This window comes from Henckelia pumila, chromosome 1 (assembly GCF_033568475.1).
Source record: "Henckelia pumila isolate YLH828 chromosome 1, ASM3356847v2, whole genome shotgun sequence".
NCBI lineage: Eukaryota > Viridiplantae > Streptophyta > Magnoliopsida > Lamiales > Gesneriaceae > Henckelia > Henckelia pumila.
Window position 1 is genome coordinate 165,965,155 of NC_133120.1, and position 72,089 is coordinate 166,037,243.

Consider the following 72,089-nt stretch of genomic DNA (forward strand, 5'->3'; position numbering starts at 1 on the left):
AGTCGAAAACAGTAGTTTAGTACCAAGTTTGCACCATAATGTTTTCCAAAAGTAGCTCAAAAAACGAGTATCTCTATCAGACACAATACTTCTAGGAATTCCATGCAATCGCACAATTTCATTAAAAAATAAATCCGTAACATGAGATGCATCATCAGATTTATGTCATCAGCTTTATGACACGCAATAAAATGATCCATTTTCAAAAATCTATCAACCACAACAAACATAGAATCTCTCCCTTTCTTAGACCTCGGTAGTCCTAAAACAAAATCCATAGAAATATCTACCTATGGTTCACTAGGAACATGAAGTGAAGTATACAATCCATGTGGTTGTGTCCTAGACTTAGCCTTTCTGCAAGTCACACACCTCTCACAAATATTTTCAACATCATGCTTCATATGTGACCAATAAAAATGTTCACGCAATATTTCATAAGTTTTAGCTACCCCAAAATGTCCCATCAAACCATCTCATGTGATTCCCTAACAAGTAATTCACGAATAGATGATTTGGGCACACACAACTTATCTTCCTTAAACAAATATCAATCATACATGAAAAATTTATCCTTTGGGCCATGCAAACATGATGCATAAATATCACCAAAATCAATATAATTGACATACAATTCCTTCACATACTCAAATCCCAAAAATTTAGAATCTAGAGTAAATAATAGTACATACCTTCGTGATAGAGCATCTACTACCACATTTTCTTTCCCTTGCTTGTACTTGATAATGTAGAGAAATGTCTCTACAAACTCCACCCACTTAGCATGTCTCTTATTCAGCTTTTGTTGTCCTTTGAGATGCTTCAAAGACTCATGGTCCGTATGAATCACAAATTCTTTTGGCCTCAAATAGTGCTGCCACGTCTCAAGAACACGAACCAAGGCATAAATTCCTTGTCATAAGTAGGATAATTCAATGCTGCTCCTTAGCTTCTCACTGAAGTATGCAATTGGCCGTCCTCCTTGAATCAAGACACCTCCAATCCCTACACCTGACGCATCACATTCAATTTCAAATGTATTAGAAAAATCAGGCAACACAAGTAAATGAGCATTAATTAATTTCTTCTTGATAATATTAAAAGATTTCTCTTTCTCCTCGCCCCAATGGAATGAAACTTTTTTCTTGATCACCGCAGTCATAGGCACTGCCAAAGTGCTAAAATCTTTTACAAATTTCTTATAGAAACTTGCAAGACCATGAAAACTTTGAACTTGACCAATAAAAGTAGGCGTTGGCCAATCTCGAATTGTACTTACCTTTTCCTCATCGACTTTGACACTTTGAGAACTCACAACAAAACCAAGAAACACAAGTTCTTTTGTACAAAACACAGACTTTTTCAAGTTTTCATACAAGTGTTCAGCTTTTAGTGTGATTAGCACAATTCTCAAGTGTTCAACATGCTCATTCAAATTTTTTCTATACACCAAGATATCATCAAAATATACCACAAAAAATTTTCCAATATAATCACGCAAAACATGATTCATCAACCTCATAAAAGTACTAGGTGCGTTAGTTAACCCAAATGGCATAACCAACCACTCATACAACCCATACTTAGTCTTGAAATCAGTTTTCCACTCATCACCCTCTCTCATCCTAATTTGATGATAACCACTTTTAAGATCAATTTTACTAAAAATACTAAAACCATGCAACTCATCCAACATATTATCTAGTCTAGAAATATGATGCATATACTTGATGGTAATGTTATTAATGGCTCTACAATCAACACACATTCTCCATGAACCGTCTTTCTTAGGCACTAACAAAACAGACACTGCACATGGCGACATAGATTCTCGCACAAAACCTTTATCCAAAAGCTCACTTACCTGCCTTTGTAGCTCTTTAGTCTCCTCCGGATTACTCCTATAAGCTGAACGATTTGGCAATGCACTTCCGGGAACAAGATCAATTTGATGCTCAATTCCCCTCAAAGGTGGTAATCCTTGAGGTAAATCCTCCGAAAATAATTATTCAAATTCGTGCAATAAAGAAACAACATTGCTCGAAAGATTTCCGGCTATATCACTTGTGTTAAGGAGAATCTCCTTATAAAAAATCAACACAAGTGGAGTAGGCTCATGTAAAATCTCTCGCAACTCACTTTTTTGGGCCATATATTTTTTTTATCGGCCTCTTTCCTCTCAATTTTTTTTTCATCTTTTTTTCTCTCAATCTTTTTTTCTAAGGTCATCTCACTTTTTTGTTCACTCTGTTTTTCGGCCTCTTCTTTATTTTTCGTTTTCAAATGATCCTCCAATACTTGATTTGGAGTCATAGGCAACAATACAACAGACTTTTTTTTCATAGTAAAAGAATAACGATTTTTAAACCCATCATGTGTCACCTTCCTATAAAATTGTCACGGCCTGCCCAACAAGATATGACAAGCTTGCATAAGAACAACATCACACAACACCTCATCCTCATACTTACCAATGGAAAAAGGTACCACAACTTACCTAGTCACTCTCACCTCCGAACTATCATTAAACCATTGCAATCTATATGGTTGAGAATGTTTTAAAGTAGGCAAACTCAACTTTTTAACAAGCTCACTACTTGCCACATTAGTACAAATTTCCCCATCAATAATGACACTACACACTTTATTTTTCACAAAGAATCTAGTATCAAATAAATTTTCTCTTTGAGTTTCTTCATCCTCTTTTTGTTGCACACTCAAAACTCTCATATTCACCAACAATTTCCCAACAACCGTATCATATCCCTCATCGTCAGGATCCTCCAATGCAGGCATATCACCATAATCCTCCTCCTCACTCTCCGACTCAAACTCACCACAAGCATTCATAATCATAATTTTTTTATTGGGATACTGACTTGCAATATGACCAACCCCTTGACATCTAAAGCATTTGATATCTCTAGAACGATTAATAGGAGTTTTAGGTTTACCTTGCACCCCTTGTTTCGGTGTCTCTTGCTTGTTGTCAGTTTTTGGCTTGGACCATGGTTTGACATCCTCTCGTTTTGCAACGTTTGGACGCCAAGAATTGGATGGAACTCCAGCCGTAGGATTTCGTCCCATGCCTCTCCTCTTGAATTTTTGTTCCACTTTCATGGCAATTTGCACCATCTCCTCAAGATCCATGCAATGTCTAAGCTCCACTTGGTCTTGAATCTCCCTATTCAACCCACATGAGAAACAAGCCATAGTTTCTTCACGATACTCATCAATGTTAGCTCGAATCATAGTGACTTCCAGTTTCTTGAAATAATCATCAACACTCTTGGAGCCTTGTTTCAAATTCTACAACCGCCTAAACATATCACGCTTGTAATAATTCGGCACAAATCTCTTCTGTAAAATTTGCTTCATCTCATCCCATGTTTCGATAGGACGCTCTCGATTCCTCCTCCTAGAAGTAACAAATTGATCCCACCAAATGAGAGCATAATCCACAAACTCAACAACCGCCAATTTTATTTTTTTCGCATCATTGTAGTGTTTGCCTCCGGATCAAATTTCCCATGGAATGAAGAAATCTTCATCTTAATCCCACTAATATTTCCATCCTCTCTTCCCCCCTCAATGAATCTTCCTCTCACCGCTCCCCTTCTATTTCTTTCACCCTCATGAGCCCTCCTATTTCTACCCCAATTTTCACCAAAACTCTCATCATCCTCACTACCGCCAACTTCAAGTTTACTTATTCTCTCTTGCACAGTCTCTAATTCGTCCCTCATTGCTTCCCTCACCATCTTAGACAAATCATCTATTTGGGTCTTGAAAAACCCTTGGCTAGAACTATCCTTTTCCTCTTTATTAGAACTCATTGTACCTGCAAGAAAATGTTAGTAATAAAATTATCTCACACAAATTATCACCAGTCACTCCAAAAGAATTCACTCAAGAACTCTTTTTTTTTCACTCAAAATATGGAATAGCTATGCTTTGTGTAGAAGTAATTCAAACTCTCAAGTTCACAACTTATAGACACTTGAAGATCGACTCTCGAAGATTGACAAAAACAAGAAGAAAAAATTTATGGACTTGAATTTTTGACTTGTACCCAAGGATGAACAAGAACAAAGTAATTGACCACAAACCTTGCTTCTTCTGGTTTTTTTTAAAGCTTTCGGTCCTTTTTATAATTTTTTTTTGACCGATTTTTTTTTGAATTTATAACTTGTAGTACAAGACATGAGAATTGGATAACAAGTTTGAAAAAAAATGACTTTGAAATTTGAATTAGAATAGATTCAGGTGAAGAACAAAAGATGAAGAACGAAGAACACGAAGAACGAAAAGATATGATACTTACTTGATTCAAAACGTTGGCTTTGATACCAAATGATATGAATTCTCATTGTATGAAAAGCAAACACGACTATATTAAAATCGTACCCTCAATCCAATAACAAAAAGAAAACAAAAAATTTGCCCGATCTTGAAACAAGTAACGAATTTTGGAATATCCACCTCTAGCTTACAATAAAACTAGTAACAGAAATTCACGAGGATAAAACAATTGATCACAATGGGACCTTCAAAAAACTTGTCTCTGACAACCCACGAGGATAATCAATCGACAAAAGCCACAAAGCTATGAACTTTGATAAGTTTGGTTTGAGTAAAGCACAAAGCTTCAGTAAAAATTCTAGAGAGAATTTTATGTGTTTGAATAATCAAAATCTGAATTCTATTAAAATAATGAATGTTAAAATATTTATATTACATTCCAAAATATTAAAAGATAACGCAAAATAAATCAAAAGATATCTCCTAAAAGTTTTTTAGTAGGAATAAAAGACTCAAAATAAGCAAAATAATGCCAAAATATTAATATTCCCGAACACACACACAAACACCTTCGGTGCATGTAAAAGACAACGGAGCGGGCGCGCTAGGACTTGGCGCGGGCGCACAGGGGCTTCGAGCTTGGTCTTCAATTTCTTCACTTTCTTGACTTCCTTTGGCCTTAATAAGATTATAACAGCCCCCAAATTGAATATCAAGAAGTCCAACGCCCTCTTGCGACTTCATCATCAAGGATTGAAGTGCTTCCTTGAATTTCTAAGCTCGGCCTCTCTTAACTGGTCCTCTTGGCAACTCCAACGGATCCTTAACCACTTAATCAACATGCGAGCCATCCATGATCGCATCAGTACGTCTGTACCTCTAATCAAGCAACTTAGCAACTCCGGCTCACAAGCCCAAGCTTAAAAGCAAGTAATTACCATATCACTCAATGCGTACTAAAAGTATGAACTAGATTAATAGTTACTCCCGAAAGTTAATTAGAGTCTAGATTTATACCTGCGTCCGTCGTCAGTCATCTGATGACGATAGCCTCAAACTCTAGGCAAAGCTCCGTTATGATCCCGGTAGAACTTCCTTATTGCCTGATCCTCAAGATGACGCCTAGAAACCTTATAAGCAGACTTGAACAGGAGAGGAAACTTCGGAATTGGCAAGGGAAAATGGCTCCCTCGGTCCATATTTATTGGCGGGGTTCAGATCTTCCGAACTGGGGATCAGATGTTTCGATCGATGTTAGGAGATTTTGATCGTTCAATCGGAGTTCCGATCTTTGCTCACCGAACACGTGTCCTGTGATTGGACAACTCCTGCTGTCGACAGAATTTGGACCTTCCGAACTCACATATATCTAATCACCAATCAGAAACCCATAACCATTTGTCGGAGGGAGATCGGGCACTCCGATCTACAGTTCGGAACATTTAAAGTGCTCGGTACATCCGATCTTCACCATCTACTTTCGAACTCGTTCGGAGCTTTCGAACTAGTCGAATCCTTGGGATCATCTGAACCATTTCTGAACGTCTTGAATCCGATTTTCAAATCATTAAACCCAAATGAATATTATTTAGTCAAAATTTGACCAATTAAACTTGTTTAGACATGTTGATTAACTTAATTAAGAATCGAGGTACTACATCTAGTCCTACATTTATCATTATTGATGCATTTTGGTCATCCTTTTGTAATTTTAGTATTTTTTTGAATGAAAATAGGTACATGACACTTGACAAATCATCGTCATGTCAGCGTCACACTATCATTAAATTGGTGAAATGTGTAAAAAAAGCTGAAAAATAAAACAAAACAAAGACAATAGATTAAAGCTTGAACTTGACTATAAATAAAGAATCAAAATAGTAAAACGACAAACAATTTGGATCAAATTTACAGTTCCCCTAAAATTTAAGCAGAGGCACCATCATTCCTTGGGGTGGGCTCCAGCTACTTTAATTTTCTTAATTATTAGTTTTATTATAATGTAATCTAAGTCTTGGTTAAATTTTTTATCCAGGCCACTTTCTGAAATATATATGTGAAATTTTCGGAATTGATTTTATAAAGGTTTTTTTTCAAAGAAAGCAAAAACGAAAGAAGCAATCACACACATTCCCTTCTTGATGCCATTTTTTCCCTCAAATTTCTCCCCACTTCAAAAATTCAAATTTTATTTAGAATTTTGTGTTTCTTTAAATTAGAATTTTTTTAATGAATTCATTTCATTACTGTATGAAATTGTGGGTTTCTTGGAAGTAATTGTAACTAAAGTGGACTTTATGATATATTCTTGAAATAATTTCATCTAGTTTCTATGATTTTTGTGTCATCTTTGCATCTTCGTCAGAAAATAAAATAATGTGCATTTTCAAGTGGACTTGTAGTATTTATATTTTTAATTTTTTTTATAATTTCGTTTAGATCCATATTGTCCCAATATAATGTTTGCATTTTCAAAGTTTCTTTTTGTTCGTTTAAAAAAAATTAATGAGGTGTTTTTTAGTGGTTCATGTGTGAATTTTTCATGGTGTGTTATATTACATAAAAAATCATTTTTTTAAAAAAATATATATTTAAGGATGTTAATTGAGGGGGAAAATTGAATTTATTTTGTTTTAACACTTCTTGTTTCCATTGCAGCAATGAAACAATCTTCTCACTTATGAAATTTTTTAAATTTCTCGCTGCAATAATCTATGTTATATTATTATTATATTATAAAACATTAGACCCTTAAAATAACTACTTTTGGTGTCCTAGTGTAACATTGTCTACTTTTCAAAAAAAAAAAAATTAAACTATTTAATTTTTTAAAAATTTATATTTATATATACTTCTAAATTTTTAAATAGGTATATCACTCTTAATAAAAAATAGTGTTAAAATTCATTAATTTGAAAATAACAAAACTTATCATGTTTAAATAATTATTCTATTTGTTCAAGTATGTAACGCGTGTACAGGAACACTAATATAGAGAAAGAGTTTTGACAAATTTTATGATTGCCTACATTGAGATTTTACTGCAAAAATCAACAATGATTCAATAATTGACGAGTTCTATTATATGAAAAATCTCATGATACATATTATATATATTAAATCGTTTATATATTTTTCTTGTCACTGTGTAATATTTATTAATTACCATTAATAAATATTGTGCAAATTGCTCAAAAATTCCTAATGCAAACATGTTTTTCTCTGCACTCCCTAGCCACTTTTTTGTACCACATGTTTTGTTAATTTGTACTACATCTTGTATAGTTTTGTACCACATCTTGTATTGTTTTGTACTACATTTTATGACTAGGGACCCCAAAACAAAACATGTTTTGGGGATTTTTGAGCAAATTGCCCATAAATATTCACACTAATTCAATATATATATTATTGGATCAAGTAGCCAAAGGTCAAAATTTTTGACCACACCTCTAATCCTTCCAAATCTAGACTTTCGTTAATAAGTTTATAATCAATATCAAAACACATAAATTCAGAAATTAAAATTGACGAATGTAAAGATTGAGAATATCATAATTAGTGTCCATATTATAAATTGCAAAAAAATATAACATCAACTCAAACATTAGCGCGTAGACGAGCAATAAAAAAATTATAGTAAAGTGCTTCACCCGCCTAATGATGTAACATAATGCATGCAATAATTAATTTTTTTTGATTACATTAATAGAATTCGAATCTAAATGAATATTCTCCCCGAACCCTAAAATCCCATTATAATGGTTCAAGTACAAGTGGACAAATTTACATGAAACAAGAGATGTTGTTTTTCACTTTTCATGCATAATAATGTATTTTAATGAAACTTACACGCATGTTCCAAGATACTCGGACAAACCATCGTTAATTATTTTTTGACAATTTGTTACAACTTATTTTTTAATGTATTAAAAAATTATATTGTATAATTTTCTTTTAATAATTACATTGTATTTTGGTTCCTTCTACGTACCTACCCATGTGAGACAATTGTGAGGTTCAACCAAACCAATTAGTCAAAGGTTAAGACAATAAATTTTGTTTCTCAATGAGTATTTTTGCATTAAATTAAATCAAGATGCAAATGAATAATTACAAATGTCGTGTCACAATATTTAGCGATTCCAAGGTTGTATTTTTTGTATTTTCCCCAACCCTTAATTCTGGCCTATATTTAGCGATCGATTCCAAGGTTGTACTTTTGTCTGATTTCTTGCCACTTTATAATTTAATAGTAACTAAAGAAATCGACCGTCTCAAATTATATTTTGATTTCTAGTGCCTATCTATCGACTATTTGTACGCAATTATATTCCGTACATTTAGAGTGAGCTTCAATGAGAGAGACGAGTTGATTCGATCCATATTTATAATGAAAATAATACATTTGATATAAAAAGAAATACTTATTCGTATATTGAGTCAAATAGAAAATGTGTCTCATAAAATTGACTCGCGAGATCGTTTAATAAGAGTTTTTGTGTTTAATCTAAAGAAAATAAAAAAATATGCTCCTCAAGATACTTTGTAAAGAGTTTTTGTTGTCTAATTAGTCAAACATGGATCTAATCTTTTAGTACGATGAGTTAGGTTGTTCTGTACTTTAAGTTTATTTTTTGGGTCAAAATACTTACATGAGTGTAGCAATGTTATTAATATATATACTACATGTAAACATATGAGGTAGGGTATTAAAACTTAAAAGATAGTTAAGAACAAGAAGTCTAATCTAAAACAAACAAAATATAAAAGATTTAATTAATTTTATATAATCAATGGAATCGTGAAAATATATTTAAAAAGATTCCTTTTGATCCCCTTCTTGTTTCATATGAGATTCAGCTTGATTTGAATTTGAATAGGATTTGACCACAGAACAATCCATTTACGTTGTAAATTTCATAGATGTCACGTCGTAGAATATTATTTAGATCTTGAAATCCAATATTTAAATATCATGTTGGAATGAAAACACACATATATATATATATATATATATATATATATATATAAATGATATGGTGAGCAACCATCGTGAGCACCCATGTGAGCACCTGCTGACGTGGCATCATGCACATCCAATAGGTGAATGCACATCAGCAGTTGCTCACATGAGTGCTCATGGTGATTGATATATGAGAAATGATATGGTGAGCAACCACCGTGAGCACCTACGTGATCGCATCTGCTGATATGTCACCATGCAATGAAATTTATAAAAACGTGAATAAATAAACAATCAAGCAAATAAACAGACTCAAATATTTAAGCAAGAGTATAAAATACTCTTGCAACGCCTAAAGAAAAAACTTTCACTAGAAAACAAATCAAAGAGTTTACAAAATCCTAAAATTAGTGAATTATTATAAAAGTCAATTTTCTCAAAACATGTGAGAAAATAAAGAATAAAAACATCTCCTAAACATTCTATACGAAATAAATAAAGAAAACAAAGTAAGGAGATGAATCTTTGATGCCAAAAACTCGATGAGAACAACACACTCTTTTATTTTCGATCTTCAAGTGTTCTCCAGTGCTTCAAAGTAATCAAGGAAACACGACCAGAACGAGCTTCAGAAAATCTTTAGAACTTTCTTAAGTTGCACGCACAGAGCTCTCACCCGGCCTCTTCGTGTTGTTCTCCTTCTATATTTACACGCCTCCTAAATAAGAAAAAGAGTCCTCCTATTCTATGTTTCCTTGTAGGCGAGTAAATCTTTATCAAAATAAAGATTGATCTTTATTTCCTTGATTCAAACATGAATATGTCAAGATAAGGTAACAAAGATATGATAAATATGATATCATAATATCTTAAATCTTAATCAACTAATGATATAAATCTAATTAAAATTTACGTCCAAGAAAGGCAAAATACTTAAATAAATCTTTTTAAAACTTAAGAGATTTTTGAAAATAAATATTTCCTTCAATTTCTCCCTTTTTGCTTTTCTGCACAAAACAAATATAATCAGTTTAGGTCATATCAAGATCAAGACTCCCCTAAATTACAAATCTTCTCCTGAATTTAAGAGAACATTTCCCCCTTAGTCTAAGCAGAGGTGTTGACAGAAATGTTGGCAACATCTTTCCACAACACTTAAGACCATAACTATCAAAGTAGAGAAAACAGAACAAATAATGAAAAAACAGAACAGAGAGAATCAAAATAAGCATTGATTATAATCAAAGCAAAAAAATACCAATAACTCAGAGCAAAAAAACTTAAAACATATAAATTTCAGAGCCATCAAAAACAACTAAACCACTACACTAAAATTGATTGCTCTTAGATGAGCCATCAACATTAACATCATCAACATCTTCAGCTTCAGCTTCTTCTCCCTCTTTTTGTCCAGAAGAGGTACCAACACCAAAGAGATTTTGATAGTGAGCTTTCAAAGACTCATAATAGGCAATGTCCGCCTTGGATTGAGTAATCTTCTGTTCAGCATGCAGTAATTGAGTTTGAAGAAAGGTTGTGTACAGTGGCTGTGTTGAAGAGGGTGGTACAAACAGAGCAGTGTCAGGAGTAGTGTTGGCAACATCTGTCACAACACTTGCAGCAACATCTGTTTCCGAACAAGGGAGATCTACCTTTATGTTTCCCCGAAGTAGAGCAGGGAAAATCTTCAGATCTTCTCCAGTAGCAGTCATGCCTTCATCTTCATCTTTTTCAATGTCTTGACTTACCATCATGAAATAAATCAGAAAGGGATATGGAAGTTTGAAAGTGACCTAGATACAGTTAGCAAAGGCCATGACTGTATCAAACACTAGTTGGCCAAAGTTAAAATCTGATCCTGTGCCAATAACATATAAAACCGATGCCTAATGCTTGGTGACAATAGTAGAATTGCCTAAGGGATTCCAGGTCTTCACATCGGTCTTGTGCAAAATAGAGTAGAGGGATGTAAGCTTAGCCGCAGACAGCTTCTGTGGGTGAGCTGGAAATTTTGTAACAAAATCACCATTGATGACAGAAGTCATCACATCCAGTGTAGGCATCTCAGTAGCATTGACATTGGGAGACTGAAAGAACCCATTTATCACAGCAGGGCTAAATTCAAAAATCTGTCCCCTCACATACACCTTCCCGTACTTAGCGTACCTTGTATCCTTCATAGCTTCATTCAGATTGCAGTAAAATTCCAAGACCAGAGGTTTACAGTAAGGAGTAGCGTATGTCACAGCAGCAAAAATATTTCTCATTTTGAAAAAATTTACCATATTTTGCTCTTCATATGCTGCCAAATCAATGTTGTGGTCCTCATAGAAGTCACGATTGCCATGGTGTTGCCAATCGTTTGCAGCATTATCAGAATAAAAAGCAGAAGAGTAGGAGCAACTTATCTTGTAGTCTTCAGCCAAGACAGCATCCAAGGTGTTGTTAGGGGTGTCGACAGCACCTTAAGAAACATCTTCTTCAGAACCACTCTCATCTCCAAAGGTCTCACCCTCTAGGTCTTTCTCAGTATCAGAGGCTTCACTCGATTCAAAGCTAGAAGTATCAGATTGTTGTGGAAGATTTTCAGCATATTCCTGCATCATCTCCTCGTCGGGTTCATCTTCTGAGGCATGAAGATTAGCTGTAGAAGTCTGACCCTTAGCTTGCTTCATCTTAGCCATGAACTTGGCTATGGATGCTTCCTCATCATCAGAGAATTCCAGAGGAGTGGTAGTAGCAGACGGTTCAGGAACAAAAAAAGATGCAGAGGCATCTTTATCAGGAGCACTAGGAGAGGCAGTTTGAGTCTCTGTGGAAGAAGACTCACCAGTAGACGAGGTGATCACTCTCAGAAATTCAAATGGTACTGGAATCGTAGATCTTGGTGCAGCAGCAGTACCTGGTTTACTCTTTGAACGAGTCTTCACTACAAAATCTTGATCGGCACTGTCATCCCCTGAAGAATACTCAGTATCAACCAAAGAGGGACAAGATGGTTGGCCCTTACCACGAAAACGCTTGAAGGCAGTGCAATCTGAATTGTATCCAGCTTGACTCTTTAAATGGCGAGTCAAGTGTTTCGCGGGAAATACCTTTTCAGAGTTGATAGATCCGACAGATTCTCCACGTCAAGTTCATTGACATGCTCTCCTGGTGCAATAGAATCCAAAGGCACAGGTGCCTCAGGAACTAGAACTATGGCATGCTAGTCAAGCGATGTTCCTACGAATTAATAAATTCAAAAACAAAAATTATCAATAGCAGTTGTTTCACAAATTAGAAAGATCAAACAATTACGGATTTGATATCTAATTTAGCTGTAGATTGTATGAGAAAATTACTTGGTGATCAAGCTAACAATCAAACACACAAGCATCAAATTCAAACAACTCTTGATATTCAAACCAAAAATCAACTAATGAACATATCAAAATCTCACAAGAAAAATAAAACTTTAAGGATTCGTCTTCCTCAACCAAGAATTAAAATTTAGCCACGAAGGACCATGAAAAATTAACTAGAAAATTGAAGAACGAGAAAATTTCTAAGAACAAGAGAGGAAAACCTAACCGTCAGGATGTGTTCCACACTTTCTGCTGTCTTCTCTCTGCTGAATTTTGTGAGTTTTCATCTATAAAATTAACCTAGAGTCCTTCCAATCTTTATTTCCTTTAAAATTATATTTTCCTTATCGAGGGGGAGCTCGAGCGGATAAAAGTTGTCACTCGAGCGGGCAACTTTCTGTCCAAAGAAAAATTTTTTCGCATAGAAGTGCGGGTGCGCTGGTTTCTTCAACTCCAGGGCGCGGGTGCGCTCTTCCTCAATCGCAGGTGTGCTGCCCCATTCTTCTTTGTAGCGCAAGGGCGCCGTTCGGACAGCACATAGGTGCTGCTTCTTTCTTCATTTTCCTTTGCATATACGCGCTCGAGCGGAAATATTTGGGGCTCGAGCGCGAATAACTCTGTCCAACAACAAATTTCTTATTTCTGGTCGCTCGAGCTAAAATACTCTTGCAACGCTTCAGGTCAAAACTTTCACTAGAAAACAAATCAAAGAGTTTACATAAATTTTGGGGCTATCGACAACAACGGGCTAACGACGGACGAAGGTATAATCCGAGTTTCTATAAATAGTTTATGAGTATTTATTAGCTTAGTTAAAACTTTTAGACGATGATTAGTGATATAGTAATCTTGTGATTATAGGCTTGGACAGTAGAGATGGTGTAGCTTATCTAATATTATTGCGGTACGAAAGTACTGTTCGAGATCCCTGACTGAGTATGCATGTATTATGTGTTTCATTATTTATATGACATAATTTTATCTGCATATATTATGTCACGATTATGCTTCATGCATTATCATATTGAGATTTTATCCTTGAGATAACATATATTAGGGTGGTTACCCTGATGTGTTAGTGGATGGTTGGACACGTGTACTCGTGATCAAGTCACCAATATCCACAGTAGGGTGTATGAGCCAAATCCTTGTGTGATGGTACAACGTGCTACATACCTTGGCACGAGTTTGTTTGATCAGAGTTTCATGACCTTGAGTCTTGGTACCCCGTACATTTGCATTCATGCTTATACAGTATTTGTATACTCATACACTCTTGCTGAGCGTAGTTCGCTCACGTCCATATTTTTGTATTTAATGGACACCCCATTCGACGGGGCAGGTCTTAGGTTGGACGGAGAAGGAGGCTCATGTTGGAAAAACGCGGCGTTCAGATCAATTATGATTGATACCCGGTGCAGCGGAAGTTTAAAATTTTTGTATGGAACGATTCCATAATGGGTATCAACCTTACGATTAAATTGTGTGTGTAAAAATCAAATAACAATTATAAAATTTTTACCTTTAATCTCGAATCGAGATTTTGGACACCAACAGATTTCTCTGCTCTTGTTGTATATCCCTGGAACTGATGGACGAACTGTTCTTCAATCAGGTCCACGAACAGAGATTTAATCCCTCTGATAGATTGCACTAGAAAATCTATCAGAAGTTTTCTACGAAGAGATTAACGAATTTGATCCGTTAAACCAGACTGTAATTCAAAATCACAGGCTGGATTTTTCTGACAGAGAGAGGGAGGGGGCGGCCACCTTTTAGAAAAATACTTAGGGTTTTCGAAAATTGTGACCTGTTCTATGTAATTTCTGTACTGCAATAACTTATTTATAATGCAGGCCACTAACAGCTTAGGGCCCATTAGTCATAAGTTCAAGCCCGACAAGCAAAGCCCGCATGTTCAGAAATTAATATAAAATTCATCGTGACTCCGATTGATAAACCGATTTCACCAATGTGCACAGAAACCATTTCTGCACCTTTTAAAGTCAAGATAAATTTTTCTGAATCCGAATTCAGTGATTTCCAAAAATGGCCATCCCTATGTCATTTTAGGAAATCTTACTCCTCTACTCTTAAATAAGAAGTCCAACTTCTTTGTTCATTAAATTTAACTCTTTAAATTTAACTATCTCAACGGGGATTAAAAATCCATTACACTGTGTGACCCTCAATGGTTCAGGGATACAGCTAGCCGTGGGCTCACAACTCCTTGTGACTCGGAACAACAATTTCCGACTTGCCCATCGAATCATGGTATGAGCGCCTAGCAACATCGCCCCATGATTCCCTAGGTATCACTGATAGTGCCTACAAGAACCAGTAGATTTTGGTTAGCGTACAGTACGGTCCTTTCATCCATATATCCCGATCGAATCAACAACCATTGGTATATCGAGAGTCGCTCGAGATTCGATAACTATGCAATGCATCTTGAAGATCAAATAGTGACATCGCATGTGGTACTAAGAAACCATTTCTTAAATCACATCATGTACTCTGGCCAGAGATTCGTCACACTAATATCTCCTCAGATCGCATAGGATATCCACACTCGCAAGTATGTGGTGAATCCTTGACAACAAAGCATCGACTCCTATATGTGTTGTAACTGTACCCAATCCCGACACCTGATGACCCCAATAGAGTCGGTAAACGAGTCAAAGCACAGTACTAGCATATAGAGTCTCAATGATGTCTCAAGTAGTAAGGACTAATGGTGTACAACCAAAACCGCGGACTATATCCACTCGATAAGTGATAACCACTTGGAAAGTCCGGATAGGGTAGTTCGATCATTCATCATATGAATATCCATTTGCATGCTTCGAACATCTCTATGTTCCTTACCAATGAAACGTGGTACTCTGCATCGCAAATGCTAGTCTCAAACTCGAGCGATCCTTATCCTTATTATCGGACGGCTCAATCGACTAGAAACAGTTTAGAATATACAGTGACTATAAGATGTGTTTCATGATAGACATCTCCATGTTCTACCACATCTTACATACACTATAGTATATTCAAGGTCTTTATCAAAACAACAATAGTATATCACAATATCACAATATGAAGAAAGACAAAGTCATTGCCATTAATAAAAGTGTAAATTATATTAAACAAAAGATTGTTTATACAAAGAGTCATCAAAGCCCTTAGCCACAAGTTGGCTCACCGGGCACCCACTCTTTCAGCTCAGGGCGGACTTAGTTGCAGGATTTTGGTAGCTATTGGGAGCTTTGTTTATTCAGGGATTGTATCAGAACTTGTTATTTTGATACTGAGAATCTGGTTCGATTTGTTTATAATAATTTTGGATTTCTTTTGCTTGGGTTTGTATAACTTTGGTGTTTTCAGCTGATAAATTTTGATTATGTTTTAATTAAAATTATTGCATGCTTAAGCTTCTGATTAGTAGGTGATCACAATGCGGGTCATTACATTTATGATATCAGATCATGCATAGGATATTTTTGGGATTTAGACTTGGCTCTTTGGTTTTTTTATGTGCATTAATCCTTTCAGAGGGCTGATAAAGATGAGGAGATCCAGGGAAATGTTGGTTGGTGGGGAGATGATGATGCTCCGAGACGTCCCCATGCACACAACTATCATCGAGAGGGTAGATGTCGTTTCAAGATACATAGGTTCCTGCAGATGTTACCCAAGCCCTTAGTTGGAGGCGAGACTCTTGAAGTGGCTGAGGAAAGTCTCGAGCGGATGGAGAGTTGTTTCCATTTTTTTTATTGTTAAGAAGATCAGAAGATGGAGGCTGCTACTTTTCTCTTGGAGGGGCGTGCTCGTAAGTGATGGAGATCCGTGTCTTTACCTTTACTTCAGGAGCATGGGTATGTCTGGTGGCCAGATTTCTGTAGATTGTTCCGTCAGTTACATTTTTCTCCATCTCTCCGCCAGGAAAAGGCAATTGAGTTGCTTAATTTGAAGTAGAGATCTATGATTTTTGTTGAGTATCAGCAGAAGTCTATTGACGTCCTACTAATCACCTGGCTGCACCGTAATTCATTATTGCGGCTCTTTTCTTGCTCCAAATTCTTGATTTCTTCTTTGTACCTTCATCCAAACCAAAGAAAATTAAATGTATACCACATGAATGACATAAATCAATTAATTAAACAAAAACAACTCTAAAAATATAATAAATTCATGAAAAATCGACTCAAAAATAGCACAAAATAATGCATAAATACACACTTATCAAGCAAATTTACGCAAAACTGGTGAATTGGTCGCGCCTGACGACGATAGCTGAGATTCGTAGTTTTCTAGGACTGACAGGATATTATTCTCACTTCATTGCGAATTTCTCACAGCTAGCTTGACCCTTTACGCAACTTACTCGGGAGGGCGTGACTTTCGAGTGGTCCTCAGAGTGCGAGGAGAACTTTTGTGAGCTTCGACGTCGGTTGACTTCGGCGCTTGTGTTGGCATTACCTTCTGGTTCTTGAGGGAATATTGTGTATACTGATGCTTCTCCGCAAGGATTAGGTTGTGTCTTGACTTAAAATGGACATGTGATTGCATATGCTTCTAGACAACTGAAGGTTCACGAAGAAAATTATCTAGTGCATGATCTTGAGCTAGCGGCTATCGTCTTTGCACTGAAGATTTGGCATCATTATCTGTATGACGAGAAATTTGAATTCTTCATTGATCACAAGAGTCTTAAGTATTTTTTCACCCAGGCTGAATTGAACATGAGACAGTGTCGCTAGATGTATTTGCTGAAGGATTACGACTGTGAGATTAAATATCATCCAAGTGCTGCTAACTATACTCCTGATGCTTTGAGTCGCAAAGTGTGAGTATCTGCACTATAGTCTTGTCTTATCTCTAGTGCAATTCAGGATTTTTGTTCTTCAGGAATCACCTCTAAGCATAATAAGGGAATGGTGAGTATTCAGATGTTTGGATTCTATCTGAGCCAGCTTTTTATTCTTAGATTCGTGATGCTCAGATGTCTGTTACGAAGACTCAGCAATTGGATAGGCTATCCAACAGTGACAATACTTTTGGATTCTATTACCAGTCAGATGTTTTTTGTGCTTATTCGGACGTATTGTGGTACCTGGGGTGACACTTTGAGAGATAAGATTCTATATCAAGCACATCGTACCAAGTTGAGTATTCATCCGGGGAGCAATAAGATGTACAAGGATTTGCGAACTCGGTTCTGGTGGAAAGGAATGAAGCGTATTATTTACCAGTATGTTTCAAGATGTTTGGTATATCAACAGGTTAAGGCAGAACATCGACGACCTGAAGGATTGCTTCATAGTTTTCCGATTTTGGAGTGGAAATAGGAGTTTATCACAATGGATTTTGTGACCATTTGCCGATGTCTTTGAGGAATTGTGATATTTTCTGGGTTGTGGTGGATCGACTCACCAAGTCAGCGCATTTCTTTCAGTATAACCGAGATTACACTTTTTATCGGATGGCTCGTTTGTACATTCAGGATATTGTACGATTCCATGGAGTACCTGTGAGTATTGTCATTGATAGAGACCCCAGGTTTACTTCGAGGTTCTGGGGGAGTTTTCAGTGTACTTTGGGAACTACTCTCTGTTTGAGTACAGCGTATCACCAAGAGACAGATGTACATATGGAACGTACGATTCGTACTCTTGAGGATATATTACTTGTGTGTACTATGGAATTTGGTCCCGCTAGGCAAGATCATTTGCCATTGATTGAATTCTCGTACAACAACAATTATCACGGTAGTATTGGTATGACACCATTTGAAGCGTTGTACGAGCGACGATGTCATATTCCATTGTTCTGGGAAGAATTTGGAGAACAACAGGTGGAAGTACAAGAACTAATTCAGCATGCCGTTGATATATTTGAACAGACCAAGAGACATTAAAATTTCACAGGACCGACAAGCCAGTTATGCTAATATCAAGCGCAGACCTTTGCAGTTCAGGTTGGTGAAAAAGTGTTCATGAGAGTTTCACCTTTTCACAGGATATTGAGATTTGCTTTCAAGGGAAAGCTATCTCTGAGATTCATTGGTCCATTCAAGATTTTGGAAAGTGTTGGAGATTTAGCTTACAGACTTGCTTTGCCGCCGTATTTTTCTAGCATCCATGATGTGTTTCATGTATCAATATTGCGACGGTATGTGGTAGATCAGTCTCATATTTTACAACCGTTTGAGGTACGGTTGGATACAAACTTGACGTATGCAGAGCAACCTTTGCGTATTCTGGATCATAAGGATAAGATGTTGCAAAACAAGGTCATTCTTCTCCTTCTAGTTCAGTGGCAACACCGAGGCACTGAGAAAGCCACTTGGGAACTAGAGAGCCGCATGGGTTTGGAACACCCTGAGTTATTTTGATTGTACTTTTGGTTCAGTATTGTATCTTGTAAAATTTTCAGTGTTAATAAAAGGATGTTTTGTTTAGTTTGGTTTGTTTACTTAAAAGTTGATTTCGAGGACGAATCTCTTAAGTGGAGGAGAATGTAGTAGCCCAGTCTTATTTTACAAGATTAAAATGATTAAATATGGATTAAGGACTTAATTTGGATTAAAATTATAATTTTGGAAATTTGGTCTCGGGTGAGTTAGGGTGGTCCGAACTCAGGATCAGAGGATCCAAACTCCGGCAGTTTGGAAGCTAGAATGGAGTTCGGAAGGGGAGAGATCGGATGATCCGAACCCCAAAAGAGAGGTGTACAATGTGTTGTCAACTCGTGCTTGACACGTGGCCAAGATCGGAGCGTCCAAAGCAGATGATCAGAGCATCCGAAGTTGTGGCTCAACAGGTGTCGTAGATTTGGACAAGTGTTTTGCACGGTAGATATCGGACGATCCGAAGTGCTGATCGGAGCGTCGGATCAGTGCATGCAGGAGACGTGGCCATCATGCAGGATCGGAACGTCCGAACTCGAGATCAAACGATCCGATCTCCGCTTATAAATAGGACATCCGAGGGCCTCATTTTTTGCCAATTCACTAAGTACTTATCTCGGTTCTTGAGTAGTTGGGGAATTTACAGCCTTCTTAGTTGTGGTCTGGGGCTTGAACGAGGTGTTTCTGGAGTCGTAGTAGTGTTGTGCCCAAGTTCTGGGGCTATCTACAACAACGGGTTAACGACGGATGAAGTTATAATTCAAGTTTCCATAAATAGTTTAGGAGTATCTATTAGCTTAGTTAAGACTTTTACATGATGATTAGTGATATATTAATCTTGTGATTATAGGCTTGGACAGTAGAGCTGGTGTACCTTATCTGATATTATTGAGGTACGAAAGTATTGTTTGAGATATTCTGACTGAGTATGCATGTATTATGTGTTGCATTATTTATATGACATGATTTTATCTTCATATATTATGTCACGATATTATGCTTCATGAATTATCAATTATCATATTGAGCTTTTATCCTTGAGATAGCCTGTATTAGGGCGGTGATAGTAGTGTTTGTGTTGCATATTTTACTTTCATTTTATCATGGTTTTGCATGAATTTAGATGTGTTAATTAGGCATTTCGTTTGTATTTCATTTATCGTATCTTTCATTATTTGTTCCCCGGTTTAATTTACAGGAAGTGGCGTTTTGAAGAACAAATGGACAGAATTCTGGCCGCTCGATCTACAGCATTCAATGGATTGAGCGAGGGAAATGAAGCAGGAAAGACTTTGAGACAGAACTTTGGCCGCTCGATCCGTCAAAATCTACCGATCGAGCGACCGTATGAGGAAAGGCGGACAGTTTGGACAGAGAATTTCTCGCTCGATCCGTCAAACTTTACGGATCGAGCAAGACGGGCTGTTTGGGAAGAAATTTTTAATTTTGGAAACTTTTTTATTTATGACTCTAGTCTATTATTAAGTCATTATTCTGTTTTTTTAAGATTAATATCAGACTTTGAAGAGTAGAGACCAAGTATTCCTTGGCGGCTAGGTTTTGTTCTATCTTTTCTTAGTTTTCTTCTTTTCTTTTGATTTTTATTTTGTTTTTCATGACTCGTTGTGACTAGTTTCTAGAACTTGGTTGAGGAAGACAAGCCCTTGATTTTATTTGTTTGTGAGATTCGAATTTTTAGTGTTTAATTCTTATTGAGTATCAAAAGTTGTTCTGATTTATTTCATGCTTGTATGTGGAATTTTTGGATTGATCACCCTAGGATTTCGCTATACAATCTACTGCTAAATTAGAATTCAAATCCGTAATTATTTAAATCAACTAATTTGCGAAGCAACTACGATTGATATTTTCCGCTTATGAATTTATTAAATTGTAGGAACATCTCTTGACTAGATAAATACAACCGCTTGTGTTTGTGTTGTCTAGATTCATCAGTTTTACTAGTTTGCATGTTGCCTTGAGTTTAAATCTAATCTCTTGTATTGGGTTGATTCATTGGTAAGGGTTAATTTAGAACGCTTGTGTCTAGTTAACTAAGATTAAGGTGAAACATGAATTTAATTTTCAATGATGAATATTTGATAGAATTAATTATTTTTAGAGAATCGATGATCGAATGAATAATTTCAAGGGTGTAGTCGACCGATACCAAGACTTGTTAATTTATTGATTTCTCGTATTCTTAATCTTGTATGATAGTTGATAGAACTTCACTTTAAATTGATTTTAATTAATAGTAGATAATTTCAAATCTCAAAATTCCTTTTTTATTTTAAAGAACACTTCTAAATTTCACTTTCCTCGTGAGAACGATCCATACTCTCACTACTGCATATTTTATTTATCTGAGTTGAGTCGGGTAATTTGGACGCGACACGACTTAGCGTTACCAAATTTTGGCATCATTGTCGGGGACGGTGTTTAATTTATTGTGTTCTTTTTATTTTTATGTTGTCTCATTTTATTTTCTTTTCTTTGTTTCTAGTACTTCTCCAGTCGTTCATGCTTAGGTGATCTTCTGAAGAAGAAATCCCATACGATCCAGAGATTGAAAGAACTTTGCACAGGCGAAGGAGAAAAGCTCGTAGGATACAGGAAGAGGACGAGATTCATACTGAAATTCCTGAGCAAGAGATGGCTGAAAACGCAAATCTGAGCCTGAGACAATTGGGCACTCCTGATCCAAATCAACAGCCTTTATGCATTACTTTTCCTACTCTAGAAAATAATGCTACATTTGAGCTTAAATCTGGACTTATTCACTTACTACCTTCTTTTCATGGTCTCACAGGGAGTGACAGAGGAGCAGATCCAACTCAGAGTCTTTTCTTTCTCTTTGAATAGTGCTGCTATGGATTGGCTGTATTATTTACCCTCTGGATCCATCACGACCTGGACTGAGATGAAGAGGATTTTTCTGGAGAAATATTTCCCAGCTTCTAGAGCAGCAAATATCAGAAAGGAAATATATGGAATCAAGCAATTTACAGGGGAATCATTTCATGAATACTGGGAGCGGTTCAAAAAGCTGAGTGCTAGTTGTTCGCAACATCAGATAAGTAAAAACTTGTTAATTCAATATTGCTATGAAGGTTTGTTACCTCATGACAAGAGTATGTTAGATGCGGACAGTTGAGGAGTCTTTGTGGATAAAACTCCAGTACAAGCAAGGAACTTGATCGAGAATATGGCTGCCAATTCTCAGCAATTTGGCACCAATAGAATTGATCATGCACCAAAGAAAAATATGAGGTAAATGTCTCTTCGCTTGAGCAACAATTGATTGAGCTGACTTCTCTGGTGCGTCAAATGGCTGTAGGGAATGGACAAACTGCAAAGGCATGTGGAATTTGCGCTGCAGTGGGACACGCTACTGACATGTGTCCCACACTTCAAGAAAAATCAATTGAACATGTGAATGCTACTGGCGGATTTCCTGGACCACCACAACGGAAATATGATCCATATTCCAACACATACAATCCTGGTTGGAAGGATCATCCAAATCTTAGATACGGAAATCCTCAGGTGAATCAACCTGGACCTCAGGCACCACCGCACAATCAAGCTTATAGGCCACCATATCCTCAACAACAGCTGATGCGATCATGGATGGCTCGCATGCTGATCAAGTGCCTAAGGATCCATTGGAGCTACTACGAGGACCAGTTACGAGAGGCCGAGCTCAGAAGTTTAAGAAAGCATTTCAATATTTGTTGCTGAAGACACAAGAGGGCGTTGGATTTCTTGATATTCAATTTGAAGGAAGTTATAATCTTCTTGAGGTCAAAAGAGGTCAAGAAAGTGGAAAAATTGAAGACCCTGCTCGAAGCCAAGGCGCGCCCGCGCCATTATTTTGCGGAGAAGAAGCGCGCCCGCGCTTACGGATGCCAAATTGACGATGTTTTGCGAGCTCTAGGCGCGCCCGCGCTACCTAATCGCGTGCCCGCGCCCTTGTTTGCGCAACTTCGGCGAGCCCGCGCCTCTCTCTAGCGCGTCCGCGCCATGTCCTTTTACACGCACCGAAGGTGTTTGTGTGTGTGTTCGGGATTTTTAATATTTTGGATTTACTTTGTTTATTTTAGGTCTTTTATTCCTACTAGGAAACTTTAGGAGATATCTTTGATATCTTTTTGATTTATTTTGCGTTATCTTTCAATATTTAGGGTTGTAATATAAATACTAAAACATTTATTATTTTAATGATAACTAAGATTTTCAGATTATTGATTATTCAATATAAAATTCTCTTTAGAATTTTATCAAAGCTTTTGCTTTACCCAAAATCAAACTTATCAAAGTTTCATAGCTTTGTGGCGTTTGTCAATCGATTTTCAATTGGGTTGTCAAAGACAGGTTCCTTTGAAGGTCTAATTGAATCTTTGATTGTTTTCTATCGTGAATTCTCTGTTGCTAGTTACAGGTTCAACTAGAGGTGGAGATTCCAAAATCTGTTACTTGTTTCAAAGTCGGGACAACATTATTGAATTCTTTTGTTATCGAATTGAGGTGCGATTCATGTAAATCGTGTTGCCTTTCATACGTAAGATTCATATCATTTGGTATCAAAGCAAAGGTTTGAAACAAGTAAGTTTTCACACCTTTGTGACTATCTGTTCTTCGTGTTTTTCGCGTTCTTCGTCCTTCTTCAAGTTATCTCAAAAAATTCAAAAAAAAAAAAAAAATAGAGACCGAAAAAGCTTCAAAAAAAAAAAAAATAGAAGAAGCAAGATAACTTGTGGACAATTTTCGTTCTTGTTCATCCTTGAATGCAAGTCAAAAATTCGAGCATCCCTAAATTTTTTCTTCTTGTTTTTGTCAATCTTCGAGAGTCGATCTTCAAGCGTCTAAAAGTTGTGAACTTGAGAGTTTGATTCACTTTTACACAAAGAAAAAGCCTACATAAATTGAGTGGAAAGAAAAAGAGTGTTGGAGTGATCTGTGAGAACTTGTGTGAGGAATTTTACTACTAACCTTTTTCTTGCAGGTACCATGAATCCTAATAAAGATGCTAGTGAAAGTGTGAACCAAGGAATTTCCAAGGTTCAAATGGATGCGTTGATGGGTCAATTTACTAGGGTGATGAGGTCGGAGTTGGAACCTCTTCATGAGTAGATGAGTAGATTGGGGGAGAGTAGTGGTAGTGGAAAAAAAAATAAACATAGGAAGGGAAATAATTTTGAAGGAGATGAGGAGAGTTTTGATGAGAATTGGGATGGAGGGAGAAGAGTACATGAGGTTAGCCATAGGCGAGAAGCGGTACGAGAAAAACATACGGAGTGCAGTAAGGAGGATGAAAATATTAGTAGTATTAAGATGAAAATTCCAGCGTTTCATGGGAAGTTTGACCCGGAGGCGTATTTGGAATGGGAGAAGCATGTGGAGTTTGTGTTTGATTGCCATCACTATTCTGACCTTAAGAAAGTGAGGTTGGCAGTGGTTGAGTTTGTAGACTATGCGTTAATCTGGTGGGATCAATTAGTGACCACTAGAAGAAGGTGTGGAGAGCCGCCTATTGAGACGTGGGAGGAGATGAAGCGTGTCATGAAGAAGCGGTTTGTGCCTAACTATTATTATCGTGACATGTACAGGTGATTACAAACTCTGAAGCAAGGTCCAAGAAGCGTGGAGGTTTACTACAAGGAGTTGGAAACCACTATGATCCGGGCCAACATTGAGGAGGATAATGAAGCTACAATGGCCAGATTTTTGTGCGGTTTGAATAGAGAAATCCAAGATCAAGTGGAGCTTCGCCACAGTTTTGATTTGGATGAGATGGTGCAGACAGCCATGAAGGTGGAGCAGCAGCTCAAGAGGAGAGGAGCTGGTCGACTTCCTACCAGTGGAGGATCGTCAATTCCTTGGCGTCCAAGCATTGCAAAACGGGAGGACAACAAGTCGGTGTCCAAGCCAAAATTTGACACCAAATTGGAGGCACCAAAACAAGTGGGTAAAGGTACACTTGAAACTACTAATACTCGTTCTAGGGATATTAAATGTTTTAGATGTCAAGGACTTGGTCATATTTCCAGTCAGTGTCCTAATAAAAAAATTATGATTATGAATGCTGGTGGTGAGATTGAGTCGGAGAGTGAGGATGAGAAATATGATAGTATGCCTGCGTTGGAGGATCCTGATGAAAAGGGATATGATGCGGTGGTTGGAGAATTGCTAGTGACCAGGAGAGTGTTTTATGTACAACAAAAGGAGGAGGAAGAAACTCAAAGGAAGAATTTATTCCATACTAGATGCTTTGTGAATAACTAAGTATGTAGTGTTATTATTGATAGTGGGAGTTGCACTAATGTAGCGAGTTATGAGCTGGTAGAAAAGTTGAGTTTGCCTATTATAAAGCATCCTCAACCTTATAAATTGCAGTGGTTTAATGATAGCTCGGAGATGAGAGTGCATAAGCAGGTGGTAGTACCATTTTCCATTGGTAAATATGTAGATGAAGTGTTGTGTGATGTGGTGCCTATGCAAGCTTGTCATATTTTGTTGGGTAGGCCGTGGCAATTTGATAAAAAGGTGATACATGACGATTTTAAAAATCGTTATTCTTTTACTTTGAAAAAGGAGCCTATTGTATTGTTACCGATGACTCCAAAGCAAGTGTTGGAGGACCATTTGAAAAAGAAAAAGAAAGAAGAGGCCGAAAAAAAGAGTGAACAAAAAAATGAGATGGCCTTAGAAAAAAATATTGAGAGAAAAAAAGATAAAAAAAAAAATTGAGAGGAAAGAGGCCGATAAAAAAATATTTATGGCCCAAAAGAGTGAGTTGCGAGAGATTTTACATGAGCATACTCCACTTGTGTTGATTTTCTATAAGGAATTTCTCCTTAACACAAGTGATATAGCCGGAAATCTTCCGAGCAATGTTGTTTCTCTTTTGCAGGAATTTGAAGATTTATTTCCGGAGGATTTGCCTCAAGGATTACCACCTTTGAGGGGGATTGAACATCAAGTTGATATTGTGCCCGAAAGTGCGTTGCCAAACCGTCCAACGTATAGGAGCAACCCGGAGGAAACAAAAGAGATGCAAAGATAGGTAAGTGAACTTTTAGATAAAGGCTTTGTGCGTGAGTCCATGTCACCGTGTGCTGTGCCTGTTTTGTTAGTTCCTAAGAAAGATGGTTCATGGAGAATGTGTGTGGATTGTAGAGCCATTAATAACATTACCATCAAGTATAGGCATCATATTCCTAGACTAGATGATATATTGGATGAGTTGCATGGTTCTAGCGTCTTTAGTAAAATTGATTTAAAAAGTGGTTACCATCAAATTAGGATGAGAGAAGGTGATGAGTGGAAAACTGCTTTTAAAACCAAATACGACTTGTATGAGTGGTTGGTTATGCCCTTTGGACAAACTAATGCACCTAGCACTTTTATGAGATTGATGAACCATGTGTTGCGTGCTTATATTGGAAAATTTGTTGTGGTATATTTTGATGATATCTTGGTATATAGCAAAAATTTAGATGAGCATGTCGAACATTTGAGAATTGTGCTAATCACACTAAAAGCTGAACAATTGTATGCTAACTTGAAGAAGTGTGTTTTGTACAAAAGAACTTGTGTTTCTTGGTTTTGTTGTGAGTTACCAAGGTGTCAGAGTTGATGAGGACAAGGTAAGTGCAATTCGAGATTGGCCAACGCCTACTTTTATTGGTCAAGTTCGAAGTTTTCATGGTCTTGCAAGTTTCTATAGGAGATTTGTGAAAGATTTCAGTACTTTGGCGGCACCTATGACTGCAGTGATCAAGAAGAACATTCCGTTCCATTGGGGCGAGGAGCAAGAGAAGTCTTTTAATATTATCAAGCATAAATTAATTAATTCTCCTTTACTTGTTTTACCTGATTTTACTAACACGTTTTGAAATTGAATGTGATGCTTCAGGTGTAGGAATTGGAGGTGTCTTGATGCAAGGTGGGCGACCGATTGCTTACTTCAGTGAGAAGCTTAGTGGGGCGTCCTTGAATTATCCTACCTACGACAAGGAGTTTTATGCATTGGTAAGAGTACTTGAGACATGGCAACACTATTTGAGGCCAAAGGAATTTGTGATTCATACGGATCATAAATCATTGAAGCATCTCAAAGGACAACACAAGCTAAACAAGAGGCATGCTAAGTGGGTGGCGTTTGTGGAAACTTTTCCCTACGTTATCAAATACAAGCAAGGGAAGGAAAATGTGGTAGCGGATGCTCTATCACGAAGGTATGTACTTTTATCTACTCTAGATTTTAAATTCTTAGGATTTGAGTATGTGAAAGAGTTATATACTAGTGATCTTGATTTTGGTGAGATATATGCGTCATGTTTGCATGGTCCAAAAGATAAATTCTTCATGCATGATGGGTATTTGTTTAAGGAGGATAAGTTATGTATTCCTAAGTCATCTATTCGTGAATTACTTGTTAAGGAATCACATGGGGGTGGTTTAATGGGGCATTTTGGAGTGGCTAAAACTTATGAAACTTTGCATGAACATTTTTATTGGCCACATATGAAGCATGATGTTGAGAAAATTTGCGAAAGATATGTGACTTGTAGGAAAGCAAAGTCTAGACAACAACCACATGGTTTGTATACTCCACTTCCCGTTCCTAGTGAACCGTGGGTAGATATTTCTATGGATTTTGTTTTAGGACTACCGAGGTCTAAGAAGGGGGGGGATTCAATTTTTGTTGTGGTTGATAGATTTTCTAAGATGGCTCATTTTATTGCTTGTCATAAATCTGATGATGCTTCTCATGCTGCTAAATTGTTCTTTAATGAAGTTGTTAGATTGCATGGCATGCCTAGGAGTATTGTGTCTGATAGAGATACTCGTTTCTTGAGCTACTTTTGGAAAACATTATGGTGCAAACTTGGTACTAAACTACTATTTTCGACTACATATCATCCTCAAACGGATGGTCAAACTGAAGTTGTTAATAGAACGTTAGGAACTTTGTTGCGTGCTATAATTAAAAAGAATTTGAAGAGTTGGGAAGAATGTTTGCCATTTTTTGAGTTTGCATATAATCGTAGTGTGCATTCTACTACAAATTTTTCACCATTTAAAATTGTGTATGGTTTTAATCCTTTAACCCCGTTTGATTTGATGTCTTTGCCTATGAGTGAAAGGGTTAACATGGACGGTAAGAAAAAAGCGGAATTTGTGAGAAATTTGCATGAAAAAGTGAAGGCGAACATTGAGAAAAATAATTTGCATTATACAAAGCAAGCAAATAAGGGAAAGAAGAGAGTTGTGTTTGAACCAGGAGATTGTTTGTGGTTGCATTTGAGGAAAGAGCGGTTTCCTGAAAAACGGCGCTCAAAGCTTCTACCTAGAGGCGATGGACCGTTTCAAGTATTGGAGTGCATCAATCAATGCTTACAAATTAGATTTGCCAGGTGAGTATAATGTCAGTGCTACTTTTAATGTTTCTGATTTATCTCCATTTGATGTAGGTGATGATCAAGATTTGAGGACAAATCCTTTTCAAAAAGGTAAGGATGATACGATCATGGATGGCTCGCATGCTGATCAAGTGCCTAAGGATCCGTTGGAGATACTACGAGGACCGGTTACGAGAGGCCGAGCTCAGAATTTTAAGGAAGCATTTCAATCTTTGTTGCTGAAGACACAAGAGGGCGTTGGATTTCTTGATATTCAATTTGAAGGAAGTTATAATCTTATTGAGGTCAAAAATGATCAAGAAAGTGAAGAAATTGAAGACCCTGCTCGAAGCCAAGGCGCGCCCACGCCATTATTTTGCGGAGAAGAAGCGCGCCCGCGCTTACGGATGCCAAATTGACGATGTTTTGCGAGCTCTAGGCGCGCCCGCGCTACCTAATCGCGTGCCCGCGCCTGCGCAACTTCGGCGCTCCCGCGCCTCTCTCTAGCGCGCCCGCGCCATGTCCTTTTACATGCACCAAAGGTGTTTGTGTGTGTGTTCGGGATTTTTAATATTTTGGATTTACTTTGTTTATTTTAGGTCTTTTATTCCTACTAGGAAACTTTAGGAGATATCTTTGATATCCTTTTGATTTATTTTGCGTTATCTTTCAATATTTAGGGTTGTAATATAAATACTACAACATTTATTATTTTAATGATAACTAAGATTTTCAGATTATTTATTATTCAATACAAAATTCTCTTTAGAATTTTATCAAAGCTTTTGCTTTACCCAAAATCAAACTTATCAAAGTTTCGTAGCTTTGTGGCGTTTGTCAATCGATTTTCAATTGGGTTGTCAAAGACAGGTTCCTTTGAAGATCTAATTGAATCTTTGATTGTTTTCTATCGTGAATTCTCTGTTTCTAGTTACAGGTTCAACTAGAGGTGGAGATTCCAAAATCTGTTACTTGTTTCAAAGTAGGGACAACATTATTGAATTCTTTTGTTATCGAATTGAGGTGCGATTCATTGAAATCGTGTTGCCTTTCATACATAAGATTCATATCAACAGCAGCGTCCTCAGATTCCAGCACCAGGTGAGTTTCTCGAAAATATAGTTAAGGATCTTGCAACTAATACTCTGACTTTTCAACAGGAAACCCGAGCAAACATCCATAACTTGAATAACCAGATGAGACAGCTCGCCACTATAATCAACAGGTTGGAAGCACAACATTCCAACACTTTGCCATCCCAAACAATTCCAAACCCAAGAGAGAACGCAAGTGTCATCACTCTAAGGAATGGGAAGGAATTGAAAGTTAAGGAGAAGGAAATTGATGCTTCGCCCAAGAAAAAGTAAAATGAAGAGCCAAAAGTGGAGGATAAATAATCAATTCAGGAAGAAACGCCACAAGGTAAGTTTCTGCCTCTCTCTGAATATAAGTCTGTTGCCCCTTTTCCCTTAGCACTTAAGGAATCTAAAAAGGATGTGAGGTAAACATTCCATTGCTAGATGCTATTAAGCAGGTACCTCGATATGCAAAGTTTTTGAAGGAATTATGCACAACAAAGAGGAAATAGACATTGAAGGGATGTTAGAAGGTGGAGTTAGGTGAGAATGTATCTGCAGTGATCCAAAGGAAATTGCCTGCCAAATTCAAGGATCCAGGTATGTTTTCTATCCCATGCACTATAAGGAATGTTAGATTGGAATATGCCATGTTAGATCTAGGATCATCGATCAATGTTATGTCATATTCTATTTATGCGTCCTTCAAACTTGGTCCATTGAATAAAACTGGAATTGTCATACAGCTGGCTGATAGGTCTAATGCATACCCTAGGGGAGTAGTAGAAGATGTGTTAGTGCAAGTGAATAATTTGGTATTTTCTGCTGATTTTTATGTACTCGACATGGAAAATGGTGATTATAATAGTCCAATTCTGTTAGGCAGACCATTTTTGAAAACGTCGATGACTAAAATTGATGTTCACAGTGGCACACTAACTATGAAATTTGATGGTGAGGTTGTAAAGTTTAATATTTACGATGCCATGAAATTTCCTAACAGTGATGATTGTGTTTATTCTGTTGATATTGTGGATTACTTGGCACAAGAGCATTGTGAGCATGCAGGAATATACGATCTAGAGGTGGCTATTATAGCACCCATTCAGCAGGATGGTGATGATGGGATTTGTTGCAATGGAGAAGTGACAGAAATTGTGAACATTTTTAACAGTGCACCTGAGCTACCTCAATCAGGTAACCTCGCCTATCTCTCTTTACCAATTTCTAATACTCGGCGTCTTCCATCTGTTTTGCAGACACCAGTTATTGAACTGAAAACACTGCCCAACCATCTTAAGTATGTTTTCCTTGGAGAAGGAGAAACATTGCCAGTTATCATCTCCAACAGTTTGGAGGCCGAACAGGAAGAGAAACTCGTCGCGGTTCTAAAGGAGCACAAGACTGCTATTGGGTGGACCATAGCAGATATCAAGGGAATCCGCCCTTCTACGTGCATGCATAGGATCTTGATGGAGGAAGGAGCAAACCCCTCGCATCAACCACAAAGAAATTTGAACCCACCTATGATGGAGGTGGTGAAGGCTGAAATTCTCAAACTCCTTGAAGTTGGTGTGATCTACCCAATTTCTGACAGTCAGTGGGTCAGTCCTGTCCAAGGGGTTCCCAAGAAAACCGGGATTACTGTTGTAAAGAACAAGGATGACGAATTGGTTCCCACCCGTATTCAAAATGGGTGGAGGGTTTGTACATACTATAGGAAGTTAAATGCTGGAACCCTAAAGGACCATTTTCCTTTGCCCTTTATTGATCAAATGATTGAAAGGTTAGCATGCCATTCTTATTACTATTTTCTTGATGGATATTCTGGTTATTTTCAGATTGCGATTACACCAAAATATCAGGAAAAGACGATATTCACTTGCCCGTTCGGCACTTTTGCGTACTGACGTATGCCCTTTGGACTCTGCAATGCACCGGCCACATTCCAACGGTTTATGGTTAGTATTTTTTCTGACTTTATTGAGCATATCTTAGAGGCTTTTATAGATGATTTTACTGTCTATGGTGATTCATTCAAAAAATGTCTTTCAAACCTTGCTCTTGTCCTTAAGAGGTGTGTCGAAACCAACCTAGTTTTAAACTCTAAAAAGTGTCATTTTATGGTTGGGCAAGGTATTGTTTTGGGTCATGTCATCTCATCAAACGGGATTGAATTAGACAAATCAAAAATTGATATTATTAAGTCTCTACCTTACCCCACAAGTGTGCGGGAAGTGCGTATTTTCTTGGCCATGCAGGTTTTTACAGGAGATACATTCAGGACTTCGCCAAGATCGCATTTCCTATGTGCAAACTGTTGCAAAAAGATGTCTCATTTGAATTTAATGAGTCATTCAAAACGTCCTTTGAAAAAATTAAGGACTTATTGACATCTGCACCAATCATCCAACCACTGGACTGGAGCAAACCATTTGAGATCATGTGTGATGCCAGCGACTATGCTGTAGGATTGGTGTTGGGAAAGAAAGTTGGGAAAACATTGCATGCTATCTACTATACCTCGCGTATTCTGAACGATGCCCAACGGAATTATTCCACAACTGAGAAGGAGATCTTGACTGTAGTCTTTGCTTTAAAAAAATTTCGTTCTTATTTACTTGGTGCTAAAGTTATTGTTTATTCTGATCATGCAGCTCTTTGTTTTTTGATGGCGAAGAAGGAGGCAAAACCAAGATTAATAAGATGGATACTACTCTTGAGAAAATTTGATGTCAAAATCAAAGATAAAAGAGGAACAGAAAATCGAGTGGTTGACCACTTGAGCCGTCTGGTTAATATTGATGAGGATCTGAGCTTGCGAGAAGAATTTCCTGATGAACATCTATTTTCGGCGAGCACAGTATTACCCTGGTATGCGCATATTGTGAATTATTTAGTTACTAATGGGTTTCCCTCTGAATTTTCCAAAGTGCAACGAGATAAGGTCTAAAGCGATGCTTAGTATTTTGTGTGGGATGACCCATACTTGTGGAAACACTGCGCTGATCAAGTCATACGACAATGTGTACCAGCAAGCGATGTAATTACTATCCTCACATTTTGTCACTCGTATGCTTGTGGTGGGAACTTTGGAGCGAAAATAACAACGAGGAAAGTGTTAGACTGTGGATTTTTCTGGCCATCCATATTTCGAGACGCTTACGTTTTTTGTAAGTCGTGTGCTCAATTTCAGAAGATAGGTAATATATCCCAGCGCAAGGAGATGCCTCAACAACCTATTTTAGTTTGTGAAATTTTTTATGTGTGGGGCATCGACTTCATGGGACCCTAATTTCCCAGTTAATTTGGATTTATATATATTAATTGCTGTGGATTATGTCTCGAAATGGGTGGAAGCAAAGGCCACCCATACTGACGATTCTAAAGTGGTTGCAGAGTTTATCAAGCATAATATTTTCTCTAGATTTGGGATTCCAAGAGCCATCGTTAGTGATAGAGGAACACATTTTTGCAACCGAACTGTGGCGAGTTTGCTGAAGAAATATCATGTGACACACAAGATCTCCAGTGCATATCATCCACAATCCAATGGCCAAGTTGAAGTTTCGAATTGAGAGATTAAATCTATTCTAGAGAAAACAGTGAATCCTACAAGGAAGGACTGGAGCTTGCGATTGGATGATGCTTTGTGGGCCTACAAAACCGCGTTCAAGACGCCGATTGGGATGTCCCCATATCGTCTGATATTTGGGAAACCATGTCATTTTCCCGTGGAGTTGGAGCATAGAGCCCATTGGTCTATCAAGAACTTTAACATGCAGATGGAGGAGAGTGGCGAGCATCGAAAGTTGCAGTTGCAGGAATTAGAAGAGATCCGCAATGATGCATATGCCAGTTCCAAGATCTATAAGGAAAATACAAAGGCCTTCCATGAGAAGATGATTTCTAGAAGGGAGTTCGAAGTCGGTCAGAAAGTCCTTCTCTACCACTCACGACTTCGGTTATTCCCAGGTAAGTTTCGTTCCAGATGGATTGGCCCATTTGTTATTACTAATGTCTTTCCTCACGGTGCAGTTGAGATTCAAAGCTTGGAGACTTCGAAAATATTCAAGGTTAATGGACAATGATTAAAACATTATCATGAATGGGTCTAATCAAATGACGGAGAGGACGCACAAGATCTCACACTCGATGCTCCGCCAGAAATTGCATAAATCGCAGCATACAGTCGAGCTACAGACTGTCAATTTAGCGCTGACTGGGAGGCAACCCAGTTTTCTTCGTTTCCTTTCCCTTATTTTTATTTTCTAGTTCTTGTTAATTTCTTGTTTTTATTTTGTTTTTTGGAAAATAAAAAATTACAAAAATATTTTTTGGTTTTTACGCTCGCTCGATCGGTCAAGTTCTACCGATCGAGCGAGAATTTCTCTGCCTCGAAAGTTTTTTTTTGTTTTTATAGCTCGCTCGATCGGTTAAGTTCTACCGATCGAGCGAGAATTTCTCTGAAAAAGGTATTTTTTTGTTATTTTAACCTCGCTCGATCGGTCAAGTTTTACCGATTGAGCGAGAATTTCTCTGCCTCAAAATTATTGGTAAACATTTTAGCTCGCTCGATCGGTCACTTTCAACCGATCGAGTGAGGCCTCTATTTCGTGAATAATAATCGCGATTCCCCTCTCCCCTCTCTCATTCTCTCTTCTCTCTTTTCTCAATCCCTAAATCCCCAATTCTCTTACCCTCTCAATTTCTCTAAATTCTCTTCATCTTACGTCGTAGGGACGAATCGGCCATCATCTCCACTTCATCTTCGGTCATCTCCTCCGTCTAGAAGGATCGCACGTCGTCTCTCTCTCAGACCACGCATGCATACACCCTCCTCCGAGTTCGCAGCCTGATCCTGCGCCTCACTCTCTCGCGCCGTTTCTCTCACTCGCGCGCCTATCTCTCTCTCAGCCACACCAACTCTTGTGTTCGCCACTCCTCCGAGTTTGCCGGCTGGGTCCTTTGCTTGCTACGCCGTTGCCCTGCTCGTTTGTTTCGGCCACACTTCTAGCCCTTGAGTCCTCCGCACTTCGATTTTCTTGGTAATTACATATCTCTCTATCTCCAAGCACTTATGGGACTAAAAGAGTTCGAATTACCGGCAAGACTTCATACCCGCGCTCCGCGGCTGCTGCTGCCTCACAAAACCTCGACGGAAAATTTGTTAGTCAAGCAGCCCGTGATTGATACGATCACGCAAAGGTAAACCACACTCCTATTCCCGAACTTGGCTTTGAACTTGATTACTCTATTCTCGAGATTTATCCTGTAATTGTTCACGTGGTAGGGAAGTATTTTGTAAACAACCTCCAGCCGCTATCGTCCCTATTCTGCGTGAATTTTACACAAATGCTGGGGAGAGGACTGCTGGGAAAGTGTTTGTCCGAGGAAAACTAATCTCTTTTGAACCGAACGAATTGAATTCTTTGCTTGAAACTCCGGATGTCGATGATATCCTGTATCAAAGCCTCAAACTCGACCCGAATTTGGATGAGGCAATAGGCCAACTGGCCTATGTGGGAGCTTCATGGCTTGACCCTGTCTCGTTTATGATTTTTAAGGAGCGGTATTTGCAGTTGATTCCGGCCACCTGGTACATTTTTCTGACATAGCGCCTTATGCCGATCCTGCACACGAGCGATGTCAATCTTGAGAGTGCCTTACTTCTTTATGCTCTTGATATGGGTTGGCCGATAAATGTGGGACGCGTGATTCACAGCGAGATCCAACGGTGGATTCCACCGCCTTGGGTCTCTACTTCCCGATGATTATTACAGCATTGTGTGTCTGTGTCGGTGTTCCCACTCTCCCCGATGAGGAATGGCTGCAGCCCATGCTCCTCGTGGACAAAGCTGCAATTCATGCCAAGAAAGTCTACAGGGTCGAGCACTTTGTGGAGGATGGGCGATTCGTTATACGTCAGGAGCCCCCTAGGCCACCTCCACCCTATTGTCGCGCTCAAGCTGATTCCATCCGCGAGCTCACTGCCTTTGCTCATCACCAAAATGAATTCAATTCTGTGGCCGCACATAACTCTCAAGCTGTGGATTCTCTCATTCGTGGTATATCTATGCATCTCAGCATTGATCCAGCTTCTGTCCCTGCTGCTCTACCATACCCGCCCCCTTTCCAGTTTCAGTATGCCAATCATGTTCCCCCTCCTGAGGTCAAAGAGGAGGACGACGCCAAACAGTAAACCAGGGGAGTTTTGTTTGCATTTTGTATTGCATTGTCATTTCGTTCTTTTTTTGTGTTTTGTGTTTTGCAGCATTGAGGGCAATTCTTCATTTAAGTGTGGGGGTGCATTAATGATGTTTCATTTGTTTTTGTTGAGTAGTTGCATTTAGTTCGTGTAATGTTGTGTCATTGTTTCGTGTTTGTTCGAATGAATGAGTTGAGGATGAAATCATTTCCTATGATGAGGAAGTTGAGAAAAAATGAATTTTTTTGTGAAAACTTTTACTCTTGATTAGATATGAGAAACCGTAGGTTGATTGATGAATATTTCAAGTACGCATGTTTACCAGTGAATTGTAGTGATGTATTAGATACTGTGGATGTCTGTTAGACCATTGCACGATAATCGGTGTTTGTGGAATTTGATAGTTCTTGATTCTTGATGATTTTGTTGATATGACATATACACTTTTGGGCGCAGCTTTTTGAATTTTTTTATATAAAGCATTGGTGAAAAATTAACTCCATCCAGGTTGCAAGCAAGAAGATTAAAATTCTAATTGTCTTTTTGTGGCTAAGTATGCGGATAGCATGAGGTTAAAAATTTGAAAATTTTTAAAATACCAATTCCATCCGGGCTTGGAATGTGAATGAAATTCTATTCACTATTTCATAGCTAAGTTTGCGGATTTAATGAGATTTTAGTTCATTCCAAGCTATAGACGAGTGGATTAAAATTCGAATCCTATCTAGTTATAGCTAAGTATGCGAGTAATTATTGGGACTTTTAAAAATATTGGGTGCAAAATCCGATGGTGCATAATTATATCTCAAGAGAGTTGTATTGTGTTGATGGACTATTGAGAGGAGAGTTCTTGATGGTGAAACTTACACTGAATTGTTATAGGTCGGCGAAAAGTCTTGAAACTTTATCTTTTGAAGTTGCATGTAGCTGGGGTAACATGTCACACACACACGTTCACATTCGAATGAAGGTGTATCATTGATAATCGAGAGTAGTTGTGAGCTTATTTCTTGTGTGGAAAAACTTCTCTGAGGCTATGTTATACATGAGTCATCCTTTCTTAGGTGTTTGTTATGTTTTCATTTTGTTTTTGCATGACTTGTTCGAGGGCGAGCAAGGATTAAGTGTGGGGAAATTTGATAGTAGTGTTTGTGTTGCATATTTTACTTTCATTTTATCATGGTTTTGCATGCATTTAGATGTGTTAATTAGGCATTTCGTTTGTATTTCATTTATCGTGTCTTCATTATTTGTTCCCCGGTTTAATTTACAGGAAGTGGCGTTTTGAAGAACAAATGGACAGAATTCTGGCCGCTCGATCTGCAGCATTCAACGGATCGAGCGAGGAAAATGAAGCAGGAAAGACTTCGAGACAGAACTTTGGCCGCTTGATCCATCAAACTCTACCGATCGAGCGGCCGTATGAAGAAAGGCGGACAATTTGGACAGAGAATTTCTCGCTCGATCCGTCAAACTTTACGGATCGAGCGAGACGGGCTATTCGGGAAGAAATTTTTAATTTTGGAAAATATTTTATTTAGGACTCTAGTCTATTATTAAGTCATTATTCCATTTTGTTAAGATTATTATCAGACTTTGAAGAGTAGAGACCAAGTATTCCTTGGCGGCTTGGCTTTGTTCTATCTTTTCTTAGTTTTCTTCTTTTCTTTTGATTTTTTTTTGTTTTTCATGAATAGTTGTGGCTAGTTTCTAGAACTTGGTTGAGGAAGACAAGGCCTTGATTTTATTTGTTTGTGAGATTCGAATTTTCAGTGTTTAATTCTTATTGAGTATCAAAAGTTGTTCTGATTTATTTCATGCTTGTATGTGGGATTTTTGGATTGATCACCCTAGGATTTCGCTATACAATCTACTGCTAAATTAGAATTCAAATATGTAATTATTTGAATCAACTAATTTGCGAAGCAACTATGATTGATAATTTCCGCTTGTGAATTTATTAAATTGTAGGAATATCTCTTGACTAGATAAATACAACCTTTTGTGTTTGTGTTGTCTAGATTCATCAGTTTTACTAGTTTGCATGCTGCCTTGAGTTTAAATCTAATCGTTTGTATTGGGTTGATTAATTGGTAAGGGTTAATTTAGAACGCTTGTGTCTAGTTAACTAAGATTAAGGTGAAACAGGAATTTAATTTTCAATGATGAATATTTGATAGAATTAATTATTTTTAGAGAATCGATGATCGAATGAATGATTTTAAGGGTGTAGTCGACCGATACCAGGACTTGTTAATTTATTGGTTTCTTATATTCTTAATCTTGCATGATATTTGGTAGAACTTCACTTTAAATTGATTTTAATTAATAGTAGATAATTTCAAATCTCAAAACTCCCTTTTATTTTAAAGAACACTTTTAAATTTCAATTTCCTCGTGGGAACGATCTCTACTCTCACAACTGCATATTTTATTTATCTGAGTTGAGTCGGGTAATTTGGGCGCATCATGACTTAGTGTTACAAGGTGGTTACCCTAATGTGGTAGTGAATGGTTGGACACATGTACTCGTGATCAGGTCACCGATATCCACAGTAGGGTATGTGATCCACCTCCTGATGCGATGGCACAGAGTGCTACATACCTTGGCGCCGAGTCTTTTTGATCAGAGTTTCTTGACTTTGAGTCTCGGTACCCCGTACATTTGCATTCATGCTCATATAGTATTTGTATACTCATTGAAACGACTAGCTACTAGTACTCGAATAAATAAGAGAAAGTAATACGCGGTTTTTCGAAATAATAAAAAATTTTCTAAAAATTTCGGCATGACCCCTTTATTTAAAAGAACAAACCACCAACACAGACAGCAGTTCAAAATATTTAATAATAAAGATTCCCAAACATTCAACCAATATCAAAAACAAATAACATGATAGTATAGTGCCACACCGGGCAACCAACCAAAAAGGTAAAACGAGACAAACGATCCTAAGCAGGGAAACACAACCTGCTACCAAATAAAACGAGAAAGTAGGACTATAAATTTATTACAGACTCTAAACTGAAATGACACAGTGGAAAAATAAATGGAGCCACGGTCACAGGCCTGTGCCTCCGGGAACCTCGCCCATGGGATCCTACCCCTCAGTCCACTGATACTCGTCCTCACCTGAAAGTAGGAAGAAGCGGGGTGAGTCTAAAAGACCCAGAAAGATCATGGGGGGGGGGGGGGATAACGAGTACTAAATATTTACAAACACACACAGAATTCAAAATAGTGCGTAATAAAATAACCTTTAGTGCCCCTGAACTTAAAAGTAATGAACATGTAAAATGAATAAATGCATGAATATGACATGTGCAAGACTAAGTCAAATAACTCAATGAATAACATAAAATGTACCGAAACATGGTCACATGAATTTTAAGTGAACTCCGATCCATGAATTGTGACTCTGTGATTGCGATCATGATCATGGATATAGTGCACAACGCCGCAAGGAGGTCGAGATGGAACCCAACCCAATCTTGCCCTATTGGTAAGGGAGACCAGAATAACTCCGACCCCATACAAACACATGCTAAGGTAAGAAAACCTATAATGAATTGGTAAGGGAGGCCAAAACGTCTTTCAACCCCACACGAACACATAAATATGTAGTCACAACCATCTCACTTTGTTCATAAATATATCTTTTCTTTTATTGAATTTTGAGACTTAGCATGCACATGTTGATGTAATGTTTACAAGAATAATGACTCGATGAATCATGCAAAGGACTCGATGGTGAATGACTGGAAATGGTGATTTAGGGAAGCACCAAGGCGGAAGTATAAACCATGAATAAGGCGCTTAGGTGAATAGTGCTGAATACTCTATCATCTTATAACTCACTAAGGACTTGTCCAAGAGAAGAATCTATTCGAATCAATACTTTCCCCAACCCCTTAAATTAATTCCAACACCGAGTCCCTAACCCAAATCTGAATTTATCCTTGCCTCAAAAGCTCAACCTGAACAGAAATCTTATGGACTAGAATTCTGCCCCTATTTAATTTCCAAGACTTAAAACCTAGGGAGAAAACTCAACCAAATTGGATTGCATTCGAAACGTTAATTCCCTAACACGGATAGGTACCACCAGCCCCCAACCTGTCACTGAATCCAGCTCCTCAACTCAGCGGTGAACTCGCAAAACTGGGAAGCAACTAGGCCTACGACATCTCATAGCACTGGCATTTGGACACAAGGGAGAAGCCCCGCTGCTGGAGCACCTCATCCACAGGCAACCACCGATGCCAAAACCTCCACAGAAAGAAGGACATGGTGGGCCTCATCCAGCGACCCCAACAGGGATTAAAGATATCCGAGACCGATCCTCTCGGTCTGACCTGCTCCCAAGCAGATCTCACAGAAAAGGCACCATCGGTGCTGTGGATCCAGATAGTCGCATCCGGCTCATCCACCAAAACAGGAATCTGAACGATCTCCTCCACCAAGGGAGCGACAACAGCGCAAAGGAGATCAAAATCCCAGTCTCCCTCCAAAAGGAAGCTGAAAACACGCACACACCGATCCCCTCTGACACTACACCTGCTCGACAAAGGGGCATCACCCAACCAAGTATCATCCCAAAAAGAGACATCCCCAAGACCAATCCTCCACCGGATACCAGGCTCCGCACGAGGTCTAATCTGGAGCAAACGCCTCCAAGTGGGGGAAATGGCTCCACGAGAAAGAGAACAAATAGGGCTGACAGTCCGGCAATACTTCCTCGAGAGGAATCTCGCCCAGAGAGAGGAACCCTGCCGGAATCTGAACCACAGCTTCATGGAAAAGCTGTCAATAATGTCCTTGAGCCTGCGAAAACCCAGGCCTCCTTCTTAAATAGGAAGACAGGCGCGAGACCAGCGGGCCCAGTGCCACTTCTTCTCTAAGGGTCTGGAGCCCCAAAGAAAAGCATTGAAAATACGCTCCAATTTCTCCAAAACAGCTAAAGGAGGCTTGAGCACCTGACAGAGATGGATCGGGATCGAAAGGAGCACACTGCGGATCAGCGTCATCCTACTCCCAGGAGCAAGGGAACGGGACTCCCAGCCCTCCAGCTTTTTTCGGACCGACTGCAGAAGAGGCTCAAAGAGAGAGCACTTGCGGTTCCCACGGAAAAGCGGAGCTCCAAGGTATTTCAAGGGCAGATGCCCCTCCGCAAATCCAGTGATTTGCAGCAAACGGGAGCGGCGACGAGCGGTCCAGCCCGGAGGAAAGATCATAGCACTCTTGGCCACATTAACGAGCTAGCCCGAGCAATTTTCATAGTGAGCCAGAAAATCTTTGAGACGCTGAAGACCACGGGATCCCCCATTGGCAAAAATAATGACATCGTCAGCATAGGCCAAATGGGAAATCGGCAAATCACACCCAGACCGATACCTCAAATCAGCATGCTGGAGGAACAACCGGTCCAAGCCACGGGACAGATACTCCGCTCCAAGAAAAAAGAGGAGGGGAGATAACGGGTCACCCTGTCTCAAGCCCATGGAGGAAGCAAAGAAACCAGCAGGGGTGCCATTGACATTAACCGAGAACTTGCAAAAAGAAATGCAAGCCCTCACCATTCTCACAACCTGCTCCGAAAAACCAAACCTTCGGAGGACATCCAGAAGAAAAGACCATTGGACTCTATCATAGGCCTTAGCCATGTCCAATTTCAGAATGACATTACCACCACGGGCAGGGAGATTAAGACTGTGAGTGAGCTCATGTGCGAGAAGGATATTGTCAGCAATCATCCGCCCCGGCACAAAGTGTAATGAACTGGGCTGGCCCAGTTCATTCTTGAACTCATGATCTTCTCCCCCCTGGTGGGGAGTTTTTGCCCTCCCCAGGATTCGAACCTTGCACTCCAGGTCATAAATGCAATGTTCCCTTAATCCTGGTACCATTGAGCTAGCTAGGCGGAGGGAGACATGAATGAACCGATCCCGTGCCGGAATGAGAGGGGATTCTGAGACTGTGTAGGTATGGGACTACATAGTTGAGGAGGGCTTAAAAGATTTCATATGTACTGCTCATATCAAGAAGGTGCATCTTCTTTTCGGAAGCTCATCACATAAGAACTCCAAAATTAAGCGTGCTTGACTTGGGGCAATTATAGGATGGGTGACCCCCTGGGAAGTTTCTCAGGGTGCGTGTGAGTGAGGACATAAGCACGCTGAAAAGACCCGTCTTGATACAGTGGGTTTACACAAAGCCACTCTGACTCTGAGAAACGAGTCTCCCCACCACCGACCGCAGACGAGAGTATAAAAGCTTCGAGATAATCTTGTTGGAAACATTACACAAGCTGATGGGACGGAAGTCCGTCCTAGGTGAAAATATCAATTAAAAATTTAAAGTGCTAAACTAAGGAAATAACTCGCATTTCTAAATTAATTTGCTCCAAAAATACACACCAGCATTTCCAAATAATTTAAAATTTCAAATTTGATAGCCCAAAATTTAAAAATACTAATCCTCGCAGAAATTTAAAAGAATTAGCTGAAGAGCGCGGGAAAATTAAATTTAAAAGCGACTGTCACTGAAAAAAATGATTTAATAATATAAAATTTAAAATTTAATATCGAGCTAAGTAATTAAATTCAAAAATTATAAAAATTATAAATAGTAAAACAGGTTTAGACATAAAACTCAAATTATAAAAATTTTAGGCGTCACACTCATACTCTCGAGCGATATTTCTGTATTTAATGGACACCACATTTGATGGGGTAGGTCTTAGGTTGGACGAAGAAGGAGGCTCGGGGCAGACTTAGTTGCAGGGTTTTGGCAGCTGTTGGGAGCTTCGTTTATTTACGAGATTGTATCAGAAATTGTTATTTTGATACTCAGAATTTGGTTCGATTTGGTTGTAATAATTTTGGATTTCTTTTCTTGGGTTTGTATAACTTTGGTGTTTGATAAATTCAGATTATGTTTTAATTAAGATTATTGCATGTTTAAGCTTTTGATTAGTAGGTGATCACAATGTGGGTCACTACAGTGCCAACTGGGAGCTAGAGAGTTTCAGGTGTAATCCTAGAGCATGCCATTGGGATCCACTTGTCCTAAAAGATATCCAGTGATTTTTTTGTCCCCTTATACGCCAACATAGTCCTTGTCCAGAAGTTCTCTGCTCTAGATAATAGGAGCGCTAGATAAATTATGGATTACTTCCGAGGGGAGCTCTCATGACATCCGCATGTTTGAAGTAGCGGACTTTTAGAACTTTTTCCAATAAGGAGTTCGAGTACTAGATGATACACCACATCTGTTTTTCCAATAAAGCTTTATTAAAGGTCTCCAATTTTCAAAAACCAAGTCCACCAAGGTTTTTCGGTTTGCAAAAGAAATCTCACGTTTTCAAGTGCAACTTCCTCCTCTCGTTCTCAGCTAACCACCAAAAGTCGGCACATTTAGAGTCGCAAGTCGCCTTAGGGATACGGAAGAAGGACATGGCATATGTCGGGATGGCCTGCAGCTGACTTGATCAGGATTTCCTTTCCCCCTATTGAGAAAAATTTCCTTTCCCATCCTTTGATTCTACGAGAGACCCTTTCCACTAAGTACCAAAACTGGAATTTCTTGCTTCTTAGTGAAAAAGTCGGGAGTCCAAGGTAAACCTCGTGGCCTTGAACTACCGGAATAGTGAGTGCAGCTCTAATCCTCTCAAACACATCTAGCTTAGTATTTGGGGTAAATGATAGATCTGATTTTTCAAAATTTATCACCTCACCCGATGCTCTTTCGTATGATCCCAAGCACTCGGCCACACTAGTATAGTACTCGTCAGTCGCTTTAAAGAAGACTAAGCTGTCATCAGCAAAAAAAATAGGTGTGTTAAACCTGGGCCACGAGACGCAATTCGAACTCCCATGAGTCTCTCCCTCACCTCAAACTCCATCAACATCGACGATAATCCCTGGGAACACAGAGTAAATAAATAAAGAGAAAGGAGGTCTCCTTGACAGATTCCCCAACTTGGCTTAAGATTTCCCATCACCTGATTATTCAGAGAAAATGAGTATCTGATACTCGAAATACATCTCATAATCTTATCTATCCATTCTGTGCAGAAGCCCATCTTAAGAATGACTGTTTCTAAGAATTTCCACTCCACTCTGTCATATTCCTTACTCATATGTAATTTCAAACCTGCATATCCGTATTTACCCTTTTTTCTGTTACGTATCCAGTACATAGTTTCAAATCCGAGAATGATGTTATCCGATATCAAGCGGCCTGGGACGAACGCACTCTGAGTTTTATCAATAAGAGCTGCCATCAGAGGTCTCAATCTATTAGTCAAGGTTCGGACAACAATTTTATAGCTTACATTGCAGAGACTAATTGGGCGGAATTCCTTCATTAGCTTCGGATTTGGAACCTTGGGAATAAGAGTGATAATATTTCTGTTCTAATCCGCCACTTGAGCTCCATCATTGAGAAAGTACGGCCTTAAAAACATCATCTCAAATTATATGTCAATATTTCTGGTAGATGAGAGTCGACATACCATCAGGGACAAGGGATAATTTGTCTGGGTTCATATCAAATAAAGCTGTTTTAACATCAAGATATGTGAAAGGAGCGCAAAGAGTGGTATTTATAGAGCTTGTCACCGATGACTTAACACAGTCAATCATAGGATGCATTAGATCAAGGAATGGGGTTGCGTATCCGTATTTACCCTTTTTTCTGTTACGCATCCAGTCCATAGTTTCAAATCAGAGAATGATGTTATCCGATATCAAGCGGCCTGGGACGAACGCACTCTGAGTTTTATCAATAAGAGCTGCCATCAGAGGTCTCAATCTATTAGTCAAGGCTCGGGCAACTATTTTATAACTTACATTGCATAGACTAATTGGGAGGAATTCCTTCATTAGCATCAGATTTGGAACCTTGTGGATAAGAGTGATAATAATTCTATTCTAATCCGCCACCTGAGCTCCATCATTGAGAAAGTACGGCCTTAGAAACATCATCTCAAATTATATGTCAATATTTCTGGTAGATGAGAGTCGACATACCATCAGGGACAGGGGATAATTTGTCTGGGCTCATATCAAATAAAGCTGTTTTAACATCAAGATATGTAAAAGGAGCGCAAAGAGTGGTATTCATGTAGTAACCCAGATTCCATTTTAAGATAATACTATGTTAAACATGATTAAGGGTTAGTAATTAACCAATTTCGGAGTGTAATTGAACTTTAGGAAAAATTTGGGCTTTTGACTTTGGGCCGGATCGGAAGCTCCGAACCCAGATCAGAAGCTCCGATCCCAGCCACTTCGGAAGCCAATCGGAAGCACAGAGATCGGAAGCTCCGATCCAGGAATGGAAGTTCCGATCTCCAGCTTCCAGCAATGCTCGATGACTCAGCCGCAAGTTTTGACAAGTGTCGAACGGAGGGCAGATCAGAAGCTCCGATCGTCGGATCGGAAGTTCCGATCCCGGCGTGTCATGCATGCACGCAGTAAGCTGGATCGGAAGCTCCGATCCCGAAATCGAAAGTTCCGATCCTGGCCGGGAATTTTGCCTATAAATAGGGCTTGTCTGATTTCATTTGAATTACAAATTCCCGAGTTTCTTTCTTCAGTTATATAGTGTGAGTTATACACTTGAGGGCCCTATCAGTTATAATAGAGGTTCTGGAATAACCAAGGTGTGGTTATAGTCATCCGGGACTAGCGACTCCAAAGGGCTATCTACGGACGAAGGTATGGTCCGGGAATCTATTTAAGTTTTGGGAGTACTTATTAGCTTAGTTAAGGCTTATAGAACTTGTGTAGTGATACGATGAACTTTTGAATATAGGCTTGGAACCTAGGATCTACTATACTTGAACTAGCCTAGAGGTACGTACACATTGACTAAGATTGCCTGCGAGTATACATGTTTATATGTTGCATTTATTTGGCATTATTATATGTCATGAGATATGATTTATCGCTTTCATTATTCATATGTCATGTGCATATACACGTTGAGCTTATATCTTGTTATACCTGATTATAGAGCCGCTCAACTCTATATTCGATAGTCTGTCACTGAGAGTACCGCGACGGCGGGGGCATTTTTGTTTGACTACTCTGGTGTATTAGACGAGTGTGGTTACACCAAGAGGTTGATCCGTGCGGTGGCAGCACTCATGTGGCGCCAGTTCTGAGCATGAATTTTCAGATGACCCTTTACCAGTCATCATGTTGCATGCATCGTATATATATATGTTTACTCATGTTTATGTACTGGGCGTTAGCGCTCACGTCCTAGTTATTATCTTGGACACCCTATTCCATGGGGCAGGTCGCAGGATGGACGGAGCAGGTAGTTCAAGGCAGGACTAGGGAGCAGGAGCCTTGAGGAGTTAACTATACAACAGGATTCGATATAGCTGTATAATGTTTACTTTTAAATTATTTGATATGGATGTATCATTACAGATTTAAGCCTGAATATGTTTTACTAAGCTGATATGTAATTATGGATTATATTTCCGAATGTTTTACTCTGTTAAGTGTTATTGCTTTATTAAGTTTAATGCATGCTATTAGTTGCCAGTTAGTAGGTGATACCATATAGGGTCACTACATTTTTGGTATCAGAGCATGCTTAGATTTTGGGATTAGTACTTGGGATTTAGTTTAGACTTGAGTAATTTTTGCGCATTTGGGATTTTAATGTGCAATTCTTTTCAGGATATGGCTGACGAGAGTCACGGTAGTGTTGGCCAGGGAGGTGGTCATCATCATCGTCACCACCACCATCATGTTGAACAACATCGTCATCATGAGGGTAAACGTCGCTACTCTATCAATAAATTCATGCAAGTAGGACCGAAACCTTTGGTGGGAGGCGAGAATCCTGAGCAAACAAGAAGTTGGATGTCTAAACTCTATGTTAAACATGATTAAGGGTTAGTAATTAACCAATTTTGGAGTGTAATTGAACTTTAGGAAAAATTTGGGCTTTTGACTTTGGGCCGGATCGGAAGCTCCGAACCCAGATCAGAAGCTCCGAACCCAGATCGGAAGCTCCAAACCCAGCCACTTCGGAAGCCAATCGGAAGCACAGAGATCGGAAGCTCCGATCCAGGAACGAAAGTTCCGATCTCCAGCTGCCAGCAATGCTCGATGACTCAGCCGCGAGTTTTGACAAGTGTCAAACGGAGGGCAGATCGGAAGTTCCGATCCCTGCGTGTCATGCATGCATGCAGTAAGCTGGATCGGAAGCTCCGATCCCGAAATCGAATGTTCAGATCCTGGCCGGGAATTTTGCCTATAAATAGGGCTTGTCTGATTTCATTTGAATTACAAATTCCCGAGTTTCTTTCTTCAGTTATATAGTGTGAGTTATACACTTGAGGGCCCTATCGGTTATAATAGAGGTTCTGGAATAACCAAGGTGTGGTTATAGTCATCCGGGACTAGCGACTCCAAAGGGCTATCTACGGACGAAGGTATGGTCCGGGAATCTATTTAATTTTTGGGAGTACTTATTAGTTTAGTTAAGGCTTATAGAACTTGTGTAGTGATACGATGAACTTTTGAATATAGGCTTGGAACCTAGGATCTACTATACTTGAACTAGCCTAGAGGTACGTACACATTGACTGAGATTTTCAGCGAGTATACATGTTTATATGTTGCATTTATTTGGCATTATTATATGGCATGAGATATGATTTATCGCTTTCATTATTCATATGTCATGTGCATATACACGTTGAGCCTATATCTTGTTATACCTGATTATAGAGCCGCTCAGCTCTATATTCGATAGTCTGTCACTGAGAGTACCGCGACGGTGGGGGCATTTATGTTTGACTACTCTGGTGTATTAGACGAGTGTGGTTGCACCCAGAAGTTGATCCGTGCGGTGGCAGCACTCATGTGGCGCCAGTTCTGAGCATGAATTTTCAGATGACTCTTTACCAGTCATCATGTTGCATGCATCGTATATATATGTTTACTCATGTTTATGTACTGGGCGTTAGCGCTCACGTCCTAGTTGTTATCTTGGACACCCTATTCCACGGGGCAGGTCGCAGGATGGACGGAGCTGGTAGTTCAAGGCAGGACTAGGGAGCAAGAGCCTTGAGGAGTTAACTATACAGCAGGATTCGATATAGCTGTATAATGTTTACTTTTAAATTATTCGATATGGATGTATCATTACAGATTTAAGCCTGAATATGCTTTACTAAGCTGATATGTAATTATGGATTATATTTCCGCACGTTTTACTCTGTTAAGCGTTATTGCTTTATTAAGTTTAATGCATGCTATTAGTTGCCAGTTAGTAGGTGATACCATACAGGGTCACTACAATTCATAGAGCTTGTCATTGATGACTTAACACAGTCAATCATAGGATGCATTAGATCAGGGAATGGGGTTGCGTATCCATATTTACCCTTTTTTCTATTACGCATCCGGTCCATAGTTTCAAATCCGAGAATGATGTTATCTGATATCGAGGCCTGGGACGAATGCACTTTGAGTTTTATCAATAAGAGCTGCCATCAGAGGTCTCAATCTATTAGTCAAGGCTCGGGCAAAAATTTTATAGCTTACATTGCAGAGACTAATTGGGCGAAATTCCTTCATTAGCATCGGATTTGGAACCTTGGGGATAAGAGTGATAATAGTTTTGTTCTAATCCGCCACCTGAGCTCCATCATTGAGAAAGTACGGCCTTAGAATCATCATCTCCAATTATACGTCAATATTTCTGGTAGATGAGAGTCGACATACCATTAGGGACAGGGGATAATTTTTCTGGGCTCATATCAAATAAAGCTGTTTTAACATCAAGATATGTGAAAGGAGCGCAAAGAGTGGTATTCATAGAGCTTGTCACCGATGACTTAACACAGTCAATCGTAGGATGCATTAGATCAGGGAATGGGGTTGCATATGTAAACAGATCATGAAAATAGTTCAATATAATGGTTGTCATACCTCCTTGGTCGTGAATAATATGTCCATGATTGGATATCAGCCCACTCTTAGAGTCGCCTTCCTATGGAAAACTTGGTATTTATGTCTCCCATGTCAAGCCAATCCATTCTACTGAGTTGTCTCCAATACAATTCCTCCTGGGTACTAAGCTTCTCCACCTCATTATCCAATTTCATCATATGGTCGAACTCATCATACCATATTTCCTGATTTTGATGTCTTGATAGTTGTTCCCTTTTGGATTTAATTTGTCTCGGGGTCGATCGGAACCGGTAGTGAGCCCATTGCTTAAGTGCTAGAGCTCACTTCTGGAGTTTCTCGGCGAGCCCAGAGAAAGGTTGGTCAGGCTCATTGCAATCATTAAGGATTAAATTTTCACATTCTACATCCCTCACCCAAATAGCCTCAAACCAAAACCGAGAGCGGAAACCAGGCTGAACTGCACAAGGGGACTATCCAAGCGTAAGATATAAAGGTCGTTGATCCAAGTGATAGAAATCTAGGGACGAGCCCTATCTTCTCACTATCATAGCATATTTCATTAAAATTCTCTCTCATCAGCCAAGGTATGTCAGAGAACTCATGTTGACCAGCTAATCTCTGAAAGAGTGCCCATGAATAATGTTGTAGACTTGTTTCTGGGTTTCCATAGAGACCCGTAAATCTCCAAACCAGACACTCGTGCTATACTAGGCAATCAATATGACCCTGCGTATAATATTTGATAGATACGACCATATGATCCTTCCAACACAAACATAGGCCACTGCTCCGACCTCTGCTCGCAACTAAAAAATATCCCGCAAATCCTAGAAGGTTCGAACACTGCTTATTATTGATAACTGATATTTCTCTTGCGTGTTTCACACAAAAACAAAAGAGAGGGTTGCTTTTTGGCTATTATCCGATTTAATTCACGGAATGCTCATTGGTTCCCAAGCCCCCGAACATTCCAGACGATGGAACTCATTGATGTCGGCGGAGTTGCTGAGCAACCTCCGTCGATAATAGGAATGTAGACCTGTCCATCGAATCATCCACCAACTGACGTTTCCCCATTCGGTTATTGTCCCTGAAATCCCCCTCAATATTTTACGTTGTTGCTCTTTTCAATTTTCAGACTCAAAATTTCAGCCTTATCAGGCGAATTCATGCCCAATTTATTAGCTTGGCCTCGGGCACGATATTCCATTTCATCGGGCTTGGCTTAGTCTTAAGAGTTACTGCTTCGATCATTTCCAATTTTTCAGATTCTCCTACTGAAGATGAAATCACCCCAATGCAGCACATATTTCCTCATTCTCTTCTCAGTGCTAGCTCTTTACCCACGTCATTATCCGTACCCCGATCCTGGTGACCCTTCAACATTTCTTTTTCTAGCTCACACCATTTATTTGACTCTCCAATCACCAGCGCCATATTGTATGTGCTTGTTGAAGATATCAAATCTTTATCTCTTCTCTATATTTAAACTTTGTATCTAGATCTTATATTCTCTAGACAAAGGTTAATAGATAAATAACTAACTCTATAAAGTTTGTACATAAGTTCCTTTTGATGAATAACAGAAACCTTTTTTTGCCTTTATTCCATGTTGTTTTCATCACTTACGACATGGTATCAGAGACGGCGGTGATCCATGGTTAAATACGGCATGGCAACATCAGATTGTTCCTCCTCATCGGAGGTCACCTCGCCTCTCACTCAAATATCTGATAATACTTCTATTCCCATCACAAACCACAAATTGAATGGGAATAATTATCTACAATGGTCCCGGTGCGTAATGATGTTTATTTGTGGCAAATAGAAAGACGACATTATCTCTGGCACAGTTGTTTGCCCTAAGAAAACCTATAAAGGCTTCAAACAAAGGAAATCTGAGAATAATATGGTGATGTCTTGGATAATTAGTACGATGACGAATGACATTAGAGAGAATTTCTTGTTTTATCCCACGGTAAAAGAAATTTGGGACGCTGCCCGTGACACTTACTCTTGCAAAGAAAATATAGCGAAGTTGTTCGAAGTTGAAAGTCTACTTTACAATCCAAAGCAACGTGATGGACCTGTCACAGCATATTTTAATTCTCTTACCTGTTGCTGGCAACAATTGGATCTATTCGAGGCCCATGATTGGAAGTGTATGGATGATGAGGCCTGCTATAAGGCCATCTTGGAAAAGTGAAGGGTTTTCAAATTTTTGATGGGCCTAAATAATGAACTGGATGAAGTTAGGGGACACATCTTATCTACGAAGCCCATGGCTTCTCTGCGTGATGTTTTTTCTGTCGTTCACCATGCGGAGAGTCGACATAAATCGATGCTTGGCTCACCTTATTCCTCGCCTTTGGATGCCTCGGCTCTCACATCTCAGTGGGATATCGTTCCACATATTGGATATTCCTCTACTCCAAGTTATAGGAAACATAATACATTTTCTTCATCCTTTGGGCAGCGCACTTCTCAGCCTCCCAATGGCCAACAGCGGCAGGACCGTCCTTGGTGCAAAAAGTGCAAAAAACACAATCACTCCTTGGAAACGTGCTGGAGGATTCATGGTAAACCGGACAATTGGAAACCTTCCCGTGACAAAAGGGAAAATAATGTTACAACAGAATCTGGTGCACTGGAATCACAACCCTTCAGTAAGGAAAAACTTGACATGCTTCAACTGTTATTTGGACAGTCCATTCCAATACCCAATCCTTCTGTTATTGGGGCTGGCAGTGTTGCACATAAAGGTAATTCTTCTTTTGCATTAATCTCGCGGCATGCTCTATCGTTTTCTTGGATAGTTGACTCCGGCGCCTCAGAGCACATGATTGGAAATTTCAAGCTCTTTGATTCTTACTGCCCAGTCAAGGACTATCATTCTATAAGAATCGCAAATGGCTCTTGCTCCAAAGTTTTTGGCTCCGGTACTGTACATCTTTCTAAGGATGTTTGCTTACATTCTGTTTTGTTTGTTCTTGATTTGGATTGTAACATATTATAAGTTAGCAAGTTAAATCGGGATCACAATTGCTCAAATAACTTCCGTGTTGATTTTTGTGTTTTTCAGGATTTGGCCTCGAGGAGGATGATTGGCAGTGCTGATTTCTGTGCAGGGTTGTATGTAATGCCCCGAAATTATCTTAATTTGAGATTAATTGAGTTTATTAATGATTTTCCGAGATTATATAAATTGAGGGTTGAATTGAATTTTGATTAGGGACTGAATTGCTTTTCCTGAAGAGTTAGGGGCTAATTTGCAAAATCCATATGTGACTAGGCATGTAAGTGGGTTCTCTCTCCTTCTCTTCTTATTCTTCTTCACGTGAGAAGCCATAGCCGATTTCTTCAAGATTTTGGTTTCTTCGGTTCTTAGATCCGTCCGATAGATTTCAGAATAAATCGTATATTTGCGATCACAGCTTCGAGTACTTCGTTATACCGTAAGTTTTATTACAATCCAACATGTTTTTATTTTGAGACGTTGTCAGAATCTAATTTTGATTGGATATATTGTTCTTGAGTTAGCTGTGATAGTATATCTAAGAAGGTTTGGAAATATAGCGGCGTTTGGATTTGTTATGATTTTCTGAAGTTTATTTCGAAAATGTCAATTTCTGAGATTTTGGATTTTGTCACGTTTTTGTTGATATTTTGATGATTTTTTGATGATATGAGTTGAATTGGAAGGTTGTGATGATGTTTGTTGATTTTCGATTAGCCGTTATTCCGTCGGTTTGAGAATTTCTGAATTTGAAAGTTTGAATGAGTTTTGGAATTGATTTGAATTGAATGATTGATATTGAGCAATATTCATCTCCTTTCAGATTTGTTTGAGCATTGTTGGACTCAGAGGTTTCAAAATTTGAATCGATAGAGAGTTGATCGAGATTGGTAAAGAGTTTACCTTGTTTGTTTTGTTTGAGATGAAATGGATTTTGATTGAATCTCTTGTTATTGTAGCTTGTCCTGAGTTGGAGCCGTTGAATCGAGAAAAGATATAAGCTGACATTGAGTTGAAAAGGGACGAACACTCGAATCCGAATTGATTTTCGAGTTCCCTAAATCACATACTTGCATGATTACTTGAATATGATTGATTGACTCCATGCTCTTATTTGATTTATGATTGAATGCATTACGATTTATATATGCATTCATCTTGAGCCTAACTGTTTGATTTCATTTCGAATTAGATGTTTTGGGCAATATAATCGAGTGACCTTGGTTGTTGAGTTCTTCCAAGAGCCCGAATAATCCTTATAGTTGCACCAGAGTCTAGAGGATTGAGATATACATTATCCACCTCGATCGGGTGAGTCGGTGAGTTAGTTGTGATATCTTGTCCTCGGGATCCCAACCGAAGAACCGAGTTTTTCCTTGATTATCCAATTAGATAATTCCGAACTTTAAAAACATGCATTTCATTCTATTTATCATTGAAATATGTTGATGTTATATCATGATTTTGATATACTATTTGTTATTGCACGTTATGTTGCTTTTACTGGGAATATTATTCTCACCGGAGTTATTCGGTTGTTATCTTGTTTTTGTATGTGTACTTGACAATAGGTGGGGTAGGATCGAGTCAGAGGAGACATGACTAGTTCGAGTTGGAATGATAGAAGTGGGGAATCGGTTTAGAAGTAGAAGTTGTAATTCGAACTTGATTTGTATTTTGAAGTGTAGAAAACCTTGAATGATGCATGTTTATACTCTTGACTCTTCATGTAATTGAGATTACTAGATTGATGTATTAAATACATGTTTTGGTTGGTTGAATTGAGTTGTATTTGGGAAATTCATATTTTAAGTGCTTTATATATTTTTCTAAATTTTAGGAGAGCACGGACCCCGTGCATACCTCCGTGTCTGGGTCCGTGTACCTTCGCATTTGTATTAATTGTCTTTGGCTATGCACGGACCCTATCAAAGAAGGAGCACGGAGTCCGTGCATAAAATAGAGAGTTGGCGTTTTAGTGTACATTTTGTGCACGGACCTTGACACGGAGGTGGCACGGGGTCCGTGTACCTGAAAGCCCTTGAATCTTGGCTACAGGTTAATGCACGGACCTGAGCACGGAGGTGTGCCTAGAGTCCGTGCATGCTTTTAAAAAAAATTCTTTACTTTATGCCTTGGATTATTGTTGAGGCTTGAATGATTTATTCATGTTTAGATGATTAGAACCGAAGTCCTCACATTGTATCTCTTCAAAGCTGTCCCATTGCAATGAAAGCTGCCCAAAAGCCTAATCAGTTCGTTTTTAGCTTCTTCTTCTAGTTTGAATAAAGAGAATGATGTTTTATTATGGCATTATTGTCTAGGACGCTCGAATTTTGTGTACCTTGAAAAAGTTTTTCCATCTTTGTTCAGAAATAAAATCTCTAAGTTCTTGCATTGTGATGTCTGCCAATTTTATAAGCATACACGCAACTTGTTCACACCACAACCGTACAAACCATCTCGACCATTCTCCCTCATCCATTGTGATATTTGGAGCCCTATCAATGTGAAAAATATTTCTGGCGCACGATGGTTCTTGTTGTTTTTTGATGATCATACGAGACTCTCTTGGGTCTTCTTAATGAAAGACAAATCTGAAACATGTCAACTCTTTATAAACTTTATCCTCATGATCTTGACCCAATTCTCCACCAAAATTCCAGTTCTTAAAAGTGATCGAGCCCGTGACTAAGGGTGGGCGTTCGGATTTGGGTATCGGGTACCCGAACAGACCCGATCGGTTAAAACCCGATCGGATCGGGTATTTTCTCAAAAAATCGTGTTCGGGTAAAAACTCGAACCTGATTTACTTGTTCGGGTTCGGTTTCGGGTTTTTTTTTAAAACCCGATCGGGTATCGGGTACCCGAATTTTTTTTTAATTTCTACACTACCCGAGTACATTGGTTAGGATAACGTACAACTCATTTATTTTATTTTAGTCAAAGCCCAATATATGAACTGCAAGCACAAATCTGAATTCTCTTTTAATCTTCTGCTCGCTGTCTCACGTCCATGGCGACTGAGATTTCCATCTCTCTCAAATCTAAGACCTCTTGATCTATCCCTTATTCTCGTTCGCCCTCTCTCTCTCGTACCATAATAATCGACACCATGATGCACTGAATTAGAGAAAGCAGATGACAAAATTTTAAAACATCGTGTTCTACTATTCTCCACCTTGTGTTTGCATCTGTTGATTAAATCTAGATCTAGAATTTGATTTACGTGTTTGTACGGTGTCTTTTGTGATTCTGGTTGCATCTTCCATGTTCTCGTAATTTCATGGTCTTTGTATGTGAAGGAAGATTTTGCATTTAAGGTTACTGATAAATTGATTCAGAAACAATAAAATACAGAACTCTGTTTCGGGTACCCGCATTTTGGTACCCGAAATTACCCGATACTTTCGGGTCAAATTCGGGTACCCAACCCGAAAAACCCGTACCCGATGATACCCGACCTGATGTCCACCCCTACCCGTGACTACTTTAACTATGTCCTTGGAGATTATCTCTTGAAACAAGGTATCATTCACCAAAGTTCCTGTGTTTATACTCCACAACAAAATGGTGTGTCTGAGCGTAAGAACCGCCACTAATTACTTGAAGTTGCACGATCTCTGCTCTTTACCCATAATTTTTCTCGTCATTTTTAGGGAGATGTTGTCCTTACTGCTACTTACCTTGTCAATAGGATGCCATCACACATTCTTGGCTTCAAAACTCCAATACAATCACTTCAAAAAGTTTATCCTACTGTTGTGAAAATTTCTCGCAAGCGTACGAGTGTCAAGTTTTAATATAGTGAATAATTCAGATATCGATCCCACAGGGAGTAAAATGAAAATATTTAGTACTTGTAATTAGAATAGTCTAAACTTTATCTAGAAAATCAAACTTTGAGAATTTTGCAATAAAATAAATAATCAGATGATTTTAGATAGCACGCACACAACTTTCAGGAATAATTAATCAGAGAAAAATGGTCTAGAGGTATAGATTTCACGTGGTTTCAACAACATTCAATCCTAAATGATTAATCTTCATGAATTCCAATCAATTAATAGCCAAGAACACTTACGTATATTATTTCCCTCTCCCGAGCAACAAATAATGTTTATCAACTACAATTAAATTCCAATATCCCTATTAAGAATTTATCGCAGTAATCTATCACAAAACAATGTTCTTTTTAAAAGCTCTGTTAAAATCATACACTCTCCCGAGCTGTATAAATAATTAACAGTGTAGTTTTAATGTTCTATTCAAAATCTCCTCTCCCGAGCAATGATTTCAAATAAATATTACAAATCAATTATTGATCAGATAATTGAAAAGACAATCAATTCTAGAAAAAATAATTAATTTAGAAGAAATTCAATTCAATAAAATCAAACATTCATGAAAGCTTCTACACCAAGTTCCATCCGACCTCTAGACTATAAAAAATTAGTTCATAATCAAATTCTGAATAAAACAATTCATATTCAAAAATCCAAACATATTCAGAATAAAATAAAAGTAAAAAATAAAATCCGTCGTCGACGCCGTGTCCGGACTATCGAACTCCGTCTTCGTTCTTCAGTTGAGCTCCAGAAATCCTCAGCAAAATCTCACGATTAATTCTCTGATCTGTAGTGGATGTGTGTGGCGGCTCTCCCCTTTCTCCTCTGATAAGAATTCCTCCAAGCCCATGAAAATTGCCCGAAATAATAAAACTTTCCAAACAGCTACGGGGCGGGCGCTCTAAGAACGGCGCGGGCGCGCCTTCAACTCGAAATCTCAATTCTCTCAGAAACATAGCATTGCGCGTTTGCACTTGAGATAGCGCTAAAGCGAAGCGCTGAACCTTGACCCAAATAAGAAAGGCCCAATAAGAAATCTCATTTCTTTTGTCTGATCGTTTCTTTTTCTTTTGCTTTTCTCTTTCTTTTTATTTTCTTTTCTCTCTTCAATTTCTCTTCTTTTCTTTTTCCTTTCTTTTATTCTTCAATTTCTTCTTTTCTCCACAAAATTACATAATTCACTGTAAACACAAAAACACTAAAATACCCACATAAATCTGCTCGAAACAAATATTTAACTATTAAAATCATATATAAATTAAGTGTATAAAATACACTTATCAAATACCCCCAAACTTAGACTTTTGCTAGTCCCGAGCAAAACAATTCAAAACAATAACTTCCAAAAACTCAAATCATCATAAACTTACAAGAATAGTCAAGAAATATTATGGAGCAATGGCCTCAGCAATGATTTCAAAGAATTTTCAAATCCAATCATATCACAACCTACTAATACTTGAAAGTTTTAGCCAGTCACAAAATAATAACCGCATAAACTCACAATCTCCGCAACTCATGTTCAAAATACCATTCTAATATAGGATATAAATAAAAAAAACACTCACAATTAGGTAAATGCAAAGAATAATAGTGTGTGCGTGTTTCGATCAAAATTCATAATCATTAAAAGCATCAATCAACAGTCCATAGGCTAAATTCTCGCAACTCTTCTCCACTAGTATATTGGGCAACTGAGACTCGGTCAATAGGACTTATTCAGCTTATAATGTAAGGCCTGGCTCATGGCTACAAATGAAGGATAAGAATTCAAATAAGGAGTAATTTATAATTTTATCAAACTCTAATTACGACTCCTTTTTCATTCACAACTTCACATTTTTTCTCTTCAATTCACTTCATTAATTTTTTCTCAACTTCATCTTCTTTCACAACTCTTTTCAAATTTTTTTCTTTCTTTCTACTACCTCTTTTCATCTTTTCAATTCATCCACCACACCATTCCATTTTTCACAAATAAAAATAGGAGCATACAACATTTTAGCATTCAAGTTACTCCCTTAAAGGTAGGAATTAGTGTATAGGCTATTCAGGTAGTCAATGTAGGACCTTGAAATAATGACGAATGGGGGTTTAATCACACGTTTACACGCATGCCATTCGATTTTCAATAAAGCTCAAACAAGGTACTAGGGATAAAATATTAACAGGCAGCTTGAAAGGCTCAAACGAATTCAGAAAAATTGCCTAAATCATTCCTAATCTCAGTTTTGCCCGTATTTCGCCTCGAAGAGTGTTCGAACTAGTTCTAGACAAGTCTCAATCCACAATTAATTCATACAAATATCAATCAGTGTAGAAAAGATAATCATCAGCAGTAAACGATGATTTTCACAAAAAATTCAGATTTTCTCGTACCTTCATGTACTCATATACGTGTAAGCTCAAATAGGCAACTAAGGATAAATTTTTCAATGAAAATTAGGCCCAAAAATTCCAAACAATGCCTCAATCATATCTATGTCTGTATGTCTCAAAAATCAAATTCAAGTATTAATCACAGAGTATATAGGAAATTGTTTATTCACTTGGTTCCATTTTTTTTTTCAAAAATATTTGTCAGATAGGCAGACAATCATGGATTTCAGTTATAGCACAAAACAAAAATTTTTCATCAGCCATGCATCCAATTCTTTCTCGACTTCTGTTCAACTTAACTCAACACTACTAAACTCAACAAAAATTTTATCTATGAAGCACACAATAAATTCAACTACTCAACTATCTACCAAACAACTAAATCAAACATTGATTCACCCCCTCAAACTTAATGTAATCATTGTCCCTAATGATTAAAAACAATAAAAGAACAAGGGACTCATACCTTCGACACCGAGCATCAGGACTCGGCGTCATCATCATCATCTCCATGGAAAGAAGGTGCAGCATCAGCAGTATCATCAGAAGACCACTGCGGAGGAGGTGGATATGGCACAATAGTAGGAAGTAATTCTGGGCGAGAGCGGCAGTGAATTCATGCATATATTTTATATGTGCTCGCATCATCTTCCACTGTTTCTTCATCTGAGTAAGCACGACCATAGAATCATCACGAGTAGAATACTCAGTGGCCGGATGCGTCAGTAAGGACATAGGTCCTTCCAAATGGGAAGGTGCTGGCTCAATGTGTGGTAGTGGCTCAGAGGGTTGCGGTGGTTCAGCTGCCTGTTCAGAAGTACTGGCTGCTTTCTTATTCTTGTCCCGTCTCAGTGCACCAGTAATTCTTATAGGACCTCGAATTGGAAGAATCTGCTCTGTATCATCCCACACAACACCAGCTAACCGGCAAAGTTGAGTAATCAAAGACGAGTGGGGTAAACTAATTGTCAAGGAACCCCTAACTGCAGCAATAATAGACTCCTGAATCACCCTCCCAACATCAACAGATTTTCCAGTGACAATGCAGTACACAAGACCAGCTCTAACCTTAGTCACATCGGATGTATGCCTAGATGGAAAAATTCTGGCAGCCACAAACTCATGTCAATTATTCGCTTTTCTTCTAAGAAAGATGGATGGAAATGTAACAGCTTCATCCTTTGCATTCCTCTTCCATTCCGCCCCATCATGACACAAAGTCTGAATTACAATATTATCTGGATATGACTCATTCTTAAATACCTCATACTCATCATTTGAAATGTCCAAATCCGGCATTTCATAGAGACTGTTAATTGTACTCTTATCAAAAGGCACCAATTTTCCTCGAACTCGAACTTTTAGATTCACGTCTTTGACCATCAAATTTGCATAAAACTCATGAATCAATGATATAACAACATCTGGTGGACTCCTAACAAATGTCTCTCAACCTCTTCTCTTAGCTTCAATTAAAGCCGGAGCATTACATTCTCTCAAGCTCATTCCCTTTTCTTTGTGCATCCCTCTCTCCATTACATCAAAACAATACTCCTCTGATGTGGCATTCCAAAATCTGTGTCTATCATATGAACCAGCAGAGGACAAAGAAATTGCACCCTTTCCTTTGGTTTTCGGTGGCATTGTAACTCAATAATTCAACTCAAATCAAATGCCTCAAACAATGCACTAAACTCCAAACAATTCCAGCAATGTTCAAATACAACCCAAGCAATTCAACAAACACTTGGTAGGCACGAAGAAAATGATATAGAAATTCACTGCATCAAACGTACTCTACACCACAGCTCAGACAACCCAATATCCTCAAATCACAACATTTATCATGGATCAAATGTAATAGATAAAATTTCAGCTTTTGTACCGTTCAAGAAGAAAATTTTCCAAATCCTCCAAATTCCCCTTTCTCGACAAGCGTGGATGGAGCAAGATGAATTCTGAGAATCTCTGCCTTACAAAGATCAAAATCCTTGAGATGATGATATTTTGTTGAGTGAAAGATTTACGATGATCGTGCCAGTATGTGAGATTTAAAGATGGACTCGAACGAGAGATCGTGATTTCTGAAGTCTGGAAGGATCAGACTCTGGAGTGGGCTTTTAAATTTCTGAAGCATAAATTACGCGATAGCGCTTAAGTGCGATTATCTCGCGCGATAGCGCCTAAGCATGCGCTGTTGGGGCTGGGATGTGCGCGTTAGCGCTACAGGGCACGCTGTTGGTGGGGTTTTGAAGCACGATAGCGCATGGAAGTAGCGCAGATGGGAGTGGTTGGCGTGATAGCGCTTCGTTGAGGGCTGTTGGAGATTGTGGTAGCGCGATAGCGCAACATGTAGCGCCTTTGAGTTGCGCGATAACGCTAGGTAGTGCGCTGTTCTTGAATAAGTGTGGCGCAAAGGAATCGCGGGCGCTCAGCAGGGGTGGCGCGGGCGCGCCTTTAAGTCGCAAAATAACTCCAATTTTGTCCAGGTAAGGCGCGGGCGCTCAGATAAATGGGGAGGGCGCACCGTCTGCTCAACTTTGAGATTTCTAGAGCCTGAAAAATTTTGAAAATTAAGAAAAATTAAGCTCAAAAAATTGAAAAATAAACAAAACTTAAAAAAATTAAATAAAAAAAAATTAAATAAACTAAAAATAAAAGAAAATAAAATAAAATAAAAATGCTTGGGTTGCCTCCCAAGTAGCGCTTGGTTTAAAGTCATCAGCCCAAATTTCACCGGTGTTAGATCTTCCCTTTTTCCTTCACACGCCAAATAAATTCCACGATCCGTCGTTTAAGTTTTGCTCTCTTTTTCGTGGCCTTCATTGGTGGTAAATTTGGCTTTTTCTTCTTTGACGATTCAACCGCAATATTAGCTCTTTGACAGCCCTCTAGCTTCACAACCGGCTCAATTAAGCATATTCTTCGATGGGTGGATTAGGTGCTTTCATAAATAGATTAAAAATCACTCGTTCGCACTCCACACCCATCGACAATTCACCCTTTTTCACTTCAATTTTTGCATCCGTCGTAGCCAAAAATGGACTTCCAAAAATCAACGGAGCCCCATGATCCGCTTCAATATCCAAGATCACAAAATCCGCTGGGAAGATAAATTTATCCACCTTGACTAGAACATCTTCAACAATGCCAAGGGGATATATAATGCTCCGATCCGTCAATTGCAATGAAATCTTAGTCGATTTCATGTCTCCCAACTCCAAGGACCTATAAATAGATAACGACATTAAATTAATACTGGCCCCTAAATCACAAAGTGCATTATTAAAATAAGAACCACCAATGGAACAAGGAATAATAAAACTCCCTGGATCCTTAAGCTTTTGTGGCATTTTCTTTTGAAGCACCGCACTGCACTCTTCAGTCAGATTGACAACCTCGTTCTCTAGCAGTCTCCTTTTCTTGGACATCATCTCCTTGATGAATTTTGCGTAGTTTGGCATTTGTTCCAATGTTTCAGCAAAGGGGATGTTGATGTGAATTTTCTTGAAAATCTCCAAGAATTTGGAGAACTTCTCATCCAACGCCTTCTTCTTGAACCTCTGCGGGTAGGAAAGTGGAGGCTTGTACATCGGTTTCGGCTCAGTTTTAAGCTCCTTCTCTTCGAGTTCCTTCTCTTTCTCGACATCAGCTGCATGTTCCTGGACTCCAACTTCTTGTCCACTCCTCAACTCTATGGCCTTACACTGTTCTATGGGATTCACCTCAGTATTGCTAGGAAACTGGCCTCTGTTATTATCCTTCAGTGCGTTCGCCAATTGCCCTATGCTAGTCTCCATGGATTGCAACACAGCACCCATGTTGGCCATGTGCGTCTCCAAGTTGTCAAGGCGAGACTCAGTTCTTGCCATCCTCTTACCTGATTTCTGCACAAAAGTACTAACCACATCCTCCAAAGACAACTTACCATCACCCTTATTAGTATAGTTAGCATATGAAAGAATTTCATTATTCCTCAAACTAGGGTAATAAGCATTAGGAACCGGATTACCTCTGTAAGCTCCATAACCTCGGTAGCCATTAGGATTAATATAATTAACTTCCTCTATGGCATGTGACCCTTCAACTCCAGTTGAATCTGCAACATGAATCTTATTCAAAGAATCTACCTGTGTAGTCAGTGCAGATAATTGAGCAGTGATGGATGTGAGAGGATCCACTGCATACACTCCAGCTGGCTTCTTGACTCCCACACGCTCAGATGGCCATTGAAAACTGTTTATCGTCATCTGTTCCAGCATATCATAAGCTTGAGCGGGGTCCTTTGCAAAAATAGTTCCTCCAGAAGCAGAATCCACGTTCATCCTCGTAGGCGCATTTAGTCCATTGTAAAACCACTCGATCTGTTCCCAATCTGCAAAATTATGGTTAGGACAACGTCTAAGTAGTTCTTTGTACCTTTCCCACGCCTCGTAAAGCTGTTCAGAATCCATCTGCCTGAAAGTGCTGATCTCTATCTTCAACTGGGTGGACTTGGCAGGTGGAAAATATTTAGCAAGAAATTTTTCTGCCATCCCCTCCCAAGTAGTGATTCTTCCAAGCGGCAGTGATTGCAACCAACTTCTGGCTTGATCCCTGAGAGAAAACGGAAACAAGCGTAAGAGAATAATATCTTCAGGAACACCGTTAAATTTTACCGTATCAGTAATTTCTAAGAAGGTCCTGAGATGCAGGTGAGGATCAGCTGTAGCGCTTCCATTGAATTGTTTTTATTGCACCATGTTGATTAACGCCGGCTTTAGCTCAAAATTGTTGGCATTGATTGTTCCTCGAGCTATTCCAGAGTAGTGAGCCTGGATCGTCGGCCTGAAGTGATCTCTGATAGGAACAAGGAGAGCTTGATTCACATTCTCTTCATCCATGTTATTAATTTCTTCTCTTCTCGCTCTTCTCAAAGCACGTGCAGTTTGTTCGATCTCCGGATCAAAAAGTAGAGAATTTGCACTTTGATATCGTCGCATAAACTGCAATTAAAATTAAGAAGAATTTAATTAGTAACTTAAAATAAAATAAATAAAACTCTAAATTAAAATCTAGACTAATTGATAACAAGACTAAAAAAATTAATCAAAATTACTCCCCAGCAACGGCGCCAAAAACTTGTTGTGAAAATTCCTCGCAAGCGTACGAGTGTCAAGTTTTAATATAGTGAATAATTCAAATATCGATCCCACAGGGAGTAAAATGAAAATATTTAGTACTTGTAATTAGAATAGTCTAAACTGTATCTAGAAAATCAAACTTTGAGAATTTTGCAATAAAATAAATAATCAGATGATTTTAGATAGCACGCACACAACTTTCAGGAATAATCAATTAGAGAAAAATGGTCTAGAGGTATAGATTTCACCTGGTTTCAACAACAGTCAATCCTAAATGATTAATCTTCATGAATTCCAATCAATTAATAGCCAAGAACACTTACGTATATTATTTCCCTCTTCCGAACAACAAATAATGTTTATCAACTATAATTAAATTCCAATATCCCTATTAAGAATTTATCGCAGTAATCTATCACAAAACAATGTTCTTTTTAAAAGCTTTGTTAAAATCATACACTCTCCCAAGCTATATAAATAATTAACAGTGTAGTTCTAATGTCCTATTCAAAATCCCCTCTCACGAGCAATGATTTCAAATAAATATTACAAATCAATTATTGATCAGATAATTGAAAAGACAATCAATTCTAGAAAAAACAATTAATTTAGAAGAAATTCAATTCAATAAAATCAAACATTCATGAAAGCGTCTACACCAAGTTCCATCCGGCCTCTATACTATAAAAAATTAGTTCATAATAAAATTCTGAATAAAACAATTCATATTCAAAAATCCAAACATATTCAGAATAAAATAAAAGTAAGAAATCAAATCCGTCGTCGACGCCGTGTCCGGACTATCGAACTCCGTCTTCGTTCTTCAGTTGAGCTCCAGAAATCCTCAGCAAAATCTCACGATTAATTCTCTGATCTGTAGTGGATGTGTGTGGCGGCTCTCCCCTTTCTCCTCTGATAAGAATTCCTTTTTATATTGCGTACAAAAGCCCACAAAACCAAGCCCATAAAAATTGCCCAAAATAATAAAACTTTCCAAATAGCTACGGGGCGGGCGCTCTAAGAACGGCGCGGGCGCGCCTTCAACTCGAAATCTCAATTCTCTCAGAAACATAGCATTGCGCGTTTGCACTTGAGATAGCGCTAAAGAGAAGCGCTGAACCTTGGCCCAAATAAGAAAAGCCCAATAAGAAATCTCATTTCTTTTGTCTGATCGTTTCTTTTCCTTTTGCTTTTCTCTTTCTTTTTATTTTCTTTTCTCTCTTCAATTTCTATTCTTTTCTTTTTCCTTTCTTTTATTCTTCAATTTCTTCTTTTCTCCACAAAATTACATAATTCACTGTAAATATAAAAACACTAAAATACCCACATAAATCTGCTCGAAACAAATATTTAACTATTAAAATCATATATAAATTAAGTGTATAAAATACACTTATCACCTACTACCCACCTCCTCTCCACCATCCCTTTGAAAATTTTTGGTTGTTCCACTTTCGTCCATGTCCACCAAAAACACAGAGACAAACTCGAACCTCGGGCAATTAAGTGCATTTTTCTCGGTTACTCTCCTAACCAAAAACGGTATAAGTGCTACTCTCCGGCCACTATGAAATTTTATAACTCTATGATGTCACTTTTTTGAGAACGTATCTTTTTATCCCACTTCTTCCATTCAGGGGGAGACTGACATGTGTGAATCTCATAATTGGGAAACTCTAAGCCCTTCCCTACCACAATTCGAACCCATAAAAGCTGCTGCCCATCTTTCATCAACGTCCAATACACCTCCAGAACCATCTTCACCTACTCCCACCACCACCACCACCACTCATCCTTTATAGGTGTATTCCAGAAGAAAACAACAATCTATGCGTGATTAGTCTGTCAACGACCCCTTTTTAGAAGCTAAATCCATTGAAAATACTCAAGGTATTGACACTGATAATGATTCTTCTATTGAGCATAGTGAAACTGATAATAGGCCAATTTCATTAATAAAGAGAACTAGATCTTGTACGCAACATCTCATATGTAATTTTGTATCTCTTAAGCATTTTTCACATGCGTATAAGATTTTGTGTCCAGATTAGATCAGGTACAAGTTCCATCAACCATTAAAGAAGTGTTCCAAGACCCGAAGTGGACAGCAGCTACCTTTGATGAGATACGAGCTCTTGATAAAAATGACACATGGGTTATCACTGATCTGCCTCCTGCAAAACAATCAGTCGGATGCAAATGGATCTTCTCAGTTAAACACAAAGTTGATGGGAGTGTAGACCGATTGAAAGCCCGCTTGGTAGTTAAAGGATACACACAATCATATGGGATTGATTATCAAGAGACCTTCGCCCCAGTGGCTAGACTCAATATTGTCCGAGTTCTCTTGTCCGTTGCAGCAAATTTAGACTGGCCTTTATATCAACTTGATGTCAAGAATTCCTTTCTCAATGGGAATCTCGAGGAATAAATTTATATGGATATTCCACCTGGCTTTAAAACTGAGAGCACAACCAACAAAGTATGCCGGTTAAAAAAGTCTCTATATGGCCTAAAACAGTCACCTCGAGCCTGGTTTCATCGGTTCACTAATGTTCTAAAAGAAGATGGCTATACTCAGTGTCAAGCATATCATACCTTGTTTGTCAAACACTCAAAGGAAGGTAAGATCACAGTTCTCATTGTCTATGTCGATGATATTGTCCTAACAGTAAACCATGAAAAGGAGATAATGAATGTCAAAGCATTACTTTCGAAGAAATTTGAAATGAAAGATCTCGGGAATTTGAGTACTTTCTGGGGATGGAAGTGGTCAGGTCCTCAGTTGGGATTGCAATATCACAAAGAAAGTATGTCTTGGAAATCCTAAAGGAGACGGGGATGTTAGGGAGCAAACCATTAGATACACCCATGGATGCAAACATAAAACTTGGAGTGAGGAAAGATTGTCCACTAGTTGACAAAGGGAGGTATCAAAGGCTAGTTGGAAAATTGATTTACCTCTCTCACACTCGACCTGGCATTGGATTTGTTGTAAGTATCATCAGCCGATTCATGAATAACCCAACAGAAGATCACATGGAAGCAGTATATCGAGTCTTGAGATACTTGAAAGGAAACCCAGGAAAAGGACTTTTCTTCACAAAAACCTCAATCAGAAACATCAAGGTTTACTGCGATGCAGATTGGGCAGGCTCACAAACAGACAGACGTTCTACATCATGCTATTGTACTTTTGTATGGGGAAACCTTGTAACTTGGAGTAGCAAGAAGCAGTCAATCATAGCACATAGCAGTGTAGAAGCAGAATATCGAGAATGAACCCATAGAATATGTGAAGGCATGTGGCTTAGACTATTGCTCAGTGAATTGAGACTCGAAAACAGTAATCCAGTGAAAGTGATGTGTGATAATCAGGCAGCAATCAGCATATCAAAAATCCTGTCCACCATGATCGGACTAAACATATTGAAGTGGATCGCCATTTTATCAGTGAGAAGATTGAGACTAGAATCATTGATCTCTGCTACATCCCTACTCAGTTACAAGTGGCAGACATCCTAACTAAAGCTCTCCATCGGCCGTTTTTTGAAGATTTGAGCTCCAAGCTAGGCATGGTCGACATATACCACCCAACTTAAGGGGGAGTGTTGAAGATATCAAATCTTTATCTCTTTTTTCTATTAAACTTTGTATCTAGATCTTATCTTATCTAGACTTAGGTTAATAGATAAATAACTAACTCTATAAAGTTTTTATAGAATAATTCCTTTTGATGAATATCATAAACCTTTTTTGTCTTTCTTCCATGTTGTTTTCATCACTTACGACAGTGCTAGTGTTCGAGTTTTTAGAAGGGGACGATCTACTCCTCCCTTTACTCCCCAGATTTTGTGCCCTTATCCAAGAACCAAATTGCAAGTCCTTGTTCTCCTCCGATGGTTCACTACAAGAACGGAAAGAATGTCCAAAGATTCCACAGCGATAGTAGAAATCTGGAAGGTGCTCGTATGTGATAGGGATAATGACGTCCTCCCCCAACTTCAACTCCTACAGACACGTATTTTTCAAAGGTTTACTGATATCAATACGTACCCGGATGCGAGTTTGACGACCCAGATAAGAGCTAGTCTCCCCCTGATCAATTTCCTCTGCCACTCCAACATGTGAACCAATCTTTTCAAGAATTCTCTTATACGAAAATTCCAGAGGGACATTATGGCATTGAATCCAAAAGGATACCTCATCGAAGTTAATTGAACGAGGTTCATCTAACCCTTTGGGCTCCCTGACTACGATCAAATCCTGAAAGAAGCTACACGGGCCATCGAAAAGTACCCTTACCCGATCATGTTGTGATGAGAATTCCATCACAAGCGTGTTATCCCCCCACAAACTCAATATCTACCTTATTATTTAATTGTAATATTCGAGGAACCCGCATTTTGAAAGTCTACCGATTCACTGCCCTGGGAGAGATTGCACATGCCACAAGGCACTTTGTCACGCGTTCCTCCCCTTGCTTCAACTCTTCTGCCTTGATAGTGATATTCTGGTCTCCCTTGTTTGAGATTATAATCTCCCGAACAAGACTAGTTGTATCATCCAGATCCATGGTAGGAATCCCGTAGACTCCTTGTCACTTAGATCAATCCTCTCGGTTGAACGAGTGAGTGATCCTACATAAACGTAGGGTTATGGATCTCACAAGGATTTCGGGGAAACCCTAGAAGAGAAAGTTATTATCCATCTTAATTCAACTTTTATCAATTAAACAATCACGTACAAACAGAAAAATTTAATTCAATGATAGAATTAAAAACTAGCAAAAATTATGAATTTAAACAACACAAATATAGGAATGGCAATGGGGCGGGTCTGGGGTGGGTTTGGATAAACTCGGGACCCGCCCAGCCCCTCCCCGCGAACCCACAAATTTAATATTTTTAAATTTATTAAATTAAAAAGTTTAAAAATTAACAAAAATCATTAAATTTAATTTCAAATATATATTGATAATATTTAAGACAAAAAAATATTCTCACAAGTTAAAATTTATCAACTTGTAATTAATTAATAATTATTAGCCAAATAATATTATAATTATATATTTTTATACTAAATATATCATAATAAAATAAATTCATTTCAATCCAATAATATTTTACACTCAAATTATGAATAAAATATTAATTATTTTTTATAAAAATATAATTACATATTATTAATATTACTTATATATATTTTATATTTATATATATAAATGTATATTTTAAATTTATATACATATATATTATGGCGGGGCGGTTTTGGCCAAACTCGAGACCCGTCCCGGAAATGCTTGTGGACTCGCTTAGGCGGGTCTAAACCCGTCCCGTCGGGGCGGGTTTGATGCGAACCCGACCCATTGTCATCTCTATACAAATGCCGTTTCTAATCCATGTAAAAAAACACACACTCCGTTCTTTGATTTTTTTTTCTCTATTTTTGCACACTACACGATCCAATTAGATAAAGAAATAATGCACGGCTCCTTGATCTGTGACACAGTTTTATGCTTTTTAAAAAAATCTGATTTCTATGTAACCCACGATTCCTTAGCTCGGAGTTAACTTTTCCATGCTACTTTAGTTCTTCGATCAGTAAGAGCATCCACAACCCATTCAATTAATAACACCAATAACACCCTCCGCATCATCAAAAGTCATGGGCACCACTGTTAATAACACATCCTTCTTTTCACCCACAATCCTATTAACATTAACACTCATTATTTATGGGTCTCACATTCCACTCAACATTATAAAACTATTTTATACTAAATAAATTCATTTTCTTTACATTTTATAATATATTTATAATTATAATATTATAATTTAAGTTTTAATTTAATTAATTTTAAAAATAAAAAAATCATTTTAATATATTTATTCAATACACGAAATTATTAAATTCAAATGCAACAATAACTTTTAAAAAATAACAATACAAAGAAATTAAAAATAACAAATACAATATTAATTCACGGATTCATGTTGTTGCAATTCCCCCAGATATGCTCCACTAAGTCCGCGCGAAGTTGGTGATGAACTTGAGTGTCACGTAGCTCTGAATTTGTCCGAAGATAATCCTGGAAGCCTCGGTTGGATCCTAGGATAGGTTGTGCAAGTTCATCCCCTTCATCGTTGTACCAATCTATCACGTGACCTCCTTCATCTTCAATAATCATGTTATGCAAAATAATGCATGCTAACATTATTTGTTTTAACTTTTTCCTATACCAATAGCGAGCTGGGCCTCTGACAATCGCCCATCGAGATTGGAGCACACCAAATGCCCGCTCGACATCTTTTCTTGCAGATTCCTGTCTTTCCTTAAACAACTTTCTCTTGGGATCCTCCGGACAAGGAAAAGCCTTAACGAAAGTAGCCCACTCGGGATATATTCCATATGTTAAATAATAACCTTTCGTATATGTAGTGCCGTTCACCATGAAATTAACCTCCGGCGCATTTCCTTGCAAGACGTTGTTGAAGATTGGAGATTCATATAACACGTTGATATCGTTGCGTGAACCGGCGACCCCAAAGAAGGCATGCCAAATCCACAAGTCATGAGACGCGACCGCCTCTAGCACAATTGTTGGTGACCCATGTCCCCTTGTAAATTGACCTTTCCAAGCAACCGGATAATTTTTCCATTTCCAATGCATACAATCAAGGCTACCCAACATGCCAGGGAAGCCGTGTCTGTCATCATGCATTTGAAGAAGGCGTTGAACATCATCAGCATTTGGTCTTCTTAAGTACCTATGACCAAATATTTCAACCAAGTATTCACAAAACTTGAAAAGACACCTGATGGCAGTGGATTCACCCATACATAAGTACTCATCAAGATGATCTGCAGGGACTCCGTAAGCTAGTTGACGAATCGCAGCGGTGCATTTTTGTAGTGGTGACAACCCTTTTCTTCGCACAGCATCTTCCCTTTGTTGAAAAAACGTCGAATGATTCTCTAAGGCAGTCACTATGCGAAGGAATAACTCTCTTCGCATTCAAAACCATCTTCGAAATATTCCGTCATGATACACCGGGTTTGTAGAGAAATAATCATTGACGAGCCTCTCATGACCGGCTTCACGATTTCTTTGGATGAACCTCCTTCTTCTGCGTGTTTCTCTCCTCTGATATGCTTCCATAACTTGTTGGTGTTGTTGAAGTACCATTAACATCAATTCTTCTACCGGATCATCATCTTGCTCATCGATTTGAACATGTACTTCTTCTTCGCTTGTCGAGCTGGAACTTACCTAGAGCTGTCTGCGGAATGAGACATTTTCGGAGGAAATATGTTGTTGTATATGTGTTTGTGAAAGTTATCTTAGTGAAATGCAAATATCTTAGCACAACGTGTCTATATATAAAGGATATCTTGCAATGACTAGTTTCCAACGGCTATTTTGCAATGATTAGATTCTAACGGCTAGTTTGCAACGGATAGTTTCTAACGACTATTTTGCAACAGATAGTTTAATACATTCATCAACTTTTTCAAATTTTATACTTTAATATATATTCTTTATTTTTATATTATTTTAATAAAAAAAGTCTCAAAAATTGATTATAGTAGACACCTAACGTGGCTTGCATTCTTAGAGAATCCACATAACTTGAACAATCCAACAACTTTAATAATTATAGCAATTCCAACATCTTTTCTTTCCTTTTTCGTTCTATATTTCTTTTATCAAACCCATTTTGCTTCAAAGATAAGATTATTTGCTTAGCACCATCTATTTATATATCTTTGAAAACTATTAATTAACTCAATATGTTTTGAAAATATAATTTTGTTTATTTCGAAAAAAGTTATAAGTTGATTTTATTTGTCTTCATTTAGTTCAATCTAATAAGTCAACTTGTTGGATAATTAGAAATTTGATATTACTACTTTGTAATGACTAGTTTTCAAAGTTGATAAAAATTTTAAATCACGATAATTGGAACCACACTAATTAAACATTATAATCACTCGAAAAGCAAATAATTAAAAATTACAATCACTTGAAACCACAATAATTAAAAATTACAATCACTCGAAAATACTACATTACAATCACTAGAAAATATAATAACTAAACAATACAAATACTTCGAAATGCAATAATTAAACAATACAATCAATCGAAATGAGCAAACAGTTTAGATATTCCAACTCGACCTGATATCCTTGCACAAACATTCATGTATGATAAGTTTCTCAGTAGTCATTTTCGAGGTGTCTTTGTTCAAGATCTCGTACTCCTTCAACCTCAATCGACGATTCTTAGCTTCTGCATTGGACAAGGAAGTTTTTGCCTTAATCTCCTCAACTTCAAGTTGTTTTTGTTTCAGATCGACTTTAGACTTCTTTACGTTTGTGTACTCATTGAACTTTGAAAAAATACTGTCATAGTTTACTGTCAGATCCTCCATGGTCGATTTGAATTTGTCTTTTCCCTTTCTTTTTGTTGTCTTCCTACCCATTGGACGAGTATCTTCGTCATCTATGTCTACGCTCACATTTTGGTTGGAAGATGTGTTGCTTGCTCCTGACTCAGAGGTCCTCATCTTCTTTGTGGCCACAAAGTGATCATCGGATTGTGGAGTAACCATTGGACGATCTTTAACAATTCTCCACACATGCTCGAGGTTGAACGCAACACCATTGTTTTCTTCGCGATATTTTTCATACGCAAACCTCAATATGTCTTCGTCACTGTGACCACTGCGATATAAATTGTAAATACAATTGTAATTTGCGTTGAATCGATTTACCTTCTTCTGGATTGTGTTGTGCCAATGTGATCGTATAACATTATCTTTTCTGCTGTTTGAACCTGCAGGACGATTTTCATTGTAGTAGCTTGAAACACGTCCCCAAAATGCATCTGCCTTCTGGTCATTGCCGATTATTGGATCATCACTGATTGTGACAAAACTTCTCGCCAAGACCTCATCTTCAACCTTTGTCCAAGTCGAACTCTTTCTCGTACCCTCAACATCCGAATCGTTTTTTCTAAATTCACCACCTCGATTGGGGATTCACGATCGAAAAGTT

General features: G+C 38.3%; 4 protein-coding genes across 4 annotated transcripts; all 4 read right to left on the reverse strand.

The window, feature by feature from the left end:
- Window positions 1–40,971: 40,971 nt before the first annotated feature.
- Window positions 40,972–41,466, reverse strand: LOC140874386 (secreted RxLR effector protein 78-like). The gene has a single exon (XM_073277670.1). The coding sequence runs from the start codon at window positions 41,464–41,466 to the stop codon at window positions 40,972–40,974; it is 495 nt and encodes a 164-aa protein (XP_073133771.1).
- Window positions 41,467–43,146: 1,680 nt separating this feature from the next.
- Window positions 43,147–44,430, reverse strand: LOC140874387 (uncharacterized). The gene is made up of 4 exons (XM_073277671.1): window positions 44,229–44,430; window positions 43,716–43,954; window positions 43,559–43,634; window positions 43,147–43,508 (listed from the first exon to the last, which is right to left on the reverse strand). Exons 1-4 carry the CDS (start codon window positions 44,428–44,430, stop codon window positions 43,147–43,149), a joined length of 879 nt encoding a protein of 292 aa, XP_073133772.1.
- A 24,579-nt stretch (window positions 44,431–69,009) lies between these two features.
- On the reverse strand, window positions 69,010–70,155 carry LOC140874388 (protein ANTAGONIST OF LIKE HETEROCHROMATIN PROTEIN 1-like). Its single transcript, XM_073277672.1, has one exon. It carries the CDS (start codon window positions 70,042–70,044, stop codon window positions 69,010–69,012), a length of 1,035 nt encoding a protein of 344 aa, XP_073133773.1. The 5' UTR covers window positions 70,045–70,155.
- Window positions 70,156–71,191: 1,036 nt separating this feature from the next.
- Window positions 71,192–71,934, reverse strand: LOC140874389 (uncharacterized). The gene is made up of 2 exons (XM_073277673.1): window positions 71,807–71,934; window positions 71,192–71,756 (listed from the first exon to the last, which is right to left on the reverse strand). Exons 1-2 carry the CDS (start codon window positions 71,932–71,934, stop codon window positions 71,192–71,194), a joined length of 693 nt encoding a protein of 230 aa, XP_073133774.1.
- Window positions 71,935–72,089: the final 155 nt, after the last annotated feature.

Coding starts and splice junctions, on each gene's coding strand:
- LOC140874388 (XM_073277672.1), bottom strand. CDS start 70,044: ATGCGAAGAGAGTTATTCCTTCGCATAGTGACTGCCTTAGAGAATCAT.
- LOC140874386 (XM_073277670.1), bottom strand. CDS start 41,466: ATGATTGCTGACAATATCCTTCTCGCACATGAGCTCACTCACAGTCTT.
- LOC140874387 (XM_073277671.1), bottom strand. CDS start 44,430: ATGGACTGGATGCGTAACAGAAAAAAGGGTAAATACGGATACGCAACC. Junction 43,955..44,228: donor ATTATCCCTTGTCCCTGATG/GTATGTCGACTC, acceptor CGTTCGTCCCAG/GCCGCTTGATATCGGATAAC. Junction 43,509..43,558: donor AATTGCGTCTCGTGGCCCAG/GTTTAACACACC, acceptor TCTTCTTTAAAG/CGACTGACGAGTACTATACT.
- LOC140874389 (XM_073277673.1), bottom strand. CDS start 71,934: ATGACCAGAAGGCAGATGCATTTTGGGGACGTGTTTCAAGCTACTACA. Junction 71,757..71,806: donor ACAACACAATCCAGAAGAAG/GTAAATCGATTC, acceptor TTTATATCGCAG/TGGTCACAGTGACGAAGACA.